The sequence below is a fragment of the Mytilus edulis genome, chromosome 2 (genome assembly GCF_963676685.1).
Source record: "Mytilus edulis chromosome 2, xbMytEdul2.2, whole genome shotgun sequence".
Classification (NCBI taxonomy): Eukaryota; Metazoa; Mollusca; class Bivalvia; order Mytilida; family Mytilidae; genus Mytilus; species Mytilus edulis.
Window position 1 is genome coordinate 28,744,829 of NC_092345.1, and position 68,559 is coordinate 28,813,387.

General features: G+C 33.2%; 1 protein-coding gene and 1 long non-coding RNA gene across 2 annotated transcripts; both read left to right on the plus strand.

The window, feature by feature from the left end:
- Positions 1–18,048: 18,048 nt before the first annotated feature.
- LOC139510304 (uncharacterized) lies at positions 18,049–52,409 on the plus strand. The gene is made up of 12 exons (XM_071296809.1): positions 18,049–18,159; positions 21,136–21,423; positions 26,156–26,300; positions 28,478–28,926; positions 29,732–29,861; positions 32,451–32,965; positions 35,351–35,501; positions 39,635–39,889; positions 42,026–42,450; positions 49,627–49,980; positions 51,603–51,650; positions 52,081–52,409. Exons 1-12 carry the CDS (start codon positions 18,147–18,149, stop codon positions 52,407–52,409), a joined length of 3,102 nt encoding a protein of 1,033 aa, XP_071152910.1. The 5' UTR covers positions 18,049–18,146.
- Positions 52,410–55,821: 3,412 nt separating this feature from the next.
- LOC139511898 (uncharacterized) lies at positions 55,822–60,264 on the plus strand. The gene is made up of 3 exons (XR_011662112.1): positions 55,822–55,877; positions 57,497–57,835; positions 60,204–60,264. It is a non-coding gene; the product is annotated as an uncharacterized lncRNA (long non-coding RNA).
- Positions 60,265–68,559: the final 8,295 nt, after the last annotated feature.

Genomic DNA, 68,559 nt, shown 5'->3' on the forward strand with positions numbered 1-68,559 from the left:
AATGCAGCGAGAAACTCCCGCACCCGGAGGCGTCCTTCTGCTGACCCCTAAACAAATATCTATACTAGTTCAGTGATAATGGACGTCATAATAACCTATTTGATACATACTGTCCTTCTACTTCCAGCTACAGTTGTTGTAAGATTTTATTGAGAAGTAAGCATAAGAACACTTAAAATAAGAAAAATATTAAAGAAGCAAAAAGAGAGAAAAAAGGAGGGTTCATGCCCAAACAGCATGTGCACTCAATGTCTTTTTGTAATCATACATTTTTGTAGTCATTCGTTCGTAAATGCAGATTCTTATTTTTGCCCTTTTATTACATACTATACAGATCGAATGATTTTGCTCGCTGTTGAAGATGGTACGGACTTTTATTGCTTACTATATATATGGTATGCGTTTTTCTTATTGTTGAACGCGTACATTGATCTGTTGTTGTTTACATCGGTGTCCTTTGCGGGTCTTTGGTTAATATCTTGGTTCAACTGTTGTCTCATTGACAATCGTAGCACATCTCCTTATTCTTATGTAAATCAAACATTCCATAAACAGTAACACAATATTTCTTTTATTTATGATTTTATAAGATTAATTAACTAGAGGCTCTCAAGAGCCTGTATCTCTCACCTAATTTTTTTTGGGTTTTTGAAAGTATATAAAAGAAGATAAAATTTGGCTACAAAGTAACAACACTTGGCCAGCACCTCAAAAGGCAAGGAAATAACATGTTTGATTTCATTCAATTCAGTGGTTCTCTAAAAGAAGAAATTTGTATGCATTTCCCATAGGGTCCTATGTTAAACTAAGTCCCCCGCTGGCGGCCATCTTGGATGATAGATCGGCTACAAAGTTACAACACTTGGTCAGCACCTCATGAGGAACATTCATGCTATGATTGGTTTAATTCCATTCAGTGGTTCTCTAAAAGAAGTCATTTGTATGCATTTCCCATAGGGTCCTACGTTAAACTAAGTTCCCCGTTGCAGCCATCTTGGATGATGGATCGGCTACAAAGTAACAACACTTGGTCAGCACCTCATAAGGAACATTCATGCTATGTTTAATTTCATTCCATTCAGTGGTTCTCTAAAATAAGTCATTTGTTTGCATTTCCTATAGGGTCCTATGTTAAACTAAGTCCCCCACTGGCGGCCATCTTGGATGATGGACCGGCTACAAAGTAACAACAATTGGTCAGCACCTCATAAGGAACATTCATGCTATGATTGGTTTATATTCAATTCAGTGGTTCTCCAAAAGAAGTCATTTGTATGCATTTCCCATAGGGTCCTATGTTAAACTAATTCCCCCCACTGAAGGCCATCTTGGATGATGGATCGGCTACAAAGTAACAACACTTGGTCAACACCTCATAAGGAACATTCATGCCATGTTTGGTTTCATTCCATTCAGTGGTTCTCTGGAAGAAGTCATTTGTATGCATTTCCCATAGGGTCCTATGTTAAACTAAGTTCCCCGCTGGCGGCCATCTTGGATGATGGATCGGCTACAAAGTAACAACACTTAGTCAGCACCTCATAAGGAACATTCATGCTATATTTGGTTTCATTCCATTCAGTGGTTCTCTAGAAGAAGTTCAAAATGTAAAAAGTTAACGACGACGACGACGACGGACGACGGACGCCAAGTGATGAGAAAAGCTCACTTGGCCCTTCGGGCCAGGTGAGCTAAAAAGTTATATGTACAATTCAAACATTCATTTGGCATATAATTGTTTTTCCTTTTCAAAATACCAATATTTTTTCTACCATTTCAATCTCATGAATACATTCAGCAATAAGTTTCTCGATCATAGGCACTACAACTGCATCTTCTTGTTCTTTCTTTCCTGTGTTTTCGTGCTTGTCGTTTTCCTGGGCTATAACACATGGATTATCTCCCGGTTCTCTAAAATCGTCAAAACAATCGGTTACTTCAATTGTTGGAATAGCTTTGAGTGTTGATACTGATGGCACATCTATTGTTGATGTAGAATCTTCTGATGTCAGGAAGTAAAACCCCCATTTCTTACTTCTAAAGAATGCATTTTGTCTAATCCAGTCAAAACCAACATTTCCGTCCATTAAAGACAATTTTAATTTGACTTGGTAACCTGTTGTAATAAAATAAAACATATTAAGATACATACTACAAACTCAAATGTATTCATGTATTGCCAAGCATGATGCAACCATACTACATCTCCTTATTTATATATCACATTTTCTTATTATTGCATGATTTACAATTTAGCAATTAACCTTAAAGAAGGAAAAGGTTGATTAGTTTTACTTCAAATGTAGGTTTCCCGAACTCTTGGTTCTGACCTTTAAACTAAAAAAAGATGGTGGTGGTATTTAATCGCGTATTCTTCTAAAGGAGAATCAAGAGATAGTTATTTTGGATGATAATTAGAACAATTCATTCTCAGTTTAAAATAAATATTTATTTTGAAAATTGATTTACCGATTCGATTCGGATATAATTCAAAATCGGTCGGTTGTAGCATAACTTGTTAACAAACCTGCTTTGATGTTAATAATTCCTCTGCTTTTTTCATCACGTGTTACTAGATTTGTGCGAATTCCGCCTTTTATAGGGAAGAAACAGCCTTCTAAAAATAATTATTAAAATGAAATATTAAATAAATGAAACTAAATTGTATTAAAAATGTTTACTCTCTTTGAACAGCTTGAATATCTTTACACGTCAAATCTAGCTGTTATAACAACCAACATATACTACTACATGTAAATTTTCATATGCAGTTACTCAGAAACGACAGTCAGAAATATTCGGACGGATTTTCTTTATTAAGAGTTTATTTCTATTTAAAATACAAATAAAAGCAAAACCATGAATATTTTATGTAGTTACCTTCACGACTCTCCGTTTTGTCAAACAAAGATTTTTTCTCAGTCTTTAATTTTCTGAAATAGTTTCCATTTATCATTCCCAGTACCTCATAATCACACTCCTTGTAGTATACCAAGTTAAATCTGAAAAAAATTTACCATGGCATAAGATCAAATTCATCTACAGTTCCACGCATGAATAATTTTTGGATTATTCGTTTAGTTCCTAAACTTGTGTTCGGTGTTTTATTTTTATTCTTGTAAGGATTGTTGGTTCTGGGAAAAACACCTGAAACACAGGAACAGTAGATTGGGCACTTTCTCGAGTCAAAGCACAGATGAAGGACAAGCTGTTACTAGTAACCTTCAAAGCAAATATGATAATCTGGTATTAAAGCAGAGTGAGGCAGCAAAACGTTAGAGCTATACTGGTTTGCTTCCAAGAAAAAATGGATGATGAGAAGAAACTGAGGACAGCTATTTTGCAGGTAAAATGTGTATAAGTTTCTGTAAACTCTGTTCATCAATGTTCTGTTCACAAGGTTATATGTTATTTTTTCTTTTCTTTTAATGACGTCGTTGTTGAACGCAGAGCTCTGGAAATCCTTTTTAGTCAGGTGGATAAAATGAACACCAGACAACAAATTTAATGTTCCCATTTAAAATTTGTTGGTCCTGCATTTGTAGATTGTTTTAGTAACTACTTTGGTAAAAGATAAAAATAAAAGTAGAAAGGCGAAAGCGAAATCGTTAGTCAACCTTAAGAAAACATTGACTGGTATTAACTTGGTTAAGGAACTTTAGGATAAATTCATCCGTGTTAGTGTAAGTCCACTGCCGGTACCAGTATTATCGAATAAGGGCAGGGATGGAGATAGAGTCCCATCGAAAACAAATGTCAATAATGAATGGAACTGCAGCAGTCAACACACATTTTTGGCAATAGGAAGGACCCTAACCAGCTGTGTTTTGCAATTCCTTTCGAGTTTGATAGTTATTAGGTTTCTTAGGTAATATTTATTAATTTTTTGTTTGCAAAACACATATTTTCAAACTTCATGTTTTCTTATAGAAAGTGGTTGCCATCCGAGTAAAGTTGTCATCTGCCATGAAAGATAGCTTATCCCATGCCTATACTGACATGAAAAAGGCTGCATACATGGCAAAGGAACAAGACGGGTATGAACTTTCATTGTTTTTGTGATAATTACCTTAATAATAGGATGTGACAGTGGTAGAACTTATCTTGTATTCATCTATATCTAGTATGCTTAAATATGTTGTTCAATAAACGAGAAACGAGAAACAGCTTAACTAAAGTTCTAGTTCGTAATCTTTTCATGCCATCAAGAATTTCAAAAGTTGACAGAACCCAAAATAACAAAGTTGAATGGTAAAAAAAAGAAGATACGGGGTATATACTCTGAAAGGTAGGAACTAAAACGACACAAACCGTCAATAAAAACTGATAGAGGTAAATACATATACGCTCTTCAATAATACTAGTATACACACATAAGTTAAGCTATCAATAATCCTGAAACAATTTAATATAGACTGCAGAGCTGTCTACATATTCAATTATGATAATGTTCTGTTTCGTTTTCTTGTCATTTGGTCTCTTGCGGAGAGTTGTCTCATTGGCAATTATACCACATCTTATTTTTATGTTTATACTATCAACAAGTGTGGACACAGATCAGTGTGGATAGTACGTTTGTACAATCAAAGATCAGAAATCATCTCCAAGTCCTACATGGGCATACAAATCAATATATAATTTAAGAGATTCCAAACATGAGACGGACCGAAATAGTCGTACAAACGATTTGTTAGCCACATTTCGAATTCATTATATTTAAATTATTTCAAAGATATATGCTCAATGGAGAAAATTATTAACTTATTAGATTTAAAACAATATTTTTTACATTACAATGACAACTTTCCTATGCTCTGAATAAATGGTCCATGCATGAGTATGAGTTTTCTCTGTATTATCGTCGGGTTTATATAACATTTACGTATTCTTACACATTTTTTAATCAACAAAAGAAGCAATAGATCTTTAAAGTTTTATATGGTAGTTGAATCTATGGTTGACATTAAAAAATAAAATAACGAAAATACTTTGAGGAACGTTCAAAATTAAAGTCCATAGACAAACAGAAAAATCAAAAGCCTTGAGTTTAGGTTACAATGGTATTTTTCCATGGAGATAGTTAGCTAACCTTCTCACTTGTAAAAAAACTAGCAAAACATTCCATTATATTGAGAACGATGTGTGAACAAAACAAAACAGACATAATACGTATAAATGTAAAAGAAAAAGGGTGACGCAGCAGTCAACATTGTGTTAAAATATTTATTACTATAAATAAATGTCAACAAAGAAAAACAAAAAGGCAAAGCACATGACAAAAAAAGGGAATACAAAACAATATCCTATATGTCGTCACTATCCTATTGATTAACAACTTTTGGTTATATTATAATTTAGAATCTTCATTGAAGGTGGAGCACGAATGCGCAGTTAATCAATTATATTGATGTGTCATTTGTATGCAAGTATTCGAAAAAGTCAATCCAAGTTATGCGACTATTGTTTCTCTTGAACAGGTTCATAATTTTATAATTCTTATATCATTTGCATATCTATAAATACTTGAATTGGATTGGTCAATTCGAATTTTTCTCTTGGTTTACACTTCGATAAACCATGTTTCCAAAATTACTTTCGTAATCTATTCATGCGCGATACACATTCTTGCGGGGATATTGGGATTTTCAGAAAATTGCGATTATAAAACAATTGCATAACAGTTGTTTCTATTCTAATGCATATATAACAAACAAAAAAACAAATAAAACAAATGCACTAAAGCTTCGAAAGTGTATAAAAATAAAATTTAAATAAAATTCTGCGAAATTTCATGAAGGATTTGCCGAATTTACGTCTTGGCATAACACGACGTCATACGGATGGAAATTTTAAAGGGAAAGATTATTTGTTACATGTACGCTTCAAATTCGGATAATATTTAATTAAAATGAAGTTTTTGAGGTAGGTGCTATATTTCATTTTAGATTCTGATGCATTTATCGGACATTTATGGTTTTTAAAAAGATGGCGGCGTACTCTTTAGTTACGACATGCCATTTAGGAGATAACTGTATTGTATTTTAAGCTCCGACGGCATCAATTGGGGATTTGATGGTCGCAAATTAAGTTTACTGACGACGCGTTAGCGGAGACAGTAAACGGGTATTTGCGACCATCAAATCCCAAATTGATGCCGTCGGAGCTTAAAATACAATATTGTTATCTCCATTCTAATGAAACCGACAGAAAACAACGTTAAAACATGTATTTAAAATCTGTCATATTCCGTCTGCGCTTGCGCGTACGTCCAATAGCATCAAATTGTCAATTGATGCCATGTAAGAAAGTGACGTTATCCAATCAAAATGAACGTTACAAACGTTGTTGCATTAGAATGTGCTTTTGATGTCAAATATAACAGGCATCAAACAAATAATGTAAATTAATAATCGCGTATGTTTGGCTGAAGAATTATAAGGATTAAACACATTTTTTCTAGAGGTTATTGATGTGTAAACCGGGTCTCTTACTCACAAACTTAACATAAAAGTCCTTCGGACTTTTATTCAGTTTGTGAGTTAATCGCCCCGGTTTACACATCAATAACCTCTAGAAAAAATGTGTTTAATCCTATAATATTAAAGTTATTTGATTTCATTTTGAATAATTACATAATTTATGAATTCAATAGCTTTCAGTTTGAGTTTTTGGTGTGTTAATTAAAAACATTGATGCATGAATATAATTTCATAAATTTGAAACGTTTAAAATTATTACATTATAGGATTAAACACATTTTTTCTAGAGGTTATTGATGTGTAAACCGGGTCGATTAACTCACAAACTGAATAAAAGTCCGAAGGACTTTTATGTTGAGTTTGTGAGTAAGAGCCCCGGTTTACACATCAATAACCTCTAGAAAAAATGTGTTTAATCCTTATAATTCTTCAGCCAAACATTTTTTGGTTGATGGCTACTATATATATTTACCAATTAAAAGCAAAATGGCAAGTCGTAACTAAGGAGTACGCCGCCATCTTGACTTTCTAAAAACCATAAATGTCCGATAAATACAACGGAATCTTAAATGAAATAGCACCTATCTCAAAAACTTGATTTTATTTAAATTTTATCCGAATTTGAAGCGTACACGTAACGAAATAATCTTTCTCTTGAAAATTTCCATTCGTATGACGTCGTGTTTTGCCATGACGTAAATTCGCCAAATCCTTCATGAAATTTCGGCGAATTTTATTAAATTTAATTTTTGTACATTTTCGAAGCTTTAGTGCAATAAATTTATTTGTTTTTTTGTTATATATGCACTAGAATAGTTACAACTGTTATGCAATTGTTTTTTTAATCTCAATTTGCTGAAAATCCCGGGATCACTGCAAGCTTGTGTATCGCGCATGGATAGATTACAAAAGTAGTTTCGGAAACATTGTTTATCGAAGTGTAAACTTAGAGAAAAATTCTAATTAACCAATCCAATTCAAGTATTTATAGATATGCAAATCATATAAGAATTATACCAAAATAAAGAACTGTTCATCATTTTTATATATTATTCAGTTGCTCACACATATTTACGACACCGATATGTACGACTTTCTCACGATAAAGTGTGTGTAGTGAGACACTATACTTATTAAAATAGACTTGGTCAGTGCAATGTCCCAGAGAGAACAGATTACTGTCTTAAACATTCAGGTGATGAAAACGCGTGTACATTTGCAATAGACAGATGCGGTCATTTAGCTGTCTTGGATACACTGTTAAATAAATTGTGTCCACATCATCCGTACGAAATAAGTTGTAGGATTCCACCTAGACACTAAGTAGGAATCTACCTAGAATCAAAGATTCCATATAAAAAGTAGGCGTACATGGGAAATGAAAAAAATTCTGACTGGATTTTTTTTTATATTCCTACTACCAAAATCCTACTACCTAGGTAGAATTTTAAAAGTCTGTTTTTAAAATCTGATTTGATTATTTATTTTCAAGATTCCTACCAGAGTCAATTTTTAGATTCCTACCAGAAAACTTTTCTGCAGGAATTTGTTTTAGTTATCTTGAACTGGATTCTTGTTTTCTAATGACACTAATTTTGCAGTGTTAAATGCAAGCAAGTTCAAGTTCACAAATTCAAAAGTCGGATGGGAAAGAATGAAAAGTTGTGTTGGAACACAATACTGCAAGCCATAGGGTCACATAACTACAATATTGAAATGTAAGAACATATGGCTTATGAAGACTGAAGGTAATTCTTATACATTTAAAAAGATTTTTGCATGAACCCCCTGAGGGGTTCATGCTTATATATTGGCGAGTTTTGGATGTGTCTATGGGCCACTCGATATCTCTCGGCCGGAAGTCAGTATAAAATTCTCGGAACGTCTCGAAAGTTTTCGGTCATTTATACAGGTCTTAACAGGTTGTTATCTACGTCTTTGGTATGGTCCCTTGATGGCCCTTGACGACGCAATTATATTTGTTTTAAAACGACCACTGTACACTGTGTATCGATCTGGGTCAATTATAACGTGGTATTATTGTATGTTTTCTCGATAACATGTGAACTAATTATGTTTGAAGATTTAACCACGGGATACTGAGTCTGATTTCATCATAGACTTACGGGAGAGAAGATTCTGTTTAAAATATTAATATTAGATCGGAAAACAGAAAGATAATATTCTTATCAAAAGTATTTAATTCAATCGGAATCAAAGAAATATATGTAGGACTCTAAAGTGCGATGGTACTCTAAAGTGCGATGGTCACGCTAAAGTAGGATGGTCTACGCTAAAGTGCGATGGTATCAGACGCTTAAGTGCGATGGTTGTTTGTTTTTTAAGTACGATCAGAAATCACGCTAAAGTCCGATGGTGTAACGGGAATGTGGTTATGGCCATGGTTTTCGTTTGTTGCTGAGTTCTTATTACATTTTCGTTTATTGTTTTGATTATGTGTCAAGCCGAAGTCTTTATCTTTTGAATTGTTTTACACTGGTCATTGTATAACCCTATATAGCTTGTAGCGGCGTGGACCAATGCTTAACGTTGACGGCTGTATGATTATTAGCTGCATACATGACATGGGACTGAATGGATAGTTTATTCTACATCTTCTTATGTTAATTTAAAGTATAAAAGTTGTTCAAAAGGTGTAATGATTACACGGAAGTATTGTTAGTACATCTGGAATGTAGTGGAAGTCTTTTTTTTTAATAAAATAATATGTTATAAGACAATGCCCCGTGTTAAAGGTCATACTTAAAGTTGCATATTTCAATGACATTAGGTCGAAGATAGATAGTTGTCGTATTGGCAATCATATAGTATGATGATACTACACATCTGTTTGTTAGGTTGCTGTCTAATTGACATATGCTAGTATTTATTATTTAACAGAAATAACAAACCATAGAGGTTTTTTTTTGTATTGAATAATTCAATTAGAAAGTAAATGGTTTGATTAAAGTTATTTCTGCAATTTCACAAATTAGGTTAACCTATTCCAGCAACGACCAAAAATTCCAGATTGTGATCATTTGTTTTTCTCTTCTCTTCTTTCTTTTCTCGTGTAATAAAAATCCTTAATCTGGACAAACATTCTCGTCATAATGCTGTCGAACGTTTATAACGTCGATGTATTTGCAGAAAAACGCACTTTAGCGTATCAAACCATCGTACTTTAGCGTAGGCCATCGCACTTTAGCGTGACCATCGCATTTTAGCGTCCCCATCGCACTTTAGAGTCCTACATATATACAAAATATATACTGTATTTATGTTTCTGAAGAAACTAACAATGATTGAAATCAGAATATTTTCAGAGTTACAATTAAGAAATAAGTATTTTATATTAAAAGATACTCTGCTTTGGTATTTTTAAATATTCATTTGTAAAGGAAACATAAAAATTAAATCTAAATAAATTATTGCATCCTACAAAAAAATGTTTGTAAACAATAATCATTATATTTCTACATTAATTATTTCATACCATTTTAGTATTTAGGTTTTATGAGTAATTATTATTTATTTTTTTGTATTGTAATATATCCATAAAACGAAAAGTAAGATAAATTTAGTAAAAATACTTGTGTGTTTTCAATTCATAAAGCATGATTTTAAATCCTTGCAACTCACAACAACCGTACTAATAATTTACAATAATTCTTATATGATTTGCATATCTATAAATACTTGAATTGGATTGGTCAATTAGAATTTTTCTCTAAGTTTACACTTCGATAAACCATGTTTCCGAAACTACTTTTGTAATCTATTCATGCGCGAGACACAAGCTTGCAGTGATCCCGGGATTTTCAGCAAATTGAGATTTAAAAACAATTGCATAACAGTTGTGACTATTCTAGTGCATATATAACAAAAAAAGACATAAATTTAATGCACTAAAGCTTCGAAAATGTATAAAAATAAAATTAAATAAAATCCCGCGAAATGTCATGAAGGATTTGGCGAATTTACGTCATGGCAAAACACGACGTCATACGAATGGACATTTTCAAGAGAAAGATGATTTCGTTACGTGTACGCTTCAAATTCGGATAACATTTAATTAAAATGAAGTTTTTGAGGTAGGTGCTATTTCATTAAGATTCCGTTGTATTTATCGGACATTTATGGTTTTTAGAAAGTCAAGATGGCGGCGTACTCCTTAGTTACGACTTGCCATTGTGCTTTTGATGGTAAATATATATAGTAGCCATCAACATAAAAAATGTTTATTAAATATCACAAATGTTTGGCTGAAGAATTATAAGGATTAAACACATTTTTTGTAGAGGTTATTGATGTGTAAACCGGGGCTCTTACTCACAAACTCAACATAAAAGTCCTTCGGACTTTTATTCAGTTTGTGAGTTAATCGCCCCGGTTTACACATCAATAACCTCTACAAAAATGTGTTTAATCCTATAATAATCACAACAAAATTTAATTAATACAACCATAATGTTGATTATTTTATACCGTTTTAGTATGGATTTAGAAGTCTTTGCTTATATTTTGTATAACATACTAACATAGAAAGTCCCTGACAGAATACAGAGAGTCTCTATATATTAAAGTAGTATAATCGTAGTTTACATGTAGATAAACGCGAAAAATAATTGTCTTCTCTAAGGAGGTATAATAGTTGTGGTTCTTGTGATCTAAACACCAGGATATGAAACGCGAAAAATAATTGTCCTCTCTAAGGAGGTATAAAAGTTGTGATTCTTGCGATCTAAACACCATGATATGAAGAACGCTCTGAAAGGCTTATTTTTTTCCATTTTTGTTATCCATCATACGATTAGTTGTACTTGTGTGAAATGTTTTATTTATTTTAATATATATATACAACTGGTATGACCCCTTAAATAGTAAACATTTCAAAGAAAACAGTAGACAGAATACAGAGAGTCTATATATTAAAGTATAATCGTAGTTTACATGTAGTTAAACGCGAACATTATTGTCCTCTATAAGGAGGTATGATAGTTGTGGTTCTTGCGATCTAAACACCATGATATGGAGAACGCTCTGATTGGCTTATTTATTTTTCATTTTTGTTATCTATCATACGATTGGTTGTATTTCAGCATCTTTCAATCTATGACTAAAAGTCAGTCAGATGACGGAATCTTATCCGGACTCCTTTTTTGTCGTTTTTTTCCCCAAAATAACTCAATCTGAATAATCATAAGAATGGATGACAAATGCGACTATGCATGTTACCTATAGGACACAGAGGCATGATGATTGATTTATAGTAGAAAGAAGAGAAGCGACACACAAAAGGACTCCTTTTTTGTCGTTTTTCTCCCAAAATAACTCAATCTGAATAATCATAAGAATGGATGACAAATGCGACTATGCATGTTACCTATAGGACACAGAGGCATGATGATTGATTTATTGTGGAAGGAAGAGAAGCGACACACAAAATGAGGTCTTCTCGTTTAATAGTATAGATATCAATAAACACGAACGTCAAGTATTTACGGATGGACAGTTTATTTATCGAATGAATCTACTTTTAAATTCTAACATTCCACTATGTGAATATTAGAAAGTCGGCCCTGATTCTGTCTACTGTTTTGAAATGTTTACTAATTAAGGGGTCATACCACTTGCATATATATTAAAATAAGAAAAACATGCTCAACTTCATCTAAAACTACCTCGACCTGAAGCGGGACAGACACGGACGAACGGACGAACGGACGAACACTGAAACGAACGGATGTACAGACTACAAAACATAATGCTCATAAATGGGGACATTTATTGTTGAAAGCAAAAATAGTGATTTGGCAAAAATGAAAGTAAGGTAGAGATAAGAAGTAGGCAGGACTTTTTTGGGGCGTCGGGATCGGTTGTTTTTAAGCTCGGGATTTGGGGATTGATCCTTACGGGATCCGGTAATATATTTTTCGATTTCGGGATTTCGGGATATGCATTTCTTTAAATTCTGCATCTCGGGATTTCATGTTTTTAAGCCCGGGATTTCGGGATCAGGACCCCTCCGACCACCCCTCAAATTAGCCTTAGTCATTTATACATGATTCATATCCTACCATTGGCATGTTAATAAGGCTCTCAAAAGGGGAAAAAAAAACACTGATGGATTGTCCTAGATGCATATTTTATTAGACTAATAATGGTCTATATATAAGCAGTTACATTTATTTCATGTTTGAAATGGTGCAAATTGTTAATTTGATTTAACTTTTCCCAAAAGAAGCATTGTAGCAAAGGAGAAGAATAATTGTGGTCTGAGTCCAGACACAAGAGAAATAATTGAATTTAACAGAAAGGAAACAAATATCGGACTTTGGAAAAAGGGAGAGGGCTTTTGATACCTTTTATGAAATTCTCCATACATAATATCTTTTACAAAAAGTCATCCTACAACAGACCACAAGCTGTATATACCCGCGATTTCGCGGGTGTGTTCTAGTTATTATGTTATATATATTATATTCAAAAGAATTTGAAAAAAAAAATACTAACAGGAACGTTAGTTTTTTATAAAATTTAAATTCATTTTTTGTTTGTTTGTTTTAATAGTTTAACCGTATAGCATCTACATATTTGTACTATATGGTACGATTTTGAAAATTGTATTCATTGTGTTGACCAACTATCATACACCTCTTGTTTCATTCACATTATAGATCATATTTCATAAGCACACTATCGGTTTGCGTTCTCAAAAATTCCGGATAAAATGTCAATGAATCCGGAGTCAAAACATTTAATGTAGGCCGTTTGACATTCCAATTCAACTATTACATTAAGATATGTGATGATGCAAATGCGTATTCTTTTCCTGAGTATCAGTGAGATGCTTTCTATTTACTATTTCGTGCGCTAAGATACTACTTGCATGCAACACTATTAAATTCATTCGTGAAAGCTTATTTCGTTTTTGTTATCTAAATTCAGGACACGACAGAAAGAGCTTCAAATGTGACTTTCAAGCAAGGTAATAATTTCCAACGGTATTCTGACTTCGAGTTGTTTCTCATTTGTTTCTTTTTTGAGTCACTGTCCTATTATAAACTTAGACTTTTTCGAAAAGCTAAGGATTGTCTACCCAAGGAATAGATTCCTTATCTTCGTAATGTATTTAGCCTTTTAACCTTTTTCATTCGAGCGTCACTGATGGTTTTTTTGTATCTACTGAACTCGTGTCTGGCGTACATCATTTTAATTCTGGTATCTTTTTATATCTACATACCTTTTTATATAAATTGGTTATTTTGAAAGTGTGTACAGGTATTCATAAACTTCTGAATTAAGAAATTCTTCGGCAAAACTAAGTTTCCCTGTAGAATGTTTGAATTGATTTAAGTAAAATCAGGAAATCCTTAAAATTTGAGATGTTTTATGAGATCAAAATAAGTCTCTTCATAACAGGTCCCAATCAATTGCATGCCACAGGTTTCACCGCATACAACATCTACCATGAGTAAAGACAGCTTCAAATACGAGTTGAGAATATAAAGGCATTCATGTAGGAAACAAAATAAAAGATATGATAGATGAAATAAATACATCCAGAATTCCACTTTATAAAGCAAACTGAGTAGGTTTGTGCAATTTGCATAAGTCATCCGGTTAGTAGAAATTAGGATTTGCCAAAGGGTTATAATCGGAAAAATTATGTACATTCCCAAGTAATAAATGAAATAGTCAAGCTTTAAAATAACTATTCAAACAGAAGCTGTAAATATATACTTTCAACTGGCTTCTTATATTCACAGTCAATTATTTCAATTCGATCAAAAGCAAACACAAATTCAGCAACAATCTTTTGGTGACCCGGCAGTCAGCGGTCTTAGGTTCATGTATTGCTTTTCTTTTTTTAAAGAAAGCAACTTGTTTTATCTGCCTGCCAAAAATATTTAGTAATTAATTAGTTCAACTATAGTGCATAATTTTAATCATTATTTCACTCTTAATTTCATCTAGGTATATGTTTGGCTTATATTTAAGGTTTATGTATAACACGATTTCTAGCTTTCATATATTGCAGTTTCCTTATACATTTCAAAAATTCGTTTTCCTAAAAATGAATGTATTCCATTAATTTCCTTTGTTCTTTGTTATTGAGATTCAAACTTATTGACCCAGATGTGTATTTGTGAATAAACACTTAAATTTTGTATATTTTTTCTGGGTGGAATTTTAAAAAAATCCTACCAGGTTTTCTAGTAGGAATTTTATTTTCCCACCAAATTATTCCTGCTAATTTGCATATTCCTGGTAGGAATTCCTGCTAATTTAAATTTTTAGTTTTTTTTAACCCTGTGGATTCCTACCACTGTCTGACTAGAATATTACTCTTTTCTGGTAGGAATTCAGAGCAATTTTCCTACTATATTCCGTGTACATACCATATGGAATATTTCATACAGGTGTAACAGTCAGATAGTCCCTAGTGTTGACAGTGAGTTATAAATATAGTCCCTAGTGTTGACAGTGGGTTACTTGCCATAAATTTTTATACCCCTTCCAAATTTATTTCTCCATGTGTAATGCCTCGAATTGCAAGTAGGGAAAAGGGGGGGGGAGGTAAAATTACACTGTAAAAAATTTTGGGTCCAGAATTTTAAAGGAAAGTAGTGATTTGGGCCAGGTGAAAAAAGTTGAAAAATAGCACTTCGGAAGCTGTCAAAAGATTTCAAGACGCCCTAAAGATAAAATTGTCCATATTTTGAGTTAGAGACGATGAAGTTTTCTATAATTTTGATATAATTTGTCCCAAAAGTAGTACAACACACTGTAAAAGTTTCTTTGAGAAAGCGCAGGTGGGATTTTTTTTATTTTCATTTATTTTCTAAAAGAAACGCACTACGAAATAATTGTGGTCTCGGACCTACTTGATTAAGCATATGTTACTTTAATATGATGTATACGATTTTGTCAGAATTAATGCATTACTCGATCCCAAAAGACAGTTACATGAAAGAGGTTTAACACCCCCTAACACAAACACACATACGCACAAACACAACAGAATACCATATCCACCACCTTATTCAAACTTATGCCAAATGCTTTGTTGGAGAAATATAATTTTAACCTACATAAAACATTTTTTTTAAACTTTTTTAAAAAGACTATAAATGAAAACCGAATCATCTCATCTCCCCATAATGATACAATGTTGGGAAAATCAACCAGAGTTATCTAACAATAATCACTAAGAGGGGCTAGCAAACAATTTTTAATTATAAATAAAATTGAGAATGGAAATGGGGAATGTGCCAAAGAGACAACAACCCGACCATAGAAAAATATAGCTTATTTAATATTAAAACAATTTTCCACTATGAACTAATGTTACTTTGTTCAAATATAAGGACTTTGATAGCTAAATCTACAAATTTTATTAGATATTATGAATTTTTATAACAATAGATAAACATGCTAAATAAAGTCAAGAATGTCAATTGATAAAGAATTAACGGTTTACAATTTTGATTGATGAACATTGATTTACTACATATAAGCTTTTTCAAATTGTCTTGTTTTTTAAATTGTTTAGTCATTTTGATTTTATCAACATATAACGGATAATTATTATCATCCGCATCTTTAAAATGAATTTACTAAGATCAACGGATTTCTTAAAGAATTACAGTATATATTTTCGACAGATAAGGTTTTGGAACATAAAATTTAATGTTTACTTATGCTGGAGATATATTTCTCTTTTCCCTTATTAATTTTATCATTCTGATATTGAGATGGAAACTGCTAGGATGGCCTACTATATCAGTGTCACCCTAACTTTATTTATAACTTATCTCCCGGATATAGGTGAGTCTTGTTGACTAATTAATAATTAAGATTTTGCTTTGTTTACATTTTTACATCTTTTTATTCAAAATCGAATCTGATGAAGTTGTGTTATAAAGATCTTACATCCACTTTAAATTCTCCCTCGCCCTGCTCGTCCGAATTTAAAGCATTTAATTTCTAATTCAATAGGCTATAAACAAGACAAACACAGATATAGGATTAGTTGCTCGCAGTAACATCTTATTTTCTCTTGCGATACAATATTTTATTTTACTGAATTGTACATATTTCTTCAATCGAAACATTATATAAACACATGACATATAACATTGTTCCTCTTTCGCATCGTTTCTTTCCCCCCGGCTAATGCCTCCAACGCCTGTACGTACAATAAACATAGCAGCAACTGCACATATACCTATGTGACCAACTTCAATCCGACGTAACTGCGAGCACCTTCGATACTAATACATTTAAATCCCAAACTTTATATAGTACCTTTAAACCCCACCCATAAAAACCGCCAAAACTTTCCTCGTGCCTCCTGCACCTAACATCAAACTTATAAATAGTACATACTGTTACAAAACCAGTATCCAAACTAGTTATACTAGTTCCCATCTGTAAATATTAACTACAAATAGTAAACGGGAAAACCCCTATTTCAAACGAAATAAAATACATTTATTTGAACTTAGGCGGATAGTTGTCTCATTGGATATCATACTACATCTCTTTTTTATATTGTTGTGTCCATCGAAAATATTTCTTTGTGCTTATATTATTACACATTTTAAATATAGTTTCTAACGATTTTTGTAAAGCTTTATATGAAGGGCATCCGATACAGTTTCAAGTGATTCAACGCTTGAATTCCATCAAAACGTCTTTTCAGTCAAGATCGAATCTGATGAAGTTGTGTTATAAAGACCTTACATCCACTTAATTGAACTTAGATGGAGAGTTGTCTCATTGGCACTCATACCGCATCTTTTTATATCTTATTAATAAATCTTACAAAGTTTTTTTTAATACAATTATTTCAGTTGATGGAAATAACTGATCAAATTTTGCAGTATTTGCATTTTTTGTTTTTACAATATTGCGGTAATAATTTTTCCTTTCTGAACTAAACAAATTACAGACTAGAATATAATGGTACTCATTACCTACCCATTCGAGTCACATACATAACAGGGTCTTTCGTCTCTATAAATTTCATACCATCTGACAGATTCAATGGGCAAATTTATGACAGCCACATCTGAAATTACATAATAAATACATTAGATATGAGGGTAGTATATATTGACAAATAACGCTCAAAAACACATTCTTAAATATTCTATAGCAAATTGTTTTACTTGAATTAAGAATGTCAGACGACCATCTTTTTCTCAAAATACATTAAAAGTAATTATATTCGTAAGTAATGAATATTTCAATATAACTTGAGATCAATTTTAATGGGTAGATTTTATGTGAAATGAATAGAAGATCTTCAAATAAGTAAGCATGGTTGATATTTTCAATTAAAGTCTTATATAAAAAAAAAGTAAAATTACAAAAATATTTTATAGGTCTAGACCTTTGGGTAGTAAATGCTATATACCTTTAAGATTCTAAGTTAAAGATATTACTATTTAATTAAAAGGCGGATATTGTACACTTGACATAACTTTTCTATGAGTGTTGACGGATAGTTTTCTCTTGTTCAAAGGGGCTTTACCAACATTACTGACATCGACAAACAAGACAATTGCTGCATCATCGTTACCCATAGCAAACAGAACAACACATGTTCACCAAAAGAGCAAAAGGCAGCTGTCATACACGACAAAAAGTACAAGAATGGCGAATTTAGGTATGATAAGTTGATTAATGTGTTATATTTGCAGATTGCAGTAAAATGTGTTTGTATAAGTTTCGTATTTTCTAAATATGGTATTTAATGAAAAGGATGAACAATGAACACTATAGTCAGTATTTCAATGATTAGTTTGAATGATATTAATGAACATTATTGTTTCTTCTCCTGATTTCAATGGCGTGTCAAGTCATGATGTATTTCGATTTTAGTTAAATCGATGTAAAAAGTAAAATATTAACAATACCAAACTCCTAGGAAAATTCAAAACGGAAAGTCCCCAATCAAATGGCAAAATCAAAAGCGCAAACACATTAAACGAATGGATAACAACTGTCATATTCCTGACTTGGTACAGGCGTTTTCCTATGTAGAAAATGGTGGATTAAACCTGGTTTTATAGCTATCGAAACCTATCACTTGAATGCCAGTCACATAAAAGTCCGCCACATTGACATAATAGGTAAAAATATCTAAATAGGGGTACAGCAGTTAACATTTTTGTGTTATAATCTTAATCAATATGAAAAGAAACATAAAAAGGTATATAGACAAAGCACATTAGCAAAAACGAAAGACAAGAATACATTTTTTTTTACCACAGCATACCATAACGGGATGTATAAGAACAACCAAGCCACGTCAAATGGATATTATCAAAAAAAGACTAAACAGTAAAAGTAATATTAACAAGGACAAATTAAAATTTTACAAGATATCAGTTCGCTGTAAAACATGATAACATACCTCCGAGCCAACCAATCAATACTCTTACTTTAAATTGGTGCTTGCTTAGCGCAGAAGCAGCAAGTAACAATTTGCAAGCCTTTAGTTTGAACAAAAGACCTCCCACACTTCTAGCAAGCATGCTACGACATTTGCACAAGTATTTTCATTATCTGTTTCATGAAAATTAAAAAACAAAACAATCGATGAATGATGAATATATTCAGCTAATAAATAGATAGAAGATAACACATATTTATAAATGAAGTAAACTACGCTCTTTTTCTTCGGTGTGGTTATATTTTATATGTGTTAGTCTGTCCCAAGTCAGGAGCCTCTGGCCTTTGTTAGTATTGTATAATTTTCAATTTTAGTTCATTTAAATGTTTTGAAGTTAAGTATGACGTCCATTTTCACTGAACTAGTACACATTTTTGTTTAGGGACCAGCTGAAGCCCGCTTCCGGGTGCGGGATTTTCTCGTTGTGTTGAAGACCAATTGGTGGCCTTTGGTGCTTTTTGATTGGGTTGTTGTCTCTATGTACAAAAAAGTTGTTTGTTTGCGTCTTGTTAGATTTATTGGTATGTTTTTTTTAAGTTGTTTTATATATTTGTGTATGTATGTGATGTAAGTGTACACACTTTTAGATGCTGGATCCAACTTATTGTTACATTAATCTAGTATTATATCTTTTGAGTAGCCTATCCAATTTTATCAGTAGAACGCCACTTTAAACAACTGTCATAAAAGTGGGAAGTTGAGCTAGCTATAAAACTGGATTTAACCGACTTTTTTTTTTTTGGAAAATTCCTGTACCAAGTCAGTAATATGAAAGTTGTTTTACATTCTTTCCGTTGGTTGTAAACGTCTAATGTCTGTTTTTGTCAGTTTATCTGGACTTATTATATTTCTAATTTACCATGGAGTCCGATATTTTGGTATTTCATAACAAACATAATAACCTATAGATCTTTTTTAGATATATATTGCTGATCCTAAAATATAATGAATTGATAAAATTTTCATGGGGTTTAGAAAAAACAAAACATGTGAAAAAATATTCTTTTTTTGACGTTATATTAAAAATGAGAAATTCAGAAAAACGGCGTATTTCCTGTAATGTCATTGTTATTACTTAGTGATAATCGCCATGCAATACCAATTTGAAATTTCAACTAGAAATAGACCCCACATTTGAGAGTCTGCTTCTTAAAACATAAACATGAAAGTTATGAAAAAAAATTCCTTAGTACTTGAGTAAATTAGCTCTTGATTTACTTTATTGGTTTTCGGGATGTTCGCTACTCTGTTTCAAAATTACAAGCTATCTAAAAGACTGTTATAAATTGATTGATTGATTGTTGGTGTTTTAAAGCCACTTTTAAGCGCCACATTTGGGCTTTTAACTGGCAGTCAGTTTTTATTGGTGGAGGAAGCCGGAGTGCCCGGCGAAAACCACCGACCTTCGATAGAAAACAGACAATCCTAGTCTATTAATATTGGAGTCGAGTGCACCCGCACGAACGGGTTTCGAACTCACAACCTCAGTGTTGACTTGCTAGTGATTACAGTAGTAGAACTACTCAAACCACTTCTTAATTGATAGTATATAAATAAAGTAACTACGAATCCGAAAAAATGAAGGGTCCGTGTGCTTGTTTTCGAGATATAAGCAATAAAAAATCTGGCGGGAAATAATTATCTCTTGATTTTTCATACATTTCACACTGGCACCCTTTTTCTTTAAAAATTTATAAATAAAATAACAAGGATTTTATAGCATCAAATATGGCTATTCAAACTGTATGTAATAAAATTATGACAAGAAAAGTAGGGGTTAACGGGGAAAATGTTTTAATGGCACTACATGGATAAAACCAGATGATGACGAGTATCTGGCAAAAATTAAAAAACAAGAGGAAAGGACATCCTTAAGGTGGTACCTAACACCTGAACTAAAATTAATTTGGCTCGTTTAATTTTCTTAAAATTTTGACAAAGTATTTACTTTGACCCTTTGACAAAAATATAAAAAAAATGAAGAAAAAAAATGTACCAACCGTTTAATCAGAAAAATTACACTGGTTATATAGCAGTTTGACAAACACTTATTTTGATCATTGAGAAGCTTAATATTCCCTTAAGAACACAATGTCATTAAAACGTTCTGTTGATTTTACAGAGTTATCTCCCTGTAGTGTTAGGTACCACCTTAATATCGAAATCAAGCCAATGTATTCTTTTCAGTTAAGAAATATACAGAGTGGAATAATTGGGTCAATTCGAACGCACCAGATGGCAGTGGTGATGACTACGAATCTATTGGTGAAGTGTTGAAACACTCGCAGCTTTGTACTTATCCTATTAAGATTGAGTGCCTAACTACTACAGGATCCACAGCTGAAGACATCGGGCAAATCATTACCTGTGACCTTTGTAGTGGTTTACAGTGTGTGAATTATGACCAGTCTGACCCCAAAGGATGTGCTGACTACAAAGTTAGACTTGCATGCTTGAAACTGACCACTGAATGTCGTAAGTAATATTAACAAACATTTTGTGTATATTTATTTGGTTTAGTGCTACCCTGAATAATGGGGATATATATACATACAATTTATGAAAAAAATAAGCAAAGACCCATCGAAACAACATCTGATAAACAAATTTAATAATACTTTTAGATATTTGGATGATATTTTGGCTCTCAATAATGACGACTTCAGTATGTATATTAATGAAATTTATCCTGTTGAACTTACTTTAAATAAAGCTAATACTAACAATGACCACTGCCTTTTCTCGATCTTGATATCTATATCACTAACGGAAAGCTGAATACTAAAATTTATGATAAAAGGGATGATTTTTCATTTCCTATCGTTAATTATCCGTTTTTAGATGGTGACCTTCCCTTGTCACCATCTTACGGTGTTTATATATCTCAACTTGTACGATTCGCTCGTGTATGTAACAATGTTTTAGATTTTAACGAGAGAAATTTATGTATTACTGAAAAATTATTACACCAGGGTTTTCGATATCACAAGCTAGTCAAAACATTTACTAAATTTTATCATCGGTATAAAGACATCATTCGTAAATATAGCTCAACATGCAGACTTCTAATACGTTCAGGTATTTCACATCCAATTTTTTATGGAAATATTCTTTATAAAGCACAAAGGTGTCAGTATTCACCTCAGAAACTTACAAAACCTTTGAATAGACTTATTAAGAAGGGATATAATTACGATACTGTTGTCAAGTCATTAAAGATTGCATATTTTGGCGTTAATATTGAGTCACTGATAAGGTCTTTGCATCGGAACTAAACACATTTATTCTAAAAACAGTTGTTGGCATGACACGGGTTATGTTCTTCTCATTTATGTTATGATGGTATGATCACAGGCGCTTGGGTCTATGATACAGATTTTTTTTTTTTTTTTTTTTTTATTAAAATATTCAATTTTTTATATTTATAATACATATCTATCACTTCTGTGCATATCTCACCTAGTTTCGAGTGATTTAAATGACCCAGAGAAAATACCAAATTTTACTATCCATACTAAGAAACATTCTTTTGGACATTGTGGTGCTCTTTGTTGTGATATTTTATATAGTTCAGAAGTAGTATTAATATGATTGTTTCAATCAGTGAGTCTGTATATTTATATTTGTTTTTTACGTGTTTTTATGCCCCACCTACGATAGTAGAGGGGCCTTATGTTTTTTGATCTGTGCCTCCGTTCGTCTGTGCGTCCGTCTTTGCGTCCGTCCGTTCGCTTCAGGTTAAAGTTTTTGGTCAAGGTAGTTTTTTAAGAAGTTGAAGTCCAATCAACTTGAAACTTAGTACACATGTTCCCCATGATATGATCTTTCTAATTTTAATGCCAAATTATAGTTTTGACCCCAATTTCATGGTCCACTGAACATAGAAAATGATAGTGCGACGTTCAGGTTAAAGTTTTTGGTCAAGGTAGTTTTTGATGAAGTTAAAGTTACATCAACTTGAAACTTAGTACACATGTTCCCTATGATATGATTTTTCTAATTTTGATTCCAAATTAAAGTTTTGAGCCCAATTTCACGGTCCACTGAACAATGAGATGAAAATTCCGAAAAAATGATTAATTTGTATTATACCTTGAAAACAAACAAAAAACAATTCTTACCGTCATTAGAATAATTATTTAATCCTTGTTTCTTAGTATGGATAGTAAAATTTGGTATTTTCTCTGGGTCGTTTAAATCACTCGAAACTAGCTGAGACATGCACAGAAGTGATAGATATGTATTATAAACATAAAAAATTGAATATTTTAATAAAAAAAAAAAAAAAAAAATATGTATCATAGACCCAAGCGCCTGTGGGTATGATACTTAACCCCTAACGGAAAGGATTGTGCCTGATGTTCATATGATGAAATCATAATCTTTCAGTCAGTTTAATTGAAGTCTGGAGCTGGTATGTCAGTTAACTGCTAGTAGTCTGTTGTTATTTATGTATTATTGTCATTTTGTTTATTTTCTTTGGTTACATCTTCTGACATCAGACTCGGACTTCTCTTGAACTGAATTTTAATGTGCGTATTGTTATGCGTTTGCTTTTCTACATTGGTTAGAGGTATAGGGGGAGGGTTGAGATCTCACAAACATGTTTAACCCCGCCGCATTTTTGCGCCTGTCCCAAGTCAGGAGCCTCTGGCCTTTGTTAGTCTTGTATTATTTTAATTTTAGTTTCTTGTGTACAATTTGGAAATTAGTATGGCGTTCATTATCACTGGACTAGTATATATTTGTTAAGGGGCCAGCTGAAGGACGCCTCCGGGTGCGGGAATTTCTCGCTACATTGAAGACCTGTTGGTGACCTTCTGCTGTTGTTTTTTATTTGGTCGGGTTGTTGTCTCTTTGACACATTCCCCATTTCCATTCTCAATTTTATTGACCTATAATGGTTTACTTTTATAAATTGTTATTGGATGGAGAGTTGTCTCCTTGGCACTCACACCACATCTTCTTATATCTATTCAGCTGAAAACCTAAAAGCGGTACCTGTCATATGACGGGCGTACCCAGACCACCGTGATTTGGCTCCAATGGCGTTCCATTTTTTTAGAAGTCAGCTTTATCATATACTTATTTCGAAAGTTATGCAAATTCCCTAAACCTAAGGCTATCTATAGTCATGTTTCTCATGTTTAAATTGCATTTTGATCACAAATACCGACTTGAAAAATTGAAATCGGATGAAACTCAGTTTTCTGGAGGGGTTGGCTTCCCTTCTGTGTCTTACACAGGAAGTTCAGAGGTCTACAACTTGCAAAAATAGTGCAAACCTGCATGCATATATCTACTGATAGTAATTATTATTGAAATACGCATAGGAAACGACTACATGTACTTCTAGTTTTGGGTCCATTTGAATCGGAAAAAATTGTGAAATTCCGTATTTTTGTTCCAAATGACCTCCTGTAGACTGCTGAACCAAGATAAGATTCACTCCCACCTAACAACTGTTGGGGGCAATTTGTTAACTGGGGTCCATTCTACATGCAGTCTACAGCTTGATACCTTTAACAGCATCCCTGGGTCTTCAGGGTCAAGATAAAGGACGAAAAAATCGTTTAAATTGATGCGCTTTGCATCTGATGACCAACTTTGGGGCAAAGATAGTGCAAACACGCATGCATATAACTACTGATCGTAATTAATATTGAAATTAGCATTGGAAACAATTACTTCTGTTTTTGGGTCCATTTGAAGTAAAAAATCAGAAAAAATCGTGAAATTCCGTATTTTTGGTCCAAATGACCTCCTGTAGACTGCTGAACCAAGATCAGATTCACTCCCACCTAACAACTGTTGGGGTCAATTTGTTAACTGGGGTCCACTCTACATGCAGGCTACAGCTTGATACCTTTACCAGCATCCCTGGGTCTTTGGGGTCAAGATAAAGGACAAAAGATCGTCAAAATTGATGCGTTTTGCACCTGATGACCAACTTTGGGGCAAAAATAGTGCAAACCCACATGCATATAACTACTGATCGTAATTATTATTGAAATACACAATGGAAACGACTAATTTCTAGTTTTGGGTCCATTTGAATTGAAAAAAATCGTGAAATTCTGTATTTTTGGTCCAGATGACCTCCTGTAGACTGCTGATCCAAAATCTGATTCACTCCCACCTAACAATTCTTGGGGTCAATTTTAATAGCTGGGGTCCACTCTAGATGCAGATTACAGCTTGATACCTTTACCAGCATCCCTGGGTCTTCGGGGTCAAGATAAAGGACGAAAAATCGACGCTTTTTGCACCTGATGACCATCTTTGGGGCAAAAATAGTGCAAACCCACATGCATATAACTACTGATCGTAATTATTATTGAAATAAATTTACCTGTACACATATCTATGATCATAAATATGATAAATATGATTAATATTCATTCTTATTTTTGGCTTAAAAAGTATCATATGTTCGGAGATATTTCATCATGAAGATGAGCATCTTGAGAGAAATGCATTAGTCAGTCCATGTACAGAGAGAGAAGAACACTTATTGATTTGCTGAATATTTAATACAAGATATGCCAAAAGAGAAAACAGAAGCTATTGTTGACATATGGCTTTGTTTCCGCCATCCGTATGGCTGAAACTCTATCTACCGCAAGTAACGTACCAGTAATGGAGCAGAAGCATTCTACAGGAATTATTATCAACTGTTTTATGCAGTTCATTCTTCAATGTTTGTCTTTTTGGACAATAAAGGGAAGTTACAAGCTACTACATACATTAAATGGGGAAATACCCATGCAGCAGCAGTAAGAAGAAAGTATGTTTCAGAAATGGAAACATTTGCCGTGTAAACTGACGGTTCCAAGTCCAAATAAAGGAGGATGGAAGTCATTTTTCTTCTAATTGGCGCAATCGTATGTTTTATTTTTGGCGCAAATGATACCATGTAATTATAAAACAGGTGGCGCAAACGTAGCATTGGAGAAAAATGTTGTGGCGCAAAAGGACGCTTTTTTGGCGCAAACGGATCCCTCCCATGGTTTGCAAGGAGTATTTTTACAAAGAATATAAAGGTGAAAAATGGGACTTCAATTTTCGGCCAGAGTGGACATGAATTTGGTTTATACAGGGCCAGGTTTACCCAGCTTTGACTGTATATGCTTTAACTTATGTAATGAAAAGATGTGAATGTCTGGTTAGCTTTTTACTTTAAATACAGCTTCTTCATTTTTTTCAGTGTGTGCTATAAAGATGGGGATAGAGAACTTCCTAATTGTAGGTAAACCTCAACTGACTGCATCTTCATCTAAAGACAGCCATGCAGGAGCCAGCTATGGTCGTCTTAATGAAGGAGAGAAAAAGCCTACTGCTTGGATTCCATCGTAAGTTAGACCTGCCTTAAAAAAAAAAAATTTATTTAAAGACCAATATATTTATGTTTTAAAAATTTGACACATTAAATTGCCTAATGACTAAACATGTTATAAATGAATTAAACAGGAAAAAAACAAAACTAAAATCACATTAAATTCCTAAAAAAAAACATATCTTTAAATATGAACTAATATGTAAAAATGGTCAGTCCTTCCAAAGAAAAGTTTTTTTTATAGAAATAATTTTGAATAGATCTACATGTATACAGATGTGGATCAAGGATTTTAAAAAAAGGCCCCCCAGTGCCCCGAAACTAGGCAACATTAGGAGTAGAACATGTAAAAAGTCTTAAGTAGTAACCATATAATACCTTCTAAATCTCTTCATGGCTGGAATGATTTGTTGGCCTTAAATTTTGAAATATATATTTAATGTAATGAATCAATCTTTAAAGATAAGGTAAAAAAAAGTCTTTCGAAGTGTGGGTGCATGGTAACAATTATGAATTACTAAAAAATTGTCCAATTTAAGTTTTGAATCATCTCTTCTAATTGTTGTTTTTTTGTTTTCTATACATGCTTCAAATCTAACATCTAAAGTACTCTGTGATAAAAACCTTAACCTTCAATATCTTTTTAATAAAAGTTTAATGGGAGATAAGACAGTGTATCCAATGAATATGAGGAATATTTATTAGATTAAATCCCCCTGGAAACATGTCGACAACATCTGGTAATTTAACTTCACAGAGTTTTATTTTAAACTGATGTGTGATTCTTATAAAAATAGACGACTTTTTAAAAGAAAATTAGTATGAGTACTTAGTTTGGACATTTTCATAGCAATTCAAAAATTATGTACACTCACCTTTCAAATCTAAAATGACTCTTTACAATAACAATATGCATTGACATTTTAAGCGCTAGTTCATAATAGCAATGAAGTGGAATTAAGAAATCTTAATTACTTGTAGTAAACATTATTTTATCACTTTGGTGATTTGACTATAGTTCCTCTACAGCTGTGACAGAAGGTGTTTAAAAATTCTAACCAGTTGGACAGTTTGATTTGATGAAACAAATTTCAAATTTACAGTAATATGGTGTCTGTACATGTACTACTGTAATAGAATATTAATTCCAATATTTAAATGTAAGTTTTCATTATTGCAATGTACATCCTGTAATAATTAGCAGTTCTAATACATGTACTTGACATATAGTGTCAGATACATGTACATTTGTACATGTGTACAATGTAATCAATATGTTAGAAAATAATGTTCAGATTGATCAGTTTTACGGTTGTTTGAAACTTAAAATGCTTTTATTAAATATATGTATCTGTTTACTGTGGATTCCTTTATTTTGGTGGGTTCAAATTTTCGTGGATTGAGGAAAACATGCCTTTTCATGAATATTTGATTTCATGGTTTTGTGAAAGTCAGCATACAAAGGAGTAGGTTCAGTAAGACCCCTTTTTGGCCTCAAAATATAGCAGTTTTAGAAAATTGTGAAAATGTAATCGTTTAGATATTTATTGCAAAGTAGAATGCTTCTGCTACATAAATATGGGCTGTTTTTTACAAAACAATGCACATATATCGGGTACTAGCATCATTAAGTCATGCTAAATCACTGAAATCTTCACAATTGAAGCATTTTAGTTAAATTTTAGACGGTTTCGGTCTGAAATGAAAGTGGCCGCATTCGTGTTCATTCATAATATTGAAATGTAAGTTGTATTTGATGATAATACATAATATATATAAAGGTTGAGGATGAACACGGATGCGGCCACTTTCATTTTTGACAAAAACCATCTAAAAAGTGACGATTTTTGGCATATTTGATAGATTCTTCATATTTAAGCTTGAATCGGGGCGTTTTAAATGACTTATTAAGTTAAAATCTTCCCCATTAACTAATTGAATCAATTGAAATAGACACTTAAGTGTTTAGAAAGTGTCTAAAATCTTTCGTTAGATGAACTTGAAAATTGAGGCCGAAATCGGCCCTTACCGGACCTACTCCGGATCCTTTATAGAAAATTTATTATTCGTTGAACTTTTAAATTTGTACCCACAAAATCTACGAAAATTGGTATCCAACGAATAATAATGAATCCACAGAACCATAATGCATGCCTTATATTATTTGATCAAACTACTTTTTACTTTATTTAGACCTCTAGACAAGAACCCATACATTGAAGTGAACTTCTTGGAACCCAAGACAATTACAGGAGTGATGATTCAGGGCCATGGACAGCTTCCACAATGGGTAAAGACATTCACAGTACTCACTAGTACAGATGGAAAGACTTTTAAACCATACAGCAACAAGGAGAATAGCACTACACCAAAGATCTTCCAAGGAAACAAGAACAATACACAGCCAGAAACATACCTCTTTAATCGTAATATTGTGGCTCAATATGTCAGGATCTATCCTGGAGAATACACTGGAGCCCCAGCTATAAGATTTAATCTTTTAGGTTGTAATCCATCAGTAGTTATTACAACTCCAGAACCAACTTTACCACCAGGTGTTACCACTGTATCACCTTCAGTGCCATCACAGCTCAAACCAACAGCTCATCCAAATCCAGACCAATATATAGCTCCACCAAAAGGTGAAATAACCATTTATATCTTGTTAATGCTTTTACTGATTTTCATAAAACTTTGGTGAATTGTTTTTATCAATTGACGTAAATTTGTTCGTCTGTCCGTCCTTCCATCTGACTCTCCGTCTGTCCCTTATCAAAATATCTTAACAGTAACTCAAAAAAACACTTTTATCCATTTTCATGAAACTTTGGTGAATTGTGAATCTATTGAGGTAAGCTCCCTTTCAGTTTTTATTCTTCAAAAATGCAGGATTTTTGAAGTTTTCATACTATAATTGAAGACTGAATTTGGTTTCATGGAATTTCTTTCTTGAAAACTGAAGATTTATCTTGTATAAAGCATTTATATAACATATATAATATTGGATTAGAAACAAATGAAAATATTCGTATTCTAATGAGACTAGTTATTAAAAAAAAGCTTAAATGGAAATAGACATTAAACATTATTGCCGAAATTTACATACTTATCTATAAGTCTTATAATCATGCATGATTGAAACAGAGTTAAATTAATGACCACTGAAGGTATAGTCTTATGAACGAAGCCCCCTTTTATATACCTTAGTCCAAATAGAAAATATGATATCTTCTTGTGTCACAAATTCTTCATAGATAAAGAATCAATGTCATTGTCAAAACCAGTGACTAGTTAACAGCTCTTTATCTTTATGGCTGTAGGAGTATATTAATGAAAAACCGTTAAATATTTGCTGAGCCTAGAGAGGGAGTATCCTGCATTGTCCTAATATCCCTAAAGACATAGAAATGAATTTTATAGAATTATGCATAACATTTTGAATTTCAGTTTGTTTGCTGACGATGGGAGTGCAGAGTTCTCTTATTGTTGATAATAAACAAATGACAGCATCATCATCACAAAACACATCAACACCACAAGCCAGTAGAATATATGCAAGTGGCTCATGGATGCCAAGGTAGAAAACAATCATATAATGGTTCCACTTTCACATTTAATTTTCTCCCTCTAAAAACTTTAATTAATATCTGTTCAAATGGCTAGCTGTAGCAATAAGTGCATGGGTAATCCTCAGTTTTTCATTTCAAAATTCAAATTGGCAAACAGAGGCATGAATTATACAGAACTGCAACCAAAAAAGAAAAGAAAATTGATTTGCTAATGTTTGTTTACATTCCACTATTTTGGTTCTTGACAAAAAAGAAATTGTGAATCATTTTAATTATTTTACTTTAATATTTTATATGCAATTTTAATTTTAAAATTCCAATATTTACTTATTACATTAATACCAAATATTATTTTCATTAAAAATATCTGTTTTCTCCTCATAACATTGATTAAAAATTTATAAAATAAAAAACAATAGTTTATTCTATTGGATTTGGTGTTGTAGACTGCTTCCATTTTTTGGCTTAGTGGAAGGTCCTTCAAACACTAAAGTGTTGTTTAAATTAAACAGTATTTAACTAAATTGCCGTACTGTTTTACATTCAAAGTCTCAAACTTTGAAAATAACTATCAAATACAGGATTTACAGGCCATCTCACTTAATTTATTTGCTATTTACACATTCTTATTAGTTTATAAACGACAAGTTTTTATATGACCACAAAAATTCTGTGGTTGTATATTGGTATCACGTCATCAGCGTCGACATCAGCGTCGTCCAAAGACAATAAATTTAGTATAAGTAGAAATCTATGAAATTTGAACACAAGGTTTGAAACCACAAAGGGAAGGTTGGGATTGATTTTGGGGGTTATGGTCCCAACAGTTTCGGAATAAGGGGCCAAAATGGGACCTGAATAAGCATTTTTATAGTTTCTAGACAATAACTGGTGGAACAGGTTTTGGATCTCTCTGAAATTGTACCACAAGTTTCCATACCACAAAGGAATGGCTAGGATTGGCTTTGGGGGGTTATGACCAAACCGTTTAGGAATTAGGGGCTAAAAAGGGGGAAAAACAAGGGTTTCCTGGTTAATGCACAATTACTTTAGTATTGGTCATTGGATCTTTATGAAATAGGTAATGGACAATCAACCATTATATAAGGGATAGCATTCGATTGATTCATGATATTTTACTGTATATAGAAGAGAACAATATTTTTGAATTACTTCTCTTTATTGATTTTGAGAAAGCTTTGATTCTGTATGTTGGGACTTTTGCTATATAAGTATTACAAACAATGATAGTGTATATCAAAGAGTAATAAATTTGTTTACTTGTGATCAATATCATTTGTTTGGGTATTTTTTGTTATTATTTAAAAGAGTAATTAATTATAACCTCCCTTTCAATGGTTTTGTTATAAAGAAATGTTGTATTGTCCCGAGGTGATTAGCTGTCAATTTATCTTTAGAAGTTACTATTAAGGTGGTACCTAACACTACAGGGAGATATATAACTCTGTAAAATCAGCTAAACATTTTAATCACATGGTATTGTTAAGGAAATATTAAACTTCTCAATGATCAAAATTAGTGTTTGTCAAATTGCTATATAACCAACCATTTCTTTTCTGAGAAAGTGATTGGTTCAATTTTTTTGAAATTTTTATATTTTTTTCAGAGGGTCAAAGTAAATATTTTGTCAAAATTTTATGAAAATTAAACGAGCCAAATTAATTTTAGTCAAGGTGTTGGGTACCACCTTAAATGCTGTTGAAGGTAAACTATATTAATTTTAGCCATTTTGTATCCAGCTGCCCTAGGCAAAGCAATTTATTTTCAATACTTTGCATAATTTTTTTTTTTTAGCAGAATTTGGTTTTAACAATTGTTCTAGAAGAATTAATCAATATTCTTTTAAATACTTAGAAATTGAATGCTTTGAAAATTTATCGGGTTGTAAAAGCATTGACTGAAGTACATTCTATAAATGTGCACATGGTCAAGGATTTGACAACCCATTAAAAAATTACTCAAAGAAGCATTCAATACAGTGAATACTTACAATTGCATTTTTTGCTAGGATCATGAAAACATGATTTCTATCTAGTTTTTCCTTTATTTACCTGTGCACTTTACTATGGAAGCTTGTGTCATCTTAAATTTTGAAATGAAGGTTTATTCCAGAATGTTTTTAGCAAATCAAATAATATATTATAATGAAACACAAATGTAATGTTATTATTTATTGATGAAGTGGTAAAAAATTTATTTGTTTGAATTATCGCCATGTTAAAGGTTGTGCTGATTATTCATTTCTTTTAAGATGAGTCCAAACATTCTGGTTTGTTCATTTGAAGTTAAAGCATTAATAACTCTAGGGAGTTACAGAAATTTTTAAAATAAAGTTTCTTGCACAATTTGAACTATATTTCAAACAATATTTTTTTAACGTCAATAAATGGAAAATGGATATGATCTTAAACAGCTTATAGATACTTTGGTACGATTAATCTTGACAATTGCTACAGTATTGGTTTTTTAAAAGATCATCAGTGCTAATATTTATTTCATTTTGAATTTATCTTTTAATTTTGTATTAACATAAATACCAGTTCATTAAACAATGCCTAATGATTATTTTTTAACAGCAAAACAGATACTAAACCTTGGATACAGATTGACTTCCTCAAACCTAAACTTTTGTCTGGTGTAGTTACACAAGGTGATGGAAAATCTCAGAACTGGGTCAAAACATACCAGATCTACACAAGTATAGATGGCATCAATTTCATCCCATACAGTGACAGAACAGGGGACAAAACTGCTAAAACATTCAATGGTAACAAGGACAATGTCACCCCAGTAAGACATCTTTTCAACCGTAACATTACAGCTCAGTTCATTCGACTGTATCCCACAGAATCCTACACAGACACACCTGCACTCAGATGGAATGTGATTGGCTGTACTCCTGACACACCTAGACCAAAGGTTCCACCACAAGGTATACCTACACCAAAACCAGGAACTGGGTTACAAATAATTCCAACAGCTCATCCAGGCAGTGACCAACAAGGAAAACCAACTTTAGGACAAAATACTGGTACAGGTAGCACAGCCGTACCTTCTGGACAATTACAGTTCACACCAACACCTGCACCATGTAAGTGATTTAATATAAAATGTGCATATTTAGATATTATATTCAGGCCAAATGAATTTAGTTCACTTCACTGGTAACATTTTTGATTTTTTTCCTCTAACAATTACTGTATATTCAGAAATTATTGCGAGGTTTTGATTAATGTGAATTATGTGACTAGGCCAGTGTTGCAATAATTAGAACTTGCATTCGATGCATATGTCTGTATGCAGATTTTGTTTTTGTTCATTCTTCAAAAATCGCAATAATATATGCACACAATACTTTCTGAATTTTCATATACAGTATATGAGTTGAGCAGTATAACTCATATAGATACAAGTAATTACATTCTTTAGTTTTCATTTTGTTTTGGTTAGTTTTAAAAAGAACCATTATCAATAAGGTGGATGAGACAGGCTCAAAGATATGAGGCATGTGCCTGGACTCACTATTTATTACTTTTGTGATCTTCAGTGTATGTGCAAAGGTAAGTTGGGTTTTTATTTTTTATAAGACGGCTATTTTTGAGGCCATATGATGGAATGGCAATGTAGTTTTCTTCATTTTCAGAAGACATTTTGTTTCTAGAAGATAACTTTTGTACAAGTGTAGGATTCACTATGAAATTGTACCACAATGTTCCATACTACAAAGGGAAGGTTTGGATTGCTTTTGGCTCTAACCGTAAAAGAATTTTTGGCCTTAAAGGGGCCATAGGCACCAAAAATCTGGTTTTCAGACAATAACTTAAGTATAAGTGTGTGAATTTCTATGAAATTGTACCACAAGGTTCCATACCACAAAAGAAAAAATTGGATTGCATTTAGAGGTTATGGTCATTTTGCTTATGAATGAGAAGCCAAAAAGGGGTAAAAGCAAGCAATTTTTTATACAACTGCGAAAAAAATTTGCAACCGTATACTGCTATCATGGAGTCAATGTCAATAACTTAAGTTTCAGTGTATGGATCTCTATATAAACTTTTTCCAGTCTAGATTTAAGAAATTAAAAAAAAGAAAATCTTCAAATATTAATTTTTTGGGAGGGGGGTAAACAAACATTTATGGGGGGGTCAGATTTTTTCCTCAAGATTTTAGAAATTGTCAATTTTCCAAAGAAATATTGGGGGTCACAATTTATTTTGCTTATTCTTAGTACATAGTCTGAAAACAAATTTATTAATTATTGTGCAACAGCACATGTACAGTATATATTACACAACAGCAAAAAATCTTCAATTGAATATAAATTAAAATCATGTAACCTAAGTTTCAAGTTCTTTGACTACATTTATTCTGTGTTAGAAACCTATAATGTGTCAAATATTTAATTACAACCAAATTCAGACCTGTATCAAACTTGAACATTGTGTCCGTGTTTGCCCTAACTGTTCAGGGTTGGACCTGTGTGGTTGTATCCAGCTGAGCTTGGCAAAGCAGCTTATTAAACTTTGTTTGAAAGGCTTATATCTGGTCCATTTCAATGGGGTTTAATTAATCTTGAAACATTGGGGTTCTTTGATGTGTTTAATCTTACCGTGTAAGGAGAATTTTGTTTATCAGCATTTTCATTCAAATATATCAATCCACTTCAATAATAATTTAAACATTACCCACCTATGCTTTAAAACTTCCTCCATATTGACAATTCTTTTCAAAGGGAAATAACTAAAACCACAATTTAATTATAATCTACTTGAAAACACACAGCATTTATATCAACTTTTGATACAACTTCAGTCAGAACAATTTTGACCACAAATTCACAAATCTAATTATATAACATCACAACCACTTACAATCATGCCACAATTTCATCCTTTATTATTATCTTATTCTGCAAAATGATTTTAAAAATCTTCATTTCATCATACTTTTAATATAGATATAATTTTATTCTGCATTTCATTCCCACTTCATCATTCATTCCTAAAATTGCTATATTATCAATATTAATTTCTAAATGCTAACAGTTTTACAATGTCTAGAAAAATGAATTTCCTCCCCTTTACCGTCACCCAAAGTCACAATATGTTTAAAAACTTCAATCATTACCTGATGACAAATAAACCTCAGCTACCATACATGTCCATATCATCATCATCACAGTACCCCTCTTGAAGCAATATTTAAACACCAAAATATTATTAAGGGATTTAATTTTTGGCATCTCATTAGAAATTTCTAATGAACTTTTTATAATTTCTGCAATTTATTTATTTGCTGAGATGATAATTAGATACTAAATGCTTTAGAGCCAATTAAGATTTTTCCCAATGCTTGATTCACTGAAGTGTTTTTACATATTGGTTCTTATTTCTGTATATGTTATGCATCTTATACATGTTATACAATTTTGAAATAATGTCAGTTAATGTTTGTTTATTTGAAACTCTTTTGTCAGTGTGTGAGATTCCTATGGGATTGTCTAACAAGTTTATAGTAACAGATTCTCAACTTACATCATCAAGTAAACTCAAAAACTTCACTGGTGCGGAACGTGGACGAATCTACACTGAGAAAGATGGTAGCTTTACTGGAGGTTGGGTGCCAAGGTTTGTCTTTTGATATATTTTTTCCACTAAAATGTAAATCTTTATTTTGTTGTCCTCTTTAGTAAGACAAAATGTCTGCAATCCAATATTACTTTTCATTCTCAATCTGACATGTGTTTAAGTTTATTGATTTTTTCAAATTTAAAAAAAAAAGAAAACTCTCAATGCATATAGCAATATGAATAAACATTGATGAAATTTCTACACATGTTCTTAGAGAAATCTTTTAAACTTGAAAAATCATTCCTGGACCAAATTGTAGCTCACAAGTAATGTACATTTTCACCATTTTCCCGCCATAATTTGGGGTTTAAGGCAAAATATTTTTTTTTCCTTATCAGTGACCTGCTTTGGTCCCAACAGTTTAGGAATTAGGGGCCAAAAAGGGCCCAAATAAGCATTTTTCTTGGTTTTCGCACAATAACTTTCGTATAAGTAAACAAGTATCTATGAAATTTTAACATAAGGTCTATGACAAAAAAAGGAAGGTTGGGATTGATTTTTGGAGTCTTAGTCCTAACAGTTTAGGAATAAGGGGCCAAAAACAGGTCCCAAATAAGCATTTTTCTTGGTTTTTGCACAATAACTTTAGTATAAGTTAATAGAAATCTATGAAATTTTAACACAAGGTTTATGACCACAAAAGGAAGGTTTGGGTTGATTTTGGGAGTTTTGGTCCTAACGAATTAGGGACCAAAAGGGTCCAAAATTAAACTTTGTTTAATTTCATCAAAAAATGAATTATTGGGGTTCTTTGATAAGCCAAATCTAAACATGTACTTAGATTTTTGATTATGGGCCCAGTTTTCAAGATGGTCCAAATCGGGGTCCAAAATTATTATATTAAGTATTGTGCAATAGCAAGAAATTTTTAATTGCACAGTATTGCGCAATAGCAAGAAATTTTCAATTGCACAGTATTGCACAATAGCAAGAAATCTTCAATTGCACAGTATTGTGCAACAGCAAGAAATCTTCAATTGCACAGTATTGCGCAATAGCAAGAATTATCTAATTGCACAATATTGTGCAATAGCAAGAAATTTCAATTGCACAGTTTTGCGCAATAGCAAGAAATATTCAATTGCACAGTATTGTCCTGTTTTCAAATTGGTCCATATTGAGGTCTAAAGGGTCTTAAATTGAACATTATTTGATTTCATCAAAAATTGAATTCTTGGGGTTCTATGATATGCAGAATCTAACCATATATTTAGATTTTGGATATTGGACCATAATAGGTAAATTTCCAATTTCCAATTTTTAAGTTTTTAAGTTTAGGTTCTTAGACCACATTCATTCTGTTTCAGAAACCTATGTTGTGTCAACTATTTAATCACAATCCAAATTCAGAGCTTTATCAAGCTTAAATGTTGTGTCCATACTTGCCCCAACTGCTCAGGGTTCGACTTCTGCGGTCGTATAAAGCTGTGCCCTGCGGAGCCTCTTGGTTTATTTTTATTGTTCTCATGTAGCTCAATTTATCTTATGTGAGAAATATTTCTTCAGTGTGCATCAAATAATTTATTCTTATTTCCTAAAAATTATAAGGAAATAGTTGTTGGTATCTTTCAGTAACTCTCTGAGTATGATTCAACAATGATTTCATCAATCAAACATAAATTTGTCTTTGTCACAAGAATTCACTTAAAAATTATTTATGTACAGTGCAGTAACATTTTTATTATTTATTGTTGTAATAGTTGTTTTAAAAAGAGATTTCCATGCAGATTTATTTTGTATTCAAATTTATGTATGTATTAGATAAAAATGTCCTAATGGCAGAGCTCCTGATAAGAATTTGCTAATTAGGGTTTTTACTCCTCATTTTTAACCGGATTTTTGTGACAAAAATGTCGGTTATTGATTTGGGGATGTACGGCGAGTGGCCGGGCGGGCGGGCAGCAATCAAATGTTGTCCATGCATTAACTCATGAACCGTTCAACCAAAGCTTATAAAATTTAATATGTTGTTACTGACAACTAAATGAAGGTTAAGTTCAATAATTAACTTTTACCGTTCAGGAGTTATGGTTCTTGAAAGATTGAAAAATGGAGTTTCCAGTCGTGTCCGTGCATTTACACATGAACTTTTCTACCAAAGTTTCCCAAATTTTAATATGTTGTTACTGATGACAAAATGGAGGTCATGTTCAATAATGACGATTTTGACTTTTACCGTTCAGGAGTTATGGTTCTTGAAAGATTGAAAAATGGTGTTTCCAGTCGTGTCCGTGCATTTTCTCATGAACCATTCAACCAAAGCTTTTGAAATTTTTATATGTTGTTACTGATGACAAAATAGAGGTCAAGTTCAATAATGACGATTTTGACTTTTACCGTTCAGGAGTTATGGTTCTTGAAAGATCCTAAAATGGCGTTTCCATTCACTTCATTGCATTTACTCATGAACCATTCAATCTAAGCTTTTCAAATTTTAATATGTTGATACTGATGACAAAATGGAGGTCAAATTTGATATTGACAATTTTCACTTTCACCATTCATCAGTAATGGTTCTTGTGATATTGCCAGGACACAAATAAATGTTAATAAATCCGGTTTGCTGTCATTGTGACAGCCTCTTGTTATGTATTTAGTGGAATAGTTTTTTACTTTGTATCATCAGTTAAAGTTCACCCCTCAGGCACATATTGAATTGGGTTTTTCACTTCATTATTCCTGAATGTATTGGGTTTTTTTTATGCCCCACCTACGATAGTAGAGGGGCATTATGTTTTCTGGTCTGTGCGTCCGTTCGTCCGTCCGTTCGTCCGTCCGTTCGTCCGTCTGTCTGTCTGTCCGTCTGTTCGTTCGTCCGTCTGTCCCGCCTCAGGTTAAAGTTTTTGGTCAAGGTAGTTTTTGATGAAGCTGAAGTCCAATCAACTTGAAACTTAGTACATATGTTCCTTATGATATGATCTTTCTAATATAAGACAAATTAAACTTTTGACCCCTAATTCACGGTCCATTGAACATAGAAAATGAAAGTGCGAGTTTCAGGTTAAAGTTTTTGGTCAAGGTAGTTTTTGATGAAGTTGAAGTCCAATCAACTTTAAACTTAGTACAAATGTTCCCTATGATATGATCTTTTTAATTTTAATGCCTAATTATATTTTTTACCCATTTTCACTGTCAATTGAACATGGAAAATGATAGTGCGAGTGGGGCATCCGTGTACTTTGGACACATTCTTGTTTATCATGGTTTTAAAATTGAGACATTTACTCTGTTTGGGTAAAAATTGATTCATTGTCATGTGCATTACTATTTTAGTTCTGTAAATGTGTTAAATTTTTTTAGCATCGATTCATGGACAGTTTTATTTTACCCAAATTTAGTATCATAAACCAAAATATTTTCTATGTAAGAAGCAAAACTGAGTCACTATAAATATATGATTCTGATTATGATGATGGATGGTTGTTTAATGAGGGCCCCTCTTCAATATCCAGTGTCATTGCACACAGAATTGTCTCTTTCTCCACGAGTGAATCAATAACATCTGTGACATTTCTCTATTATTCGGAATATATGTCAGATTTGAGATATTTTAATAAACTTGAGTCTTTTGCACAAAAGGTGTTTTATCTACCTCTTCTATTCCGTGTTAAATGAACTGGTGCTGATTGTTTATCAGGATACAAAATTATTTAGCAAGGAACAAATTTAACAATTTATAGATTCAGACATTGAGTACCCCGTGCTGCCACCATTTGTAACTTCTCGACCTGACTTCACCTCGCTTACTATGGAGTTAATGTAAGAGAGTGGGAATACTTGAGTAGTTACCAGTGATTTTTGATTGGTCCTTTATTTTAAAACAAAATAAGATTTCTTTAAATTTAAAAAAACAGATTCATAAACTACACAAAAGTTATTCTTTATTTAGGGTAAATAATGCACTTGACAGCTGCTAATAGGATTGGGAATGCATAGTTTCAATAAATAATTGAATGAATTGGGTTTTTTTTAAAGCTAAGAAGGATAATTGAATAGGTTTTTTTTTTAAGTACACAAATACACATCTTATTTGGATCTCAGTAATGGTTTAAGTAATGTATGATATTTTTTTTTTAATGTATGATATTCTTGTCCAAAATATTAAAAAGATACCAACAATTTTTTTTTAGTGAGAGCAACAAGAAACAATGGATTCAAGTCGACCTGTTGGCTCCTTATGAAATAACAGGTATAATTACTCAAGGTCAGTCTGAAAAACCTAACTGGGTTACAAAGTATGCAGTGTATTACAGTACAGATGGAGAAAACTTTATTCCTGTGCCTAAATCACCTGTAGATAAAGCTCCAATGGTTTTCACTGGAAACAAGGATCAGTTTACACCAATCCAGCATTTGTTTCCAAAAGTTGTTGCAAGATTTGTTAGGTAAGTTGTATTTTAAGTACCAGCTTCTGCAAACTTGACACAAGTTCCTAATATACTGTAAAACATGGTGTTTCAAGTCATAACATGCTTATTGGTACCTAACAAAACGTTTAACAGGTGTAAAAAAAAAAATTTAAATATAGGGTTTGCTATTTTTTTCTATAAATGAATTTTATTATACATGTTATATACTTAATAGAAAAATAAAATAAAAAAATGGTGTCACCGTTCATTTAAGGTCACAATCAGCCTTCAAAAGAAGCAAGCAATTTTTTTAAGGTACCTTTTAGCTCACCTGACCCAAAGGGCCAATTGAGCTTTTCTCATCACTTGGCATCCAGCGACCTCGTCTGGGGTCGTCATTAACTTTTACAAAAATCTTCTCCTCTGAAACTACTCGGCCAAATTTAACCAAACTTGGCCACAATCATCATTGGGGTATCTTATTTAAAAACTGTGTTTGGTGACCCGGCCAACCAACCAAGATGGCCGCCATGGCAAAAAATAGAACATAGGGGTAAAATGTAGATTTTGGCTTATAACTCTGAAACCAAAGCATTTAGAGCAAATCTGACATTGGTAAATTTGTTTATCAAGTCAGGATCTATCTGCTATGAAATTTTCAGATGAATTGGACAACTGTTTGTTGGGTTGCTGCCCCCTAATTGGTAATTTTTAAAGAAATTTTCGGTTTTTGGTTATTATCTTGAATTCTATTATATATAGAGACAAACTGTAAACATCAATAATGTTCAGCAAAGTAAGATCTAATAATAAGTCAACATGACCACAATGGTCAGTTGACCCCTTAAGGAGTTATTGCCCTTTATAGTCAATTTTTAACAATTTTCAAACTTTTACAAAATATTTTCCTCTGTATCTAAAGGGCCAAGTCTATATGGATAGAGAAAATTGTAAGTAGCAAGCATGTTCAGTAAAAGTAAGATCTACAAACACATCACCATCACCAAAACACATTGTGTCATGAATCCATCTGTGTCCTTTGTTTAATATGCACATAGACCAAGGTGAGCAACACAGGCTCTTTAGAGCCTCTAGTTGTAAATATTTGTGTTCTTCACTTAAACTACTGGGCCAAATAGATTAAAGTTAGCCACAATTTATATTAATTTATCCTAATTGAAAAATTAATAACATGCCATCCAACCAACATGGCTATCATGGCTAAAAATAGAACATAGGGGTTTACTATATAGAAGTGTATGGGAATATTGTTATAAAACAATTCCAAATGGTCACAACTCGACCACTAACTTAAATATTGATGAGGGATCTTCAGTAATTATTGTAAGACTAACACGGGGATGACCAGATCACTACCTACTTTTAATTAAACTACTGGGCCAAATTAAACCAAAATTGATCTTAATCATTTTTGGGGTACCGTATCTAATACTATTTATTATGATTTTAACCTTATTTTACATGGTTTCCAAAACATCAGTAAATCCAGGTACAGACTCTTTAGAGCTTCTAGTTTTAAAAAATCATATATATTCATAAAGCAAAATATATTTGTTTAGTATGGAGGGTAAAATGAGATTTGGAACCTGTTTGCAACAAAGATCACCCAATAAAATGCAATATGAGGTGAATTTCAAAAGTTTCACTACTTTCAGTTTCCATTGAAATCTGTATCAACAACTTATTTCTTCATGAATATTAACTATTTCAGAGAGAAAAAATAAAAAAATAAAATATTTCAGATACTTTCTACAAACTTCAGTGCCAGAATCTGTCACTTTTTATTTTTTATTTGCTCGCATGAACAATATAAACTTTACCGACTGAAAACACTAAAACATTAAACACCTTGATTGCAGCCCTAAGTGAGATTTGGAAATCTAAACTTTTTTTGAAATCTCATTTAAAAGGTCACCACTCTGGAGCAGTCAGACCTATATATATTACAGAGACTGATATTCTCGATTCCACACTTTGTATTTATTACATACTCCTAAATTGTCATAGATAAATCATTAAGAATAATGGTTAAAAGACAACAGAAACAGGGAGAATACATATATACACAGATGAGCATTACTAGTTCTTGTTCATGGGAAGACAGTCAGATCATAAACTTTTGTTAACCTTTTCAATGTTTTCTGTTTGTAGAGTATATCCATTAGAATGGCATAATTTAATAGGCTTAAGATTTAACCTTCTTGGGTGTCAATCACCTTCACCTAAGCCAAATATAAGAACAACACAAGGACCTGATACAATGAGTACAGAGACACCCAATCCTCTGTCCTGTATGTACTGGACACCATGGGTAAACACTGGTACACCTGATAAAGTAGGAGAATATGAAACTATCTACAACTTGAACCAGCTGGTACATTCCTGTGACAAGAAAAACATGGGTGCTATAGAATGTCGAGATATGGCTACTAAAATGTCACATGATAAGATTGGAGAGACAGGTGTCCAGTGTGATTTAAGTACTGTTGGAGGACTGCTGTGTAGAAACGATGCCCAGGATGACCACCAGTGTAATGATTATGAGATAAGAGTTTTCTGTGATGAGTGCCCAACTGGTAAGGAGACATCTTGTTTACTATATAAAAATTATGTAATTACTAAAAAATTCGAAGATCAGTTAAAGTACAAACATTATCCAAATATCTTTCATCTTGTAACAGTTTTAAAGCATTTGACCTTTCTTTTCTTTACACAATTAAGTTTTCTCCATTTCAAACTAAAATACAAATTTTAAGAATTGGTCCTGCAGTGTTTCATAAAAAAGAATGGCCAAGGTAGATATGAGTATCTGTGTAAGGGAGGGATACATTGTACTTTGTAAAACTTACTCTGATTCAAACTTAAAATTCCCTGAAACTGACATTACCAAGATGCTTGATTTCTTGATGACAACATATCTGTTACATTTGGAAGACATGATCCTCACCAAACTCTGCAATCTAATGGGAACCAGCTGTGTCTCTCTTCTTGCTGACTTTTTCATTTATTGCTATGATGCTGACTTAACCTAGATAATTGAAAGTTTAGGTATTATCTTGAACACATCTATCTTATCAAACTCAAAAAAAAGAATGCAACAGATACAGTTAAGTCTGCCTCCCCATTTCTTGACTACATCTTGAAATTGACAATTAAGGTCGATTAAGAATAAAGATTTACAACAAAAGAGATATTCATGAGCATCATTCCCTATCCTGATTTCCTTGATAGAGGGTTGTTGCTGACAAGGAAGCTATTTAAAACCAAGAGTTCCAAGTGGTTAAGTTGAATCATCCACTCAAAGATTTGGTTGACACTACCTGACCACAAGTTGATTGACCTTTATGGTATATCTGTTTTACGTACAGATCATGAAGGATATATTTAGAAAAAAGAGATGTAGTATGGTTGCCATGAGACAACTCTCCACAAGAGACCAAATAACACAGAAATTAACAACTATTGGTCACCACCTTCAGCAATGAGCAAAGACCATACAACATTGTCAGCTTTAAAAGGCACTGAAATTAAAAATGTAAAACAATTCAAACAAGGTTTGTGTTTCTCAGTTTTCTTTAGTGTTGTTTATCAGTTTGGTTCTACTTGAGTTTGAATGTCCCTTTCATTTCTATGTTTTATACTGCACCTTGAAGTTATATCAACCTTGACATTATATTTTATAGTAAATTATCCTTGAGTAATTTTATAATAACAAAATGAATAAATTATTGAGTGAAATGCCTTTTTAGCTCACCTGGCCCACAGGGCCAAGTGAGTTTTCTCATCCGTAAACTTTTACAAAAATCTTCTCCTCTGAAACTACTGGGCCAACTTTGACCAAACTTGGCCACAATCATCATTGGAGTATCTAGTTGAAAAAATGTGTTCGATGACCCGGCCAACCAACAAAGATGGCTGCTATGGCTAAAAATAGAACATAGGGGTAAAATGTAGATTTTGGCTTATATCTCTGAAACCAAAGCATTTAGAGCAAATCTGAAAAGAGGTGAATTTGTTTATCAAGTCAAGATCTATCTACCCTGAAATTTTCTGTTGAATCGAACAACCTGTTGTTGGGTTGCTGTCCCTTAATTGGTAATTTTAAGGAAATTTTGCCGTTTTTGGTTATTATCCTGAATATTTTTATAGATAGTGATAAACTGTAAACAGCAATAATGTTCAGCAAAGTAAGATCTACAAATAAGTCATCATGACCAAAATTGTCATATTGCCCTTTATAGTCATTTTTTACCAATTTATCATTAATTTTTGTTATCTTTTACTATAATCTTCTCCTCTGTAACAATTGGGCCACATTTAACTAAACATGGCCAGTCATCATCTGGTTTTAATGTAAACTTAACTACAAAAAGATATAACAGTGCATAGTGGGCATCTGTGTACTTGGGACACATTCTTGTTGGTTATTATCTTGAATACTATTATAGATATAGATAAACTGTAAACAGCAGTAATGTTTAGCAAAGTAAGATCTACAAATAAGTTAGAATGACCAAAATGGTCAGTTGACCCCTTAAGGAGTTATTGCCCTTTAATAATTTTCATTTTTACAAAATATTTCCCTCTGTAACGAAAGGGCCAAGTTTAATATGGATAGAAAAAAATTGTAAGTAGCAAGCATGTTCAGTAAAGTAAGATCTAAAACACATCACCATCACCAAAACACAATTTTGTCATGAATCCATCTGTGTCCTTTGTTTAATAAGCACATAGACCAAGTTGAGCGACGCAGGCTCTTAAGAGCCTCTAGTTAATAGAACTTTTTATACGACCGCAAAAATTGAAAATATATTTGTTTATTGGTATCACGTTGGCGTCGTCGTCTGCGTTGTCGTCGTCGTAGTCCGAAGACTTTTAGTTTTTGCACTATAACTTTAGTTTAAGTAAATAGAAATCTATGAAATTTAAACACAAGGTTTATGACCACAAAAGGAAGGTTGGGATTGATTTTGGAAGTTTTGGTCCCAACAGTTTAGGAATTAGGGGCCAAAAAGGGCCCAAATAAGCGTTATTCTTGGTTTTCGCACTATAACTTTAGTATAAGTAAATAGAAATCAATGAAATTTAAACACAAGGTTTATGAACACAAAAGGAAGGTTGGGATTGATTTTGGGAGTTGAGATCCCAACAGTTTAGGAATTAGGGGCCAAAAAGGGGCCCAAATAAGCATTTTTCCTGGTTTTCGCACAATAACTTTAGTATAAGTAAATAGAAATCAATGAAATTTATACACAAGGTTTATGACCACAAAAGGAAGGTTGTGATTGATTTTGGGAGTTGAGGTCTGAACAGTTCAGGAATTGGGGGCCAAAAAGGGACCCAAGTAAGCATTATTCTTGGTTTTCGCACAATAACTTTAGTATAAGTAAATAGAAATCAATGAAATTTAAACACAAGGTTTATTAACACAAAAGGAAGGTTGGGATTGATTTAGAGATCCCAACAGTTTAGGAATTAGGGGCCAACAAGGGGCCCAAATAAACATTTTTCCTGGTTTTCGCACAATAACTTTAGTATAAGTAAATAGAAACAATGAAATTTATACACAAGGTTTATGACCACAAAAGGAAGGTTGGGGATTGATTTTGGGAGTTGAGGTCTGAACAGTTTAGGAATTAGGGGCCAAAAAGGGACCCAAGTAAGCATTATTCTTGGTTTTGGCACCATAACTTTAGTATAAGTAAATAGAAATCTATGAAATTTAAACACAAGGTTTATGACCACTAAAGGAAGGTTGGGTTTGATTTTGGGAGTTTTGGTCCCAACAGTTTAGGAATAAGGGGCCCAAAGGGTCCAAAATTAAACTTTGTTCGATTTCATCAAAAATTGAATAATTGGGGTTTTTTGATATGCCGAATCTAACTGTGTATGCATACCTGTCAACTGACCCGTATTCTGCGGGTGTGACCCGAGATTTTCACAATTCTGAGGGATCACCCGGGACACCCGCCGGGTCATTGAAATAACCCGGGCATTCCGAAAATGACCCGATTTCACCCGTATTTCTTAGCCTTGAGATTGATTTCACAAGTAATATTCCTTTGAAATACCGGCAAATTCGTAATTAGCATCTAGCTATGTAAACTGTCAAATTAAGTGACCCATTAAGTGCATGGCTTCACTTGACAGCTTTGGTGTCAAACACACTATTAATTAACACCAATTGCCTTAGCTTTAGGTCGTAAATAAATTTAACAAACATAGTTCAACTAAGAGTTACTTCCCCTTATTTGTCACCATTCAAAATTATTCCTTATATTTACGTTTTATGGGTGAAAAAGATTAAATCATAAAAATATAAAATTCAAATACATATTGAAAAATAACTTTTCATTATTTTTATACCTTTATACAATTTTTTTTTAAAAAGTTGAAAATTATTTTTTACATTTATACTTTCTTTAACTGTATTACTATATTTTATCGTAGTCTAATTTCCTTCTCAATTTGATGATGGAATGTTTTAAGGATACATTGCCAGTAATCTCAAACATTTTAAAATTACGTTTGAAAACTAAATTCTAATATTTAATGATCACAAAAAGTAAAGAACATAAGACTGTTACACAAATTTATAAAAATCTTAAAAAGTGCAATGAAATAATAATAAATAAGATTTAAAATGACTTAACCAAGTTAACATGCATTGATTTTTTGGTATCTTTGATATACATTATAAGAAAATGTACCAGAAATACTAAAATTCAACTCGAAAAAGTTTGTACGCGTTATGACCTGAGATTTGATTCTTCAATGCAAGTCATGACCTGCATTTTCATTGTCACAGGTTGACAGGTATGTGTATGTAGATTCTTAATTTTTGGTCCCGTTTTCATATTGGTCTACATAAAGGTCCAAATGGTCCAAAATTAAACTTAGTTTGATTTTAACAAAAATTGAATCCTTGGGGTTCTTTGATATGCTGAATCTAAAAATGTTCTTAGATTTTTGATTATTGGCCCAGTTTTCAAGTTGGTCCAAATCGGGGTCCAAAACTAAACTTTGTTTTGATTTCATAAAAAATTGAATAATTGGGGTTCTTTGATATGCCAAATCTTACTGTGAATGTAGATTCTTAATTTTTGGTCCCGTTTTCAAATTGGTCTACATTAAAGTCTAAAGGGTCCAAAATTAAACTAAGTTTGATTTTAACAAAAATTGAATTCTTGGGCTTCTTTGATATGCTGAATCTAAACATGTACTTAGATTTGATTATGGGCCCAGTTTTCAAGTTGGTCCAAATAAGGATCCAAAATTATTATATTAAGTATTTTGCAATAGCAAGAAATTTTCAATTGCACAGCATTCGGCAATAGCAAGAAATCTTCAATTGCACAGTAATGTGCAATAACAAGAAATTTTCAATTGCACAGTATTGCGCAATAGCAGAAATCTTCAATTGCACAGTATTGTGCAATAGCAAGTATTTTCAATTGCACAGTATTGCGCAATAGCAAGAAATATCTAATTGCACAATATTGCGCAATAGCAAGTAATTTTCAATTGGAGTTATCTTTCTTTGTCCATAATAGTTGTTGAATCAACTTAAATCATTGTTTTATACAATATACAATGTATATGCACTTTTACTACCAACTGATAAATTAAAACAATCTTTACCATTCAGTGATAACAAGCACTTTTTTTACATTTTAATATTTTATGATGTATTTAAATGAGTAGTTATTGTTGCCAACTCCATTAGAAATTTGAATGGGATCAGTTTTAGAATAAGGGAAAAGGGGATGTGAAAAAAAAATTTGGGGGGGGGGGGTGGTGTTCAATTTTTCTCATTTCAGATTTCATAAATAAAAAGAAAATTTCTTCAAACATTTTTTTGAGAGGATTAATATTCAATAGCATAGTGAATTGCTCAAAGGCAAAACACAAATTTTATGTTTATTAGACCACATTCATTCTGTGTCAGAAACCTATGCTGTGTCAACTATTTAATCACAATCCAAATTTAGAGCTGAATCCAGCTTGAATGTTGTGTCCATACTTGCCCCAACCGTTCAGGGTTCAACCTCTGCGGTCGTATAGAGCTGCGCCCTGCGGAACATCTGGTTATAGTTAATATTGAGTCTTAATTTTCTTCAAAGATATTACTTAGTATTACTTGTAGTTATTTGAGGAGTGGTAGATGCTAATTATACACAAAAACATTAACCAAGCCTTACAATTGCAATAAAATATTTAAAAAAAAATCCTAATAGGTACTTAGATAAATTTTACCATATGCCTGATTGATTGTTGGTTGCTTAACGTCCATAATGCCCCTGCTGTAGCAAAGTGGGAAAATAAGTTTTACCCTTGTCTGTCTGTACATCCGTTTGTACATCTAACCGTGTCAAAAAATGTGACAAAATTGAGGTTCTTAGATTTAGTTTGCATCAACCGAATGTTATGAAACTTATACACAATGCTTATTACCACAAAACACAGATCAAGTTTGAATTTATGTGGCGTCTCTTATAGAGATTAGTAATGCCCTTTACCATCAGGCGTCAAGTGGTCATTTTCAACTACCGTTAGGGTTAAATTGATTAGAATTTTACCATGATTCGTCAAAATTTCCATTGTAATTCGTCAGAGGTCTCAAATAATTATTGTTACCGTTATTTTTGGAAAAAAATAAAAGTGATTCGTCAAAATCATTCCATTTTTTTAACGTCTAAAAGAAAGTGCATATTTTAGCGTCATGCACCAAAAATTACCGTTAACGTCATTTGGCAAGAATTTTTACCGTAATTCGTCATGAAGGTACTCCTTTTACCACTCTCCTTTTACTGTTCTAAGGTTATATATACCCCTCTACAAATGGACAAATTTCTGTTCTTAATCTTTAGTTTGCCTTATCAAAATGTTATTGAAATTATTTATACACAAGGCGTATTACTATAAAACTTAGCTCAAACACAAAACTTGGTAGCATCACTTTTACTGCTCTTGAATTCCCTTTATTATCAATGTCAAATGCAGGGGATCATAATTTGTGTTCAATGGACACATTTCCCATGTATTTATCATATGATAGGGAACATACATTCACAACCTCCACTAATAAATACATAATTACACCAAATATAGGTGTTTTTTTACATCACATCAATGAAAAGTTATATTGCATCAAATATATTTACATAATTTAAAATGTTTAAACCCGCTGCATTATGTTTGCACCTGTTTTCCTAATGTCAATATTTTCCACTGTATATTCAGCAAAGTATGTGGTCTATTCATAAGTGTATAATGATTGCAATATAAATATCTTGTAATTAATTTATGCTGGAATAAATGTAGCTAGTGTACTCATAAAATAGCATTATTCTTCTGTTGGTGTCTTTTTGTTGAAGATTCACAATGATTTAATATATATTCATTTAGTATTGAATTTAAAGTAATTCGCACTCACTAAAGAGTAATATAAGAATTATTTAACAATACATTATTCTATTATGAACAAAGATATATTGTTTACTGTATAAAGGTGAAATAAAAAAGTTCTTCCATGTATTATACTGTTAAAAATATAAGTGCCAGGATGTTGGAAAAAGATTATATATATCATTGAAAAAAGAGAAAAAATTACCACAATTAAAATTTATTTTGTATTTACAGTCTGACATGAAGTGCACTTGAAATTGATACAAATGTAGAACACATATAAAAATGCTTTAAAAAACTTTTTTTTGTTAATCCACATCTGACATGTTCTTTAATGTTAACAGTTGCACCAACCAATCTACTAACACCAACTCCAGGTGTAAACCAGCAGGCTACACCCACAGCCTCACCAAGACCATGTGAAAACAGAACATTCTGGTCTGAATGGATAAACAACCATAAGCCAAATTCAGTTGGAGAATCAGAATTTATGCATCCAAAAGAAATTACAAAATTCTGTGCTACTGGCAAAATAAGCAAAATTGAATGTACAACACTTGATGGTATAGACTTCTCAGCTAGTGGAGAAATGGTCACATGTACATTGGATGAAGGGTTTAACTGTGATGCTTCTTTGAATGATCCATTCCCATGCAGTGATTATCGTGTACGATATGAATGCAATGAAGTTTGTCTTGGTAAGAAATAATGTTTTAAGTTGTAATCTTTATCTTGAAATTTAAATCACAAAGACAGAAAAATATATATACAATACTACATTAAAGTAAAAAGAATCTCAAAACTGTTTTTAACTTGCTATAAGAATGATGCATGTTACTTAAAGTCCTGTTTAGAAAATGACTATCACTTTTAGTTTGAGCTGTTTGTAAGATACTAAATTCTGAAAAATTACCGGGGGGGGATCAGATATCTTTCACTTTATCATGCAAATATTTTAGTGCTCAGTGTTCTGTTTGTGATTGTTCCTTTTGTACCCGTGTTTATTTGTATGACGGCTTATGTTTTATTTAAAACCACTTGTATATATTTGCACATTGACTTGTTTGTTCTATGGTTTAAAGTCTGGAATCCTCTGAAGAAGAAATAAACATTATACATGTTATAAGCACAACTATTTGACCCCATATCCTGGCTTCATACTAGCACAAAAATAAGTTGCAGAGTAAAGAAGAGTGATTATGTATACAATGAACTATCATACTCTCAAAGATCATACTCTAAGTAACTGACGAAGAACATCTTACCCTCTTTTATTGAGCTCAAACTAGTTAACTCTTTTATGTGAGTTTTAAGTTTTGGAATGTCACAGTCTCCATGTGTATATAATCTGATTTAAACTAAGCTCACTACTGACTAGATTATATTAATAAGATACAGGGAATCTGCACAAACAGACTGACTGATTGCTTTAAACAGTATACAATCATTGATTATAATGTATTGTGCCCAAAAAGCATTTGTTATTTTATTGGGATTTGGGGATACTGGAAATAAGGTCAGGGAAATTGGGATTAGGCAAAAATAAACTTGGAATTTCATGATTGGACCCCATCCAACACCCGGTCTTAAAGCATAATACATTCTATGAATAAGTCCTGCTTGTAAGTCCTTATTTGAGCGTTTGGTCACATGGTAACATTCTTTTGGACATTGTGGTGCTCTTTGTTGTGATATTTTATATAGTTCAGAAGTAGTATTAATATGATTGTTTCAATCAGTGAGTCTGTATATTTATATTTGTTTTTTACGTGTTTTTATGCCCCACCTACGATAGTAGAGGGGCCTTATGTTTTCTGATCTGTGCCTCCGTTCGTCTGTGCGTCCGTCTGTGCGTCCGTCCGTTCGCTTCAGGTTAAAGTTTTTGGTCAAGGTAGTTTTTTAAGAAGTTGAAGTCCAACCAACTTGAAACTTAGTACACATGTTCCCCATGATATGATCTTTCTAATTTTAATGCCAAATTATAGTTTTGACCCCAATTTCATGGTCCACTGAACATAGAAAATGATAGTGCGACGTTCAGGTTAAAGTTTTTGGTCAAGGTAGTTTTTGATGAAGTTAAAGTTACATCAACTTGAAACTTAGTACACATGTTCCCTATGATATGATTTTTCTAATTTTGATTCCAAATTAAAGTTTTGAGCCCAATTTCACGGTCCACTGAACATAGAAAATGATAGTGCGAGTGGGGCATCCGTGAACTATGGACAAAGTCTTGTTTTATGATAAAAAATATCAATCCAATATTAACACATGAATATGTATATGTATCTGACATCTCCTTATATTCATATTATTGTAGCAACTCCTAAACCTAAGACAACACATTCTCCAGTTCCAATTTCTACAGGTATGTTTTTTTGAAACTTTTGTTTTTGATTGCATCAAAAATGTTAAAAGATTTTATAAGCAAATATTTCTTACAACATTTACTATTTTCCTGTAATAATAGATTATAATATTTAATCCAATTTTCCCAGAGAATGTGTGCCATCCACAGTTTTTGTAAGCATGTCTTTTTATAATCTTGAATGGGTATATTCTTATTTCATGTTGTAGTAGCCTTAATAATGATTACTGCATTAAGATAAAATTCACGCTAGTTTAAAATATTAATGCTTATAAGTTGGAAATAACACTTTTTGATCAAGTCCTTGTTAAAGTTATTGTTTACATACTTACTTAAAAATGTTCGAATTACAAGCTAATATTATTGAAAAAGAGCAGTACAAAACATGTGTGCACTTTTAAACAACTTTGAATTACATATCGATTGATAGAAAAACCAACACCAAAACAAGGAGTTACTGTTACCACAATGGAACCAACATTAGGAACAACACCAACACCTACCCAACAGAGATGTGTTGTGAGTAAGTGGAGCCCATGGATAAACAGAGACAAACCAGATATTGGAGTATCTGATCATGAATTTATGAGCCAAGAAGAATTGAAGAGATTCTGTTATGAAGGGAATGTTACTAAAGTGGAATGTGCTGTAGACAGTGAAAATAACATCCCATATTACAGTAGTGGAGAGAAGGTTGGATATTGTAATAAGGAGCACGGATTCTTATGTACCAATGCAGATAATTTCCCTACACTGTAAAAATTGTGCTTAGAATTTAAACGTGTTCTAAGACTTATGTGCTTAGGAAAGTGTTTAATTTCTGAACATAAAAAAATAAACATGTTTTGGCTCTCAGCACTTCGCAATAAACATGTTTTGGCTCTTAGCAATTCGCAATAAACGTGTTGCTGTGTTGCTGTGTTAAACATGTTTAGCTATTCGTCAAGAATATGAAGCTAAACGTGTTTAGATTCTAAGCACTTTGAATATTTAGACACTTTCCTAAACACGTTTAGAATTACAACACATTTAGGCCGAAGACGACATTCATATCACGTGATAATTTTTGAGCGGGAGGACAAAACAAAGAACCGAAGTCAAAGGCCACGCTGTTTTCTGCTGACCATAAACTTGACTGTTTCAGAAAGGTAAGGAGTTATGATTATACTGTCTTTTAATTTTTACTTCCGATTGTAAATGATTATTGACAATTATAAGCATAATTTACAAGAACACTACCGTATAGCCAATGCAGGAGAAAAAAGGGGTGGGGTACCATCTCACGAAACCTTGAAGTTCTTGTAGGAGCTTTAAGTGTTCAAACTATATTGTGTAAAGATATTAAGAGTTGTTTAATGTTCTATCATGCAAGTTTTCGCTTATATTTGATTAATGTGCTTGGAAAAGGAGTTGGTGAGGCTAATTTTTGTTTGTTCGGTACTTCTCGTCAGATTATATAATACAAAAAGGAAAGGTAGCGGAATCACCAGGATGGGGTGCATCATTTGCAAATCCAGCGTCATTTCGAGTTCGTTCTTTTCATGAGCACTTCCGAGATGGAGAATCAGCACTTCAAAATATAAGAATTATGCTCGTTTAATTTAATAGATAAAAGAGGTTTTGCTTTTCTTATTATTTTATTTTCATGTGTTATTAAGTCTCCCAAACAAAGTTTGGAGACTTATTGTTTTTGCTCAGTTCTTATTATTTTTATTATTCTTCTTCCTCTTCCTCTTCCTCTTCCGCTTCCGCCACTTTAAAAAATGAACTTGTCCGCAGCGTTTCTCAAAAACCGCTTGTCAGATTGACTTAGAATTTCATAAAATGGTAGACTAATATGTCTAGGTGAGCCATCAATCTTTCGTTTGTGCATTGGGGTCTGTTAAGGGGTATTTTGGGGGGTAGAAAGGAGGAAGGGGTTTACTATAGAACCCTATGGGATTTTATTTTCTAAAATTTTCAAATGAATATAACTTAAAAACTGTAAGTGATAGATACATGCAGTCTTCAGAATTGATTATAGGACAATAAAACAAATCACATGAAATATAGGGGGAGTCCCTGGGAGTTCATCCCCACCCCCTTCAATTTGAGAATATGCTTATATTTTGTAAACGGTCCATATCCCTACCCCTAAACCATATATATTCTTGAATGGGATGATAAAACAAATCAAATGAAATTAATGGGAGGTCCCAGGGGGTCATCCCCACCCCAGTCAATTTGAGAATGTGCTATTATCTTGTAAACGGTCCAGATCCCCACCCCTAAACTACATATATTCTTGTAGGGGACAATAAAACAAATGAAATGAAATTAAAGGGAAGTCCCTAGGGGGTCATCCCCACCCCCTCTTGTTTGAAAACTTGTAAACGGTCAACATCCCCACCCCTAAACCATATATATTCTTGTAGGGGACAATAAAACAAATGAAATGAAATTAAAGGGAAGTTTTTAGGGGGTCATCCCACCCCCTCTTATTTGAAAACTTGTAAACGGTCAACATCCCCACCCCTAAACCATATATATTGTAGGGGACAATAAAACAAATGAAATGAAATAAAAGGGAATTCCGTAGGGGGTCACCCCACCCCCTCTTGGTTGAAAACTTGTAAACGGTCAACATCCCCACCCCTAAACCATGTATATTCTTGTAGGGGACAATAAAACAAATGAAATGAAATAAGAGGGAAGTCCCTAGGGGGTCACCCCACCCCCTCTTGTTTGAAAATTTGTAAACGGTCAACATCCCCACCCCTAAACCATATATATTCTTGTATGGGACAATAAAGCTAATCAAATGAAATTAAAGGGAAGTTCCTGGGGGTTGCCCCACCCCGTTCAATTTGTGAATGTGCTATTATCTTGTAAACGGTCCAGATCCCCACCCTTAAACCATATACATTCTTGTAGGGGACAATAAAACAAATGAAATGAAATGTAGGTGAATTCCCTGGGGGTCATCACCACCCCCTCCTGTTTGAATACTTGTAAATGGTGGAGATCCCTACTCGTAAGCCATATATATTCTTGTATGGGACAAAAAATCAAATCAAATGAACATGGGACCATATGAATGGCGAGTTATGGGAGCTTTGTTTGGGAGACTTCGTAACAGCATCCTGTTACAATTACTTCTTGTTTAATTTTAGATTGATAGAAAAGTGCAGAGGAAATCATCATCTGTCTTGGCAAGCTACAAGAGGAGATAAGAACAGTGACAAATCTGTTGCCAGGTAAGAATCAGAAGTGTATTTGATTTTTGAAATGCCAATATTCGAACAAATTATAGTAATATTAAGCATGAACAGAAGTCTTATATCAATTGATACATCACTCAGTAAATTTATGCTTTTATAATACTTTGGTCTAAACAGTTATCTGATCATAAATCCTGCTTTTACTTTTAGGTGATGTAGTTCTTACACTTATATTTTAAAATTTATTCTACTTAATAGTAGCTTATCAATTTTTTTCTTATTCCAGGCCAGTGACCAGCAGTTGGTACTACGAAAGGAGAAGTTCAGTCCAGTAAAATGAAAATGTGACAGTTTCAAATTGTTTTGTTGGAATGGATTTAGAAGTGGTAGAGTTCATTGACAATATTTTGTACATGTATTTTGATATGAATTTATGTTTGATTGTGTTCTTTGATTAACTAGAAATACATGATAACATAGATAGATTCCTTTGTTTTATATGTTGTAATTTTGTTTTTAAAGCTAGGTATGGAAACCTGATCTTGAGATCTATCATAAGATTTGACAGTCCGGAAAATTAGTTAAATTAGGCTGAATGAAGTAATGGCTTCCCACACTAAAATGATAAACATGTTTCTTCATGAACCTTTATGGTCTAAACATGTTTACATTCAAAACACTTCTCAGCTAAACGTGTTTCCAGACAAAACACTTCCCAGATAAACATGTTTCCAGATAAAACACTTCACAGCTAAACATGTCAACAGTCTAAGCTCTTTTCAGCTAAACACGTTTCTGGTCTAAACACTTTACAGTTAAACATGTTTACAGTCTAAGCACTTTAAAGATTGACACGTTTAGGCTGTTAGCACATTAAATATTAAACATGTTTAGATTTAAAACATGTCAAAAATCGGTTTCATAAATGTGTTTAGGAAAGTGTTTAGGCTCTAAACACAATTTTTAGAGTGTATTCCTTGCTCTGATTACAAGATCAGATATTATTGTGAATGTGCCTATGAAACAGGTTAGTGTAGACACTACTTTAAATTGTTACCCATATAGTGAAGCATAATAAATGTAATATAGAAAAAAATCATGAATGAAATCATATTTACCAGAATTGATCAAGTCTATGGAAGACATTTATTATTTGTATTTTTTTTGTTTAGCTATACTGAATCTTGAACAACAAAATCAAAAAAATAAATGGGTATGCTATAAAAAAAGACGATGTGGTATGATTGTCATTGAGACAACTCTCCACAAGAGACCAAAATTACAGAGAAATTAACAACTATAGGTCACCTTACGGCCTTCAATAATGAGCAAAGCCCATACCGCATAGTCAGCTATAACAGGCCCCGAAATGACAATGTAAAACAATTCAAACGAGAAAACTAACGGCCTTATTTATGTACAAAAAATGAACGAAAAAAAATATGTAACACACTTCACTTTCTAGTGTCCACAAGTTAGGTAGGGCTCAACAAAATTGCTTATCCAGTTGTTCAGTACCAGATAAAAAAAAAAGGTCGGAGAAGTAAAAGCCATATCAAGCTTGTCTGACAGGTCAAATAAAAGAATTCTGTAGAAAATAAAAGATTAAAGAAAGGCATCACATTTGGTACTACTGCTTGCCAATGAGAAATTGAAATCAATGTGGGTCTCATTGGCGTTTTTTTTTAAGCCTGTCACGTGAAAAATTAATAATTAAGCGTGAAAACATGAAACGAAGTTCGACGGGACACGGGAAATTACATGTGCCATTATGGCAACAAGAAGCGGGATAAACAATAAGCGGTATGACCACACACCATGAGACCCCCATCAATGTGATCTAAGATTGGAAAAAAAATGCCCTAACCTAACTGAGAAAAGTATTAGCAAGTTTTTGGGTTTCATGTGAGTGGAATGAGGAGCAGTCGCAATTTAATAAAAGTTTGATGAAGATGCTGACAATCAGGCCTCTGTTACTGATAAAATTCATTCCCCATTCGACAGTTACACACATCACAAACGTAGCATTGTTGTTTATTTTTGGGGGGTAAATCAAAATATGAAATATATATACTTTTTAATCAATAATAAAGTATATAAACTCATTAACCAAGAAAAATCTTAGGTTGCAAATAAAGGCATGTATATAATCAATTTCTAAACAATCGATCAAATTTGATTAAATTCAAGTATAATTAAACTTCTTAATGAACTTTGTATTAATTCTCTTAGTGGACATAATTTGATAGCAACTACTGTGAAAACTTGTCCTGTGGGTGGACACTATTTCATAACTTTTGCAGTATCTGTCTTCTTGAGGGACAATATTTCACGGCAATGGACATTATTTAATACCAAAATTCTATTAAAAACTGTCCAGGTGTAATGATTTCACTGTTCTAAAAATATGATAGGCATTGTTAAACCTGCTCATCTCTATAGATGTTTCAGTATAACAATAACAGTTAATACTCCTCATGTCACTTTGATAACCATAAAAGAGTGTTTTTAATTATATATGATAGTGTCAAACACAAAAGACTAACAGTTTTTTTCTAAGACATATCTTGACAATACGACTGTTTTTTGAAGCAATGATCTAAATGTGATACATCATTGATGAAAATTCCTTTAATTTCTTTATAGGTACTAAGAGCCCAACTACAGTGACTACAGAAGCCCCAAACCCAAGCAAATCAACTTATGTAAGATGTGCCTGGTCAAATTGGCTTAGCAGTACTTCACCCACAAATGCTCCTACTAGTGGGGACTTGGAAACTATAGAAAACCTAAAAAAACATTTTGGAGTATGTCCAAGTATTGTTGATATTAAATGCAGAATCCTAGACAATGGTTCTTCTACCTCAGCAACACAAGATTCTGTTACATGTGACATCCATAATGGTATACGTTGTTACAACAGAGATCAAGAAAGCTTCCAATGTCATGACTATGAGATCAGGGTCAAATGCTGGGACGATTCATGTAAGTTTGAGAGAAATCTGCAGTAAGGTACATGCATGGTCAAATTATTGTTACTTTCAATTATTAGTCCCCAAATCTGTCCGTCTGTCTGTCCATCCGTCACTCCCGTAAATCGGTTTTCCACACTTTTTAGCTCCCCAGGCCCTTAAGTGAGCTTTTATCATCACTTGTCGTCGGTCGTCTACTAACTTTTACAAAAATCTTCTCCTCTAAAACTACAAAGCCAAATTAAACCAAATTGTCCACAATCATTATTAGGGTATCTAGTTTAAAAAATTGTGTCACCCCGCCTGCCAAACATGGTGGCCGACATGGCTAAAAGTAGAAAATAGAGGAAAAATGCAGTTTTGGGCTTATATCTCTGAAATGTAAGCATTTAGAGCAAATCTGACAGTGTTAAAAATGTTTTTCGGTTCAAGATTTATCTGCTTAGAAATTTCAGATGAATCAGACAACCCATTGTTGGGTTGCTCCCCCTGAATTGGTAATTCTAAGGAAATTTTGCAGTTTTTAGTTATTATCTTCAATGTTATTATAGATGGAGATAAACTATAAACAGCAATAATGTACAGCAAAGTAGGATCTACAAATAAGTCAACATGACCAAAATGGTCAATTGACCCTTTGAGGAGTTATTGCCCTTTATGATAAATTTTCGTAAATTTAGTAAATTTTTACTCTTAAACTACTAGGCCACAGCAAGAATGTTCAGTAAAGTAAGATCTAGAAACACATCACCATCACCAAAACACATTTTTTTTCATGAATTCATGTGTGTCCTTTGTTTAAACATGCACATAGACCAAGGTGAGCGACACAAGCTCTTAAGAGTTTTCTTCATGCTTGAATATATTGATTTGATATTATGTATATTGTTTCATCATGACAAGTTTCAGATCATGTTTAAATTTTGTTCTGGTCTGATCATTTTGTGCAGAGTTATGGTCCTTGGACTAAGAAAATTCTCTAAAATAATCAGTTTCCTGCACTTTTTTGTGTTATGCTTGAAGATAATGATTTGAAAATTGGTATATAATTTTATCGTGTCAAGTTACAGATCAAGTTGGAATTTTGTTTTAGCATAATGATTTGTGCAGAGTTATGGTCCTTGGATTAAAAAGTTCACTTGAATAAACAGTTTTCAACACTTTTTTCCGTCATGCTTGAAGATATTGACATGATAATTGTTATATAGTTTACACTATGACAAGTTATAGATCAAGTTAGAATTTTGTTTCAATAAAATGAATTTTTAATTGGTAGGGGACTATGTACTGCTATGCAACTACTCACGGAATGCTTGTTTCTTTTGATTTACCATTTCAGTTGCATCTAAATAGCATATATTTTTAGCTCACCTGGCCCAAAGGGCCAAGTGAGCATTTCTCATCACTTGGCGTCCGGCGTCCATCGTCGTCCGGCGTCCATCGTCGTCCTGCGTCCATCGTCGTCCGGCGTCGTTTACTATTTCAAAAAATCTTCTCCTCTGAAACTACCGGGCCAAATTTAACTAAACTTGGCCACAATCATCATTGGGGTATCTAGTTTGGAAAATGTGTACGGTGACCCGGCCAACCAACCAAGATGGCCAACATGGCTAAAAATAGAACATAGGGGTAAAATGTAGATTTTGGCTTATAACTCTGAAACCAAAGCATTTAGAGCAAATTTGACATGAGGTTAACTTATTTATCAAGTTAATATATATCTGCCCTGAAATTTTCAGATGAATTGGACAACCGGTTGTTGGGTTGCTGTCCCCCATTGGTAATTTTTAAAGAAATTTTGCCGTTTTTGGTTATTATCTTGAATTCTATTATAGATAGAGATAAACTGTAAACAGCAATAATGTTCAGCAAAGTAAGATCTCCAAATAAGTCAACATTACCAAAATGGTCAGTTGACTCCTTAAGGAGTTATTACCCTTTATAGTCAATTTTTAACATATTTATTAATTTACAAAAAAAAATCCTCTGTTACTAATGGGCAAAGTTCATTATAGATAGAGATAATTGTAAGTAGCAAGATCCTTCAGTAAAGTAAGAACTTCAAATACATCACCATCATCAAAACACAATTTTGTCATGAATCCATCTGTGTCCTTTGTTTCATATGCACATAGACCAAGGTGAGTGACACATGCTCTTAAGAACCTCTAGTTGATTTTTCAACTAACATGAATATTTTAAAAACTGAACTGAAAAACATAAAGTGAAAAATCCCACTAAAAAAGATTCTCATATTTTTGATCCCTTTTCTATATTAAAATCTTTCTTTTAAACAAAAGGTATAATGCCACACACATATTTCAAGGAATCCCTGCAATGATTTTAGTCATTTAGAAATAAATTTATATTTCTATTAATAGGTAACCCAAGTCTCTCAAGTACTCTACAGCCACAACCAAACAGACAGACATCCCAGGGTAAGTATAGGTGAAACTCTGTCTTAATGGGAATGCTATCTGAATGAAAATTTTAGTCAATAACATAACAAACATCTTTTAAGATTAGACAGGTATTAACCAAAAATTTGTGTTTTCCAAATAAGATATTGTTCTGAAAAGGTTTGGTTTTGACAGAGTCAATATTTTGACATATACTGTCTAGACGCCCTTCATTTTTTGTAGCTGCTTATATAATTAGGTGTAAGAAAAATTTATTTAGTACAGTTCAACCTTGTCTCAAAATCGGCTGTGAAAAAGACATGAGAAACATGAGCAAATATTCCAGTCTCATTGGCAGAACCATCACTCATGACTCCAATTTGAAGAAGCTTCTGGAACTATGACCTGTAAATATTGTATAAAATACCCATACCACTCTGATAGTGCTTTAGTGAGAGGGACACATATTTTAAAATTGATCCAATCACAAAATCAATGTTTGGACCTTTCGTAATAAGGTGTGGACCTTTCACTTTACTGTTATAAGGGTCCAGGACTTTTCAGTTGAAATATGAATTTGAACATCTTCATCAAAGTTTTTAAATCTCTGTAAACATTAAAAATTTACATGATATATTATATGTGTGTAGTGTCCTCCTGTTGATGGTAATTATACTCCTACTTTAAATTATACCCTCACCCTAAATAAGGTGGGGTATACTGTTTTACATCTGTCTGTCCGTCTGTCCATCTAACAGTCTGTCAGTCTGTCCTTCCAACCAATGAATGATTTTGTCGCATCTTTCTCAGGAACTACAATACAAGGATTTCTGAAATTTGGTTTCAGGGTTTATATAAGTCAGCTATACTGTTTTCTTCTTGTTTACTGAAATATTTGAGCAGGGATATCATCAGTGAGCAGTAAGTACTAAGCTTGCAGTTTCACTTGTTTCCTTTGTTTCCACAAAAAATAAAATGCACAAACTGAGAAATGATAAATTTGAATTGATAACAAGAATGTTGGGACTATCATGACAGAAAAATGTGTAGGTTTAATAAAATTGAAACATTCCTTTGGTTTTCAAATTATTCCTTACAATATGAATTTCCAAAACTGTTAAAACTACCTTATGTGATGATTTTGTATCTAACCAGTTATCAAAAGTACCAGGATTATAATTTTATACGCCAGACGCGCGTTTCGTCTACATAAGACTCATCAGTGACGCTCAGATCAAAATAGTTAAAAAGCCAAATAAATACAAAGTTGAAGAGCATTGAAGATCAAAAATTCCTAAAAGTTGTGCCAAATATGGCGCTAAGGTAATCTACTCCTGGGGTAAGAAAATCCTTAGTTTTTCGAAAAATTCAAAGTTTTGTAAACAGAAAATTTATAAAAATGACCATATAATTGATATTCATGTCAACACCGAAGTGCTGACTACTGGGCTGGTGATACCCTCGGGGACGAAACGTCCACCAGCAGTGGCATCGACCCAGTGGTGTAAACAGTTATCAAAAGTACCAGGATTATAATTTTATACGCCAGACGCGCGTTTCGTCTACATAAGACTCATCAGTGACGCTCAGATCAAAATAGTTAAAAAGCCAAATAAATACAAAGTTGAAGAGCATTGAGGATCAAAAATTCCTAAAAGTTGTGCCAAATATGGCTAAGGTAATCTACTCCTGGGGTAAGAAAATCCTTAGTTTTTCGAAAAATTTAAAGTTTTGTAAACAGAAAATTTATAAAAATGACCATATTGTTTATATTGGTTACAGTTCGGAAGAAGCCTTATTTTATATATTTATATGATACTTTAATAAACATAGAAAAGAGTCAGATGATTCGCGGGTAAACTTTGGGTCAGGTTCAATGTAAAGGGGTGTTCCTTAGGATACTCAGATACTAGCAACGAGACACTTTGTTAGAACACCCCTCCTTCAAGAATGGTACAGTTTGAATCGGGGTATATAAGCAGGAGAGAATCCTAGCTCAGGGTCGATTGTCATATAGTCTTCAGAGACATAAGACCACGGTACATTGATATTCGAGATCGCTCGCTCGTATATATTGTGTTATTATTACTAAGTGTAATAAAGAACAGGTCGGTGCCTGTTATAAATACGGACTTGTACATTTACAAGCGGAACCGTATTGTACCGTATAGGACAAGTGTGAGTCTGTGTGACCACCTTGTAAAGTACATAATTGTACAAGAGGAACAAAGACAAGTGTGTAAACTTGTAGGGTACATTATTGTACCAGGAGGACAAGTTTGTTCCTGACCCAGGACAAATTTGTAATAGTACAAATTTGTAAGAGTACAAATTTGTACCAGTGTATATAATATATTTGTGTAGAATATTTTATAGATAGTTTATTAAGGATTGCAAAGAGCAGTTGTACATATTTTGGTTCATTGACGTTAATATTTGAATAAAGATTATTTATATATTTTATAAAGAGAGAGCAATTTTGGATCCAGTATCAAACTGGTAACGGACACATTCTAAATTGAAATAGACACGCTTACCCTGTGTACACGTTACATAATTTGGTGGCTAGCGGTGGGATCCAAATTGTTCATATTTTAAATCCATAGTGAAAGATTATATATCCATATTTGATCATCTTATAAACTTATATCCAAACTGTCTTGTGAGAATTTACTGTTCACTTTTGCACAGATCACATTTGTTCAAACTGTTCACTTTTGCACAGATCAAAATTGTCCTGATCACGTTTTAAATTTCCCATGGTTAAATTACGATTATTATTTACATTAGGGATTAACGATCGATAGTGGTACAGGCAAAATTTTGATTGACAATTTTTACGTTGTACATTTATGACATTGTGTTGACATTATTATATTGTGTATGCATGGTTACACCGCAAATTAAAGTACAAACATGTCTTTTGATGATACAATAGACGAGTTCACGAAACAAATTTATGATATGGAAGAAGGAACAACTTATAGAAACAGTTTTGTTTCGTCAACACCAAAAGACCAAGTTGTTCGTCCAAAATATAATATTGTATCAAGAAATGATTCGGGTCTGGGATCCAGAGGGTCCTCATTGTCAAGAAAGGGAGATAATGAAAAAGTTGATTTACCAACATTCAACAACCCGAATACGCACAAAACTGTTAAATTTTCCCAAATTGATTTAAAGGAAGGGGATACTTTGCCTTTACCCATAGATAATAGTTACATTGGGGAAAAAGACAAAACTGACAAATCAAAGTACCGACATACTGGTAACACAGATAATTCTGGTGTGAAAATTAAACCATGTCAATATAACGGTAGCACATCATGGACGGACTATTTGTCCCATTTTGAAATGTGTGCACTTGTAAATAATTGGTCGGAAAACCAAAAAGGGTTATATTTGGCGATATCGTTAATGGGACAAGCACAGGCTGTACTTGGAGATTTACCAAGTGAGGAAAGACAAAACTTTTCCGATCTAGTCAGCGCACTTGAAGAGCGATTCGCGCCTTCTAGTCAAACTGAGTTATACAGAGTTCAGTTTAAAGAAAGACGTCAAAAAGCAAGCGAATCACTTCCCGAATTAGGCCAGTCAATTCGGAGATTGTCCAACTTGGCATATCCTACTGCCCCATTGGACGTACGTGAAACTCTCGGGAAAGAGCAGTTTATTGACGCGCTCGTTGATTCGGAAATGCGACTCAGAATAAAACAATCGCGACCGAAAGGTTTAAATGATGCCGTGAGACTTGCTGTTGAACTAGAGGCGTACAATAAAGCCGAAAATAAAGTAAGAGAGGGACGAGGTTATTTACGTCAAACTATGAACGATGACGAGTTAGATAGTGAAGAAAAGATTACAAATAGTGACTCGCCAAACAAAGACATATCATCATGGATGCAAACAATTGAGAAAAGTCTAAGTACTCTTACGACTGAAATGGCAAAATTAAAAACTAGTGATACAAATGAAGGGTCTTCTTATGCTAAAACGAGATATACCCAAAGTAAAAAGACAAATAAGGGTTGTAACAATTGTGGCAAATTTGGTCATTTAGCAAGGGACTGTCGCCTACCCCGAAGAAATCAGAACAATTATAATGGAAATAAGGGGGATGGGTCTGGCAAAACATTAATGAAAACTAGGAAAAAAAATAACCGTAAGACAAATGAAGGTGCGGTTACAACAGTATCTGAAGATGCTGGTATGTATGTCAAACTAAATGTAGGAGACATTGAAGCCAAGTTTGTGGTTGATACAGGAGCAACTTTGACATTGGTATCTTCCAAGTTATACGATATGTTGACTCCATTAGATAAATCATATTTAAGCGACGTTCAGACAACTGTTAGGTCAGTGTGTGGCACCAAGCTAGAGCTTCGTGGAAAAGGCAGGTTCAATCTGCGATTCGGTCCAAATATGTTGCAATCTGAAGCTGTTGTGACTGATCTGCAAGTTGATGGTATACTTGGTTTGGACTTCATGAAACGACATAATTGTTTAATTGATGTTAAGAATGGGCACTTTTGTATTGGGGATTTTAAGGTTGATTTGTGTTTTCAGGGATCAATAGGCTGTTACCGAGTGGTTGCTTCAGAAGCGGTTGTCATCCGCCAAGGTCAGAAATTGTCATTAATGGCACGGTTTGCTTAGCAGAAGGTCAGAAATTACCTGCTGACAATGCTTTGTTAGAGACAAATGAGCATGCAGGGAAAGACTACATTTTGACTGCTAGAACGTTGGTAAGGTCAGGCGAAAAAGTCCCTGTTAGATTAATGAACACAGAACTAGATCCTAATACAATCTATCCTGGTACAACTATAGCCCAAATGTCTGGTGTTCAACAAGTACTAGATGGTAATATTGGTTCAAATGAACAGACACATGACGGACTTAGACCAGATTTACAAGACCTGTTAGACAGGACATCAGAGGAATTGACTCCAAAAGACAAACTAAAAGTAAAATCTTTGTTGATAGAAAATTAGAACTTGTTTGCTTCTTCTGATATTGACTTGGGAAGAACCAATCTTGTAAAACATGAAATCAATACGGGAAACGCAAGGCCATTTAAAGAACCGCCTCGTCGTACACCGTATCATTTGAACAAGGTAGTAAATGACAACCTTGACAAAATGTTACAAAAAGGGATAATTGAACCTCCCATAGTCCCTGGGCGGCAGGGATAGTTTTAGTTAAGAAAAAGGACGACACTTATCGCTTTTGCGTAGATTATAGACGCTTAAACAGTGTGACTCTTAATAAAGACGCGTATCCTTTACCGAGGATTGACGATTCGTTAGATCATTTAGCAGGAAATAAATGGTACAGTACTCTGGACTGTTGTTCAGGATACTGGCAGGTGGAGCTGGCCGAAAATGACAAACACCAAACTGCTTTTGCAACGCGAAGGGGTTTATTTCAATTTAGAGTCATGCCGTTTGGTTTGTGTTGCGCTGCACAGACATTTGAGCGATTGATGGAAACCATACTAGCTGGTTTGCAGTGGGAAACATGTCTGGTTTACATTGACGATATAATCGTTTTTGGAAAAACACTAGATGGTATGCTTGATAATTTAAGAGACGTTTTTGCTAGGCTTAAGTCGGCTGGTTTAAAGCTGAAGGCAAAGAAGTGCACCTTGTGTACCACCAAGGTTCGTTTCTTAGGTCATATTGTCTCTGAGGAAGGAAGTTCCACTGATCCCAATAAGATAGAAGCTGTTAAAGAGTGGCCTACCCCTACAAATATAACTGAAGTTCGTTCCTTTTTAGGTCTTTATGGGTACTATAGGAAATTTATTAAAAACTTTGCCCACATTGCCAAACCACTACATAAAATAACAGAGAAGGAAACCAAATTTGTTTGGAATTCAGAATGTCAAGAATCATTTGACCAATTGAAAGGTAAATTAATAAACGCACCAGTTCTTGCATATCCAGATTTTAACAAAGAGTTCATTTTGGATACTGATGCAAGCAATTTGGCAGTCGGAGCTGTCCTGACTCAGAAATCTGACGAAGGGCTAGAACATGTTGTAGCTTACGCTAGTCGTTCTCTTTCAAAATCAGAACAAAGGTACTGTGTGACACGCAAGGAGTTGCTTGCTGTGGTTTGTTTTGTTAAACATTTCAAACCATACCTTTATGGTAGAAAATTCACAGTACGAACTGATCACGGATCCTTAAAGTGGTTTCTTAACTTTAAGAACCCAGAAGGACAAATAGCTAGGTGGATAGAGACACTAGGTTCGTTTGAGATGCAAGTTCAACATCGACCAGGAGTGCAACATAGGAATGCAGACGCTCTTAGTCGTATTCCTTGCAAACAATGTGGCTATCATTCTGGTTTAGAAAATGAAATTGCTTTGACTAAGACTGAAAACCAACATGACAATGTTAATGCTATCACCCGTTTTGATAGTAGTAATGACAGAGATGATGACAGTGAAGATCATAATTTGTCTTTAAAGGAAATTCAAAATAATGATCATGACTTGAAAATAGTGACAGAATGGGTAGAAACAGACGAACGTCCTGATTACAAAGATATTTCCGATAAGGGATTTTTCTTAAGATCACGTTGGAATCAATGGAACAACTTAGAGTTAAGAGACGGACTTATCTACAGACGGTTCGAAGACCCTGCAACCAAAATTGTTAAAATGCAGGCTATTATTCCTTTATCAGAACGCAAAAATGTTTTACAATTTTCACATGATGATAAATGTTCTGCTCATTTGGGTATCCATAAAACTTTGGCAAAAATTAGACAATCTTATTATTGGCCTGGATTACAAAACGACGTCAGGACTTACATAAACGGATGTGACAAATGTGCAAAGCGAAAAAGTCCACAAAAGTCCAAAAGAGCTCCAATGGCTTTAGTTGAAGCTAATGGGCCAATGGAAAGGATAGCTACAGATATCCTTGGTGAGTTGCCAGAAACAGAGAGTGGTAACTAATATATATTGGTAGTTTCTGACTATTACACAAAGTGGACAGAATCTTTTGCCATGCCAAATATGGAAGCTAAGACTGTGGCTAAGATTATAGTTGAAGAAGTCATTGTGCGATTTGGTGTTCCTCATTGGATACACTCAGATCAAGGCAGGCAATTTGAAAGCTTGTTGTTTCAAGAGATGTGTTGTATTCTAAGCATCAAGAAAACACGTACCACTCCATATCATCCAAAATCTGATGGTATGGTAGAAAGGTTTAATAAGACTCTTGCGACAATGTTAAGTTCATTTGTGGAACAGAACCAGAGAGACTGGGATGAATACATTTCTTTTGTCATGATGGCATATAGAGCATCAGAGCATGAGACGATTGGGCAAACGCCAAATAGTCTCATGTTAGGAAGGGAACTATCAACCCCTTTAGACATCATGTATGAAATGCCACCATTCGTTAAAGATATCCCTGCACATAAATGGGCTTGGGAACTTAAAGATAAGTTAGAACACTCCCACAGCTTTGTCAGAGGTAAAATTAAAGGACAGATGCGAAGACAGAAACACTATCACGACCTCAAACTGTCATATCGAAATTTCAGAAAAGATGATGAGGTATACGTCTATTTTCCAGTAAAGAAACCTGGGATGTCTTCAAAACTGACTAGTTTCTGGAAAGGTCCTTTCAAAATTCTCGACAAATATGGCGACCTTACATATAAAGTTGACTGTGGATACAGAGGGAAACCACAAGTCATACATGTCGACAAACTTAAGAAAAAGGACAAACAGACATTAAGGACAGAATCGGATAACACTTTTGTTCCATTAGACACTGAAAACAATAGTGTTGAAGATGGTCCTATGGACATGATAGAGACTCCATATCTGCAAGACATAGCTGTACACGAGTCAACGTTGCCTGTTGAAGAAACTCAGGAAATTAGTGTTGAAGGGCGTCGTACAAGGCGAAAACCAGCCTGGATGGCAGATTATATTGTTAAATAGATTTTCTACATTTAACTGAATTAAAATGTGTATATAGTATTTCTATGTTGTAACGTTAGTTTTAGACATGCGGGACGCATGTGTTTTTGAGGCGTGGGTTATGTGATGATTTTGTATCTAAGGCTAGATTGTTTATATTGGTTACAGTTCGGAAGAAGCCTTATTTTATATATTTATATGATACTTTAATAAACATAGACAAGAGTCAGAGAGACTGGGATGAATACATTTCTTTTGTCATGATGGCATATAGAGCATCAGAGCATGAGACGATTGGGCAAACGCCAAATAGTCTCATGTTAGGAAGGGAACTATCAACCCCTTTAGACATCATGTATGAAATGCCACCATTCGTTAAAGATATCCCTGCAC

Coding starts and splice junctions, on each gene's coding strand:
- LOC139510304 (XM_071296809.1), top strand. Junction 32,966..35,350: donor CACACCAACACCTGCACCAT/GTAAGTGATTTA, acceptor CTCTTTTGTCAG/TGTGTGAGATTCCTATGGGA. Junction 39,890..42,025: donor GTTGTTGCAAGATTTGTTAG/GTAAGTTGTATT, acceptor TTCTGTTTGTAG/AGTATATCCATTAGAATGGC.